Genomic DNA, 71,021 nt, shown 5'->3' with positions numbered 1-71,021 from the left:
ACGAGGTTCTAATCAGGTTCCCAAGAAGGGTGCTGTCTGTCGGAGGTCAGACCCAAGGGCCCATAGCCCAGGGGAGGCTCTGCTCCAAGTCTTGCTGTGTCTGAGCTGTTTCATAGGGAAGTGGCCTGGCCACCTCCCCCACATTGCTGACAGCACAACCTTTGGGACTGAGCCCGTGTGCAGTAAGCACCAGCTGCAGGCCCTAGGCCTCTGGAGCTTAACGCCTGACACTGCTCACAGCTGCTCCAGCACAAGCTGGGGACCAGACCTCAGGATCCCTAGTGGCTGATATGCTGTGGGACCGTGGGCAAATCCCTTCCCCTTCCTGGCCTCAGCTTCCCGGCAGATAAATAAATCGTATCAGCCCAACCCTTGACCTTCCTCTCAAATATCACCTGTGCCAGGCTGATCAACAAAACAGTGTAGGCTGATCAACAAAACAGTGTCGCCTGCCCAAAAACCTGTGCACCATGTTATTTAAGATCGCTCCTCCGTGCCAGGCCTTGCTGGGCACTGGGGCCACAGAGGAGGAGCTGAGTAGATCCTTGCCTTCCAGAAGGTCCCAGTTAGTTCTAGCTGAGGGGAAGAAACAGGAAAAGCAGCGAGCTTCCAAGCACAGTCAGTATACCGCTTCAGAGAGAACAGGATGTCCAGAGAGCTGCTGGGCTCCAAGGAGGGAGTGCCCAACTCCAGCTCCACCTGCAGCGGCCTCGGGGCTTCCCGGGACAGGGTGGCTAGAGTCCACCAAGATTTTTCCAGGCGGAGAAGGGCATATGCATTCCCAGGAATGGCACAATCTGCACAAAGGCTTGCAGGCAGAAGAGACCTAGGCTGTTGAAGAATAGGGGAGCTCCCTGTGGTAGCTGGGGGGCAGGGGAGAGTGTGCAGGTGCCAGAAGATAGAGCTGAAGGGCAGCTGCACGGAGCAGAGGCTGAATTCAACACCTGTTCCTGAAAGCTCCAAGAGGGGGCACATTGGGGACTGGTATTATAACTCCCTGGGTTAGGCTACCATGTATCTCACCAATAGCCCATACTGGAGCAAAGGCTGGTGTGTGGGGCTGCTCTGCTTCGGATCCAGCTCCCTGCTAATGCACGTGGGTTGCAGCAGTGGTGGCCAACCCGTACAGGAGATCCGGATGGAGTTCCAGCTGCCTGGCTTTGACCTGTTCCAGCCCTGGCTCTTCCAGGCATTTGGGAAATGGAGCAGCAGATAGAAGACAAATCTGTCTCTCTTTCCTGCTATTTCTAATGCTCTGCCTTTTAAATAAATAAATCTTAAAAAAAATGAAGGGGCCCGGCGGCGTGGCCTAGCAGCTAAAGTCCTCACCTTGAAAGCCCCAGGATCCCATATGGGCACCGGTTCTAATCCCGGCAGCTCCACTTCCCATCCAGCTCCCTGCTTGTGGCCTGGGAAAGCAGTTGAGGACGGCCCAATGCATTGGGACCCTGCACCCGCGTGGGAGACCCGGAGGAGGTTCCAGGTTCCCGGCTTTGGATTGGCGCGTACCGGCCCGTTGCGGCTCACTTGGGGAGTGAATCATCGGATGGAAGATCTTCCTTTCTGTCTCTCCTCCTCTGTGTATATCTGGCTGTAATAAAATGAATAAATCTTAAAAAAAAAAAATGAAGGAAGAGTGAGGAGGATGCAGACATGGGGAGGTTCATAGCTTGTGGAGTCCCAGCTTGGCCCACACCACCTCCTCCATTCCCTGGAAGTCGGAGGTCACACTGTAACTTTGTCCAGGGCATTCCACTCCTCCAGTCTCAGATAACCTTCACAGAGCAGCCCATTCATTCCAACACCCACCCACCCCCCCCCACACACACATATACACGCTGCACCCTATGTCTTCTGGTCTCCGCTAGAACCCTGGTGAAACAGCTGAGGACCTTGTGTTGCCAGTAGCAACCCTGCTACTGGGCACCTCTGGACCCAGTCCCCTGTTGGCCACCAAGGAAGTGGCAGACACAGTTTTCATTGGGAGACATGCTCAACCTGCACCCAAGCCAACAATGATTTGCTCTATCCAGGGTTCCAGCTACCTGAAACACCAGTGGGGAAAGTGGTACCATCACCAGGCACCACTGCTTGAGCTCCTGTCTCTGGCCAGTAAAGGGTCTCTGGAGCCCAAGCCCCACCTCCTAGGCCCTCCCATTGGTGCTTCACCTCTCCTCATTGGAATGCTAACAGCAAAGAACATCCCTATCTCTTATCTTGCTGACTTCTCTGTGAGGCAGGCACCCTCTCTCCATTCTCAAGCAAACCGAAGCACAGAATGAAATGCAGGAAGTCTACGCCAGTCATCCAGGCCCTCATGGAACTTCAGAACCGAGACAGGAACCCACATCTCCTGGCTCCAAGATAATGCAGCGAGATCTCCAAGGGAGGTGGCTGTTGGTTTGTCCATCTTTGCCTGGGGCCAGGCCCTTCCTGGAATGACAAATAACTGAGGGACTTTCCTGGGATGCAGCTTCCTGTAGAGAGAGAAGATAGCCTTGTCCAGGGCGTGTAGGGACTCTTGTACCCCAAGCAGCTGATTTCTCAGCCTCCCTGGCAGCCCAGAGCTCCGAGTGGGCACCCAGACTGCGGGTCCCTCTGCCTTCGAAAGACTGGCCTTGTGTGGAGCGGGGCCTGAGCTGCACACGAGGCAGGCAATGCAGGCCTCACCTCTGTGTCTTCTAGGGACTGGGTGCCTCCACTGAAGAGGCCCTTGCACTGTGGGACGCTCCAGGCCCTCGGCCCTTCAAGTTGGAGGAAGCATCTTTGGACCCCGAGAGGGTTTAAACTCCACGTGAAGACCTCTGGATCCCAGTGCAGGGGACCGATTGCTAAGCCCTTAGGGACAGGTTACTGTGAGGGGTTTGCAGACACTCTGGACCTAGGCAAATAGCTTCTAGCCATTACAAGTGGCTTGTGGCTGGAGCAGTGGAATGTGTCTGGAGACACACATTTGACCTTGTTATGCCAGTTTCGGTTCCCTACCTTTTCGCCTCCCAGATTGAAACCCTTCACTACCTCCTGTGTCCCACAGACCTCCCGAGCTACCTTTTTCAAATTATTATTTTTGTTTTTAAAAGATTTATTATTTTGAGATTGATATTTATTTGAAAGGCAGAGTTACACAGAAAGAAGGAATGACCGAGAGAGAGAGATCTTTCTTCCTCCAGTTCATTTCCCAGATGACCACAACAGTCAGAGGTGGGCCAAGCCAAAGCCAGGAGTCAGGAACTTCTTGCAGGTCTCCCATGTAGGTGCAAGGGCCCAAGCACTTGGGCCACCTTCTGCTGTTTTCCTAGGTGTAGGGGGCTGGACTAGAAGCAGAGCAGCCAGGACATATGGGATTCCCTCATTCCTGCAGGCAGCGGCTTTACCAGTTTAGCCTTCCACCAGCCGCTGGAGCTACCTTTCCTGAGACTAAAGCAGTGAAAGATGGCCATTCAGAGAAAGTCCTTTCCTGCCTACCCAACACCTGACCCCTTCTTGTGCCCACCACAGCCAGATGCCCCAACATTCTCCAACACTTGCCAAGTTGGAAGCCATAAAAGTTAAAACCCCTTCCTACCCCCAGCCCTTCCTGAGTTCACTTTTCTGAACAAGTTCTATCTGGGTAGGGGTAGTGACTGGCTCTGCCTGGTGGAGTCACTGGGAGTGGCCCTGAAATCATGGACAAGGACCTGAAGGCGCTCTACTAGAAAACACTGAACCATGCCCGGCGTCATGGCCTAGTGGCTAACTCCTCCCCTTGCAACTGCCAGGATCCCATATGAGCACCAATTCATGCCCCGGCTGCTCTACTTTCCAACCAGCTCCTTGCTTGTAGCCTGGAAAAGCAGTCAAGGACAGCCCAAAGCCTTGGGGCCCTGCACCCGCATTAGGGACTTAGAAGAATCTCCTGGCTTATAGCTTCAGATCAGTTCAGCTTCAACCATTGCAGAATGAACCAGCAGATGGAAGATTTTTCTCTCTGTAAATATGCCTTTCCAATAAAAATAAATGAAATAAAAAAATTGAAGGAGAAACACCCCTCACACACACAGCCAGTCTGTGTTCCTGGAGAATAGCTATAAGTGATTATTGAGCCAGCCGTCATGAGGAAGCAAGCAGACATACAGACCCACAGCCACCACACAGCATGAATGAAACAACAGCCAAGGGTGTGCCAGGCCCAGTCAACCCCTAGGGGAGCCCAGGAAGGCTCTGAGGCAGGTGTGTGAGTGTTGGCAGGTAGAGGGAAGAGATGTGCATTTCCAGGAAGGGCCTGGAATGGGAGGAGTAGCAAGAGCGTAGGTGGTGATGGGAAATAGTGTGGGCAAGGCCAGAGCAGGGGGCAGGTAGGAAAACGTCTGAAATGCTCCAAAGCAGATGCAGAGTTACTCTTGGGAATTCTAGCACAGAGAGACAATGATTATGCTAAGAATTGCTATTTCCACTTGTTACAGATTTCAAAAGTAGAGATTCAGGGTGAGCCAGCGAATTTCCCAAGGTCCCTTTATTAGTCAGGGAAGACAGCACACGATCACGCAATTGCAGAGGCCAGCAAGTCAGACCACGATCAGCAGGGTCAGTGAGCATGCTGTGACCCAGGGCAGCCCAAGTCTGAAGCTATCAGGGATCCCTGTGGCTCAGTCAGATGGATTCCGTGAAACTGTCTAATGCGCTAAAGTTAAGCAAGAAAAGGAGGTGGAGTTGAGCTGCGAATCCAAGTCTATCTGAGCCAAGAGCCCTGGCAGCAACTGCCACAGGGTAGATACCCGGAGTTCTCTGTCCCCAGCCCTGCCTGCTCCAAGGCTGGGCCAGCTGGAGAGCCAGGTTAGACTTTGGGGCTAGCCAGAGAGGCCAGCAGAGCTTGGGGAAGGCGTTAAGTCGCCGGTTGCAGGTGACACATCACAAAGGCTTTGCACCCTTCTGGAAGGACAGGAGGGAGCCAGGGCTTGGGGCTTCACAAGGCTCTGGCCGTGCAGGTGGCCCAGGCAGGAACAAGAGCTCATTGCCCTCAGTCGGGCTGTGCCTTGTCTCCCTTCTCCTCCTGCCCTCCCACCCCCAACCCCCGCCTAGAGTACCATTGTTTATCTCCAGTCTTCCCTCAGTCAAGCCATCATATGGCAGGTGACCCAACAGAAGCCCTGAGAAGGAAAGGACTTCCCCACGGTCACTCAGCCCAGTTGTCCCGAAACCATGTTTCTGGGTGTAATTATGTTCTACAAGGTAGGTGATTAAGATGTAAAAGAAGGGGTGAGTGTTGTGGCATAGCACGGTAAGCCACCAGCAGGACACTGACCTTCTGTCACAGAGTGCCTTGTTCAAGTCCCACCTGCACTTCTTCCGAGCCAGTTTCGTTGATGGACAGCCTGAGAAGCAGCAGATGACAGCTCAAGCCCTCGGGTCCCTGCCACCCATGTAGGAGACTCAAGTGAAGTTCTTGGCTCCTGGCTCCGGCCTGGCCCAACTCCAGCTGTTGTAGGCATCTGGGGAAGGGAATAAACCAGCAGGTAAAAAGCATATCTGCCTCTCTCTTGCTCTGCCTTTCAAATCACAAATAAGACTGAATGAAACATTCATTGGCAAATAGAAGCATTGAATTACAAGAACAAAAGCTGTGAAGGAAGTGAGGAGGCAAGACCCGGGTTGTGATCTATTGGCCCCCTCCGCTGGACCTGACTGGGAGTTGGATGATTGGGCCACCTGCGTGCCTTCAGGGCCAGCACATGACCTATCCTGCAGAAGGTGACTGCCCACTCACAGCTGCGCTTGCATGTGAGCACACAGGAAAGACAGAAGACAGGTCCTCACAGAGCACAGGCCTCGTGACTTACTGCCCTTTTAAACGTGGCTGGTGAGAGAAGAAGGCTGAGGAGCCAAGTCCCAGGCTTCAGCTCCCTGGTGCACGGGGGTAGTCTACATGGAGGACCACACAAGAGGACCAGATCTTGGGCCCAGCGTGATGGTTTAATGGTTAAATTGTCACTTGCATGCACTGGCATCCCATCTGGATACTGGTTCATGTTCCGGCTGCTCCACTTCCAATACAGCAACCTGCGATGACCTGGAAAAGTAAGAGAGAATGATCCAAAGCCTTGGGACCCTGCACCTGTGTGGGAGACCTGGAAGCAGCTGCTGACTTGTGGCTTCACATTGGCTCAGTTCTGGCCATTGCAGTCATTTCAGGAGTAAACCAGCAGATGGAAGACCTTTCTATTTCTCCTTCTCTCCATAAATCTGATCTGCCTTTCCAATAAAAATAAATAGATCTTTAATAAGAGGACCAGATCTGTGGGGAGGCTGTCCATGACAGCTGCGACATTGAACTCAGGAATAAACCCCAGAGGTGGAAAAGCACAAGCTTTGCTTAAGGAAAGCTCTTGCTGTGTCCCAGGGAGCAAGAGGAACTGGGTGTGCGTGATGGAGGGTTGAGAATGGTAGTTGAGCTTAGTCCATCAGGGCAGGTTCTTCCTGGCTGCTCAGGGAGCTGGGGAAGGTGAGGCTGCCTACGTCTGCACTGAACCACACTGATAGGGAGGAAGGGCACAGAGCCTATGTTACCGCAAAGCCAAAAGGTGCAGCAGCTCACTCAAGGTTGCAACAGGGAAGCAACATCACAGGCCCAAGCCTTCAAGACCCACCCCTACTCCTGCTGGGAAGGAAAGAGGTGCCCAAACAGGCAGTAGAAACTGGGTCTTCTGCAGTTTCTGGTTGAGCTCAGCAAGCAGTGCCCAAATCACTGGAGGGAGCCAGCATTGACATGGCAGGGTCTCTCCACTGCCCAACAGCTCTGAGTCTATGAAACACATGACTGGGCTCCATGTCATGGGGTCCAAATTACATCCCTGCAGGCCCAGAAGTAACTGAACTCTCACCCAGAGAAGCCAAGGAACTTCCTCTGTCACCCTGCAAGTCGGGAGCTAGCACCACCAAAGGCCAGTCCCTGGGCCTGTGCCCCAGCTAGAATGGCAGAGAACAGGCTTGGTCAGCAGGCCTGGCCTCTCGGTGCCCGTGGTACCTGCTCCACGAAGAGGGAGGCTTCCATCATTGGGGGGCCGCTGTCTGGCAGGCATGAGGTGCCCAGCAGGTGCTTCCTGGAGAACTTGGAGGCTGGGCGGGGCTACAGGGTTCACAACCCCTACATCCCACGCCGAGGACGCACCAGGAGCCAGGGGCTTTCCACCCAGATCCCCAAGAAGTTGCTCCATCATTCTGTCTCACCACAACCATTTCCTTCTCTTAAAAAAAATCCCTTCCTCACCACCTCCCCACCCCTCCAATAGATAGCTGCACCGCCTGAGTTTTCTCACACTTACAGGGGCCCCTTTTGCTTTGGACAAGCCGGAATGTCCCGGGAACTCCTCCCACCTCTGCCACGGGGGCGGGGGGGGGGGGCGTGAAAGGGGCTTGGTCTCTGGGCGGGCTGGGCCTAAAGTGGGCATCTGGCAGTGAGAGTGACTTGCTCCCAAGGCCGGCCACATGCTTTGTGTGCAGTCACAGCTTGCTGAAGCCCCGTAGGCCCCTGTAGCAGCGGCAACAGAACTAGCTGTGCCTTTTTCCCAGGGGAGGAAATGGAAGGCAGGTCTCTACCAGCTTTTCTGACTTGAAGTGGTGTGCGCTGCGCAAGGAGCCCCTTGCTGGGCTCAAACAGGTACTGACTCTCACTCTTCGCTTTGGCTTCCAGAGACATTTTAGAGGTTGCCTAGGAAGCAGTTAAAACTTCTAATCATGTGCCCGGCGGCGTGGCCTAGCGGCTGAAGTCCTCGCCTTGAAAGCCCCGGGATCCCATATGGGCGCCGGTTCTAGTCCCGGCAGCTCCACTTCCCATCCAGCTCCCTGCTTGTGGCCTGGGAAAGCAGTTGAGGACGGCCCAATGCATTGGGACCCTGCACCCGCGTGGGAGACCCGGAAGAGGTTCCAGGTTCCCGGCTTCGGATTGGCGCGCACCGGCCCGTTGCGGCTCACTTGGGGAGTGAATCATCGGATGGAAGATCTTCCTCTCTGTCTCTCCTCCTTTCTGTATATCTAGCTGTAATAAAAATGAATAAATCTTTAAAAAAAAAAAACTTCTAATCATGCCAATGCGGAAAGGGCCCTCAGGTGGGGAAACTGAGGCTGCAGGAAGTGAGATGAATCTTAAAAAAACAAAAGATTGGCTTTATTTATTTGAAAGGCAGAGTTACAGAGACAGGGAGAGACAAAGAGAAATCTTCCATCTGCTCATTCACTCTGCAAATGACCATGAATAACCAGGCTGGGTCAGGCAAAAGCTCAGAGCCAGGAGCTTCTTCCAGGTCTGCCTCCTGGGAGCAGAAGCCCAAATAACAGGGCCACCCTCTGCCTCTTTCCCAGAGGCATTAGCAGGGAATTGGATCAAAAGTGGGGCAGTGCCATCTCCAACTGGTGTCCCTACAGGGTGCCAGCATTGCAAGTGGTCACTTTGCTTGTTACACTACAGGAAGGCCAGCAGACGAAACTTGGCCAAGGTCATACAGCAAGTGGACTACACAGCTGAGGTCAGGTGTACCCACAGAAGCCCTCCATTTTGGCTACCACCTCTCAACCCCAAGGTCCCAGGGTCACTCCTGGGCTCACTCTGTGTAAGCCAAGTCTGTGCAGCCACAGTTGGAAACTGGTTTAGCTGTGTCACTGTCAGGATGCCTAGCCCCAGGGTTCAAGCCTGCCACCCCTCCAGCACTGCCTGGCACTACCCCGCACCTCAGGCTCCCTTCACCCCAGACTCCCAAAGACTCCACCTTTAGATGCTCCGGAAGTGAGGGGCGGGGCCTCTGGTCCCAGCTCAGCTCAGGAGGAGCGCTCCCTGGGTGCATACCGGGCATACCGTGCATACTGGGAGGCTTAGGCGGGTAGATGACACGTATCTTCCTGACTCATTCATACATTCCTCTTCCAGGCTTTCAGTCTGGCCAAAGTTTGTTCATTCATTCCTTCATCAAGTTGTTATCCAGTTTCCCCTCTCACCTTAACATAGAACTCAGCAAGGTAGACATGAGTCTCTGCCCTGGAGGAGCATGGTGCTAGCAGAGCACAGCAGCGTGGGTCTGATGGCATGACACAAAGATGGGCAGGGTGGGTGCTGTGGCACAGGGAGCTAAGTTGTTCTGTGGGATGCCCACTGTCCACCATGTAGTGCCTGGCTTCCTGCTCTGGCTCCTCTGCTCCCAATCCAGCTTCCTGGCACTGGGCACCCTGGGAGGTAGTGGGCTCCCGCCACTCATCTGAAGGACCCAGATGGAGTGGGGTTCCACTTGAGTCTTCCCAGCCCTGCTATTGCAGGCATTGGAGGAGTGAACCAGCCGATGGAAGATCTGGCTGTCCCTCTTTCCTTCTACTTTTCAAATAATGAAAACAAGTAAACAAACATTTCAAAATAAAACAAGTCCAAAAGCTGTTCCCAAAACATTAGATGTGGCAGTCTCCGGGGCAGGAGTTCATGGAGTGATTTTGATCTAGATTTGGTATGTGTTAGAATTCACAATTATCCTTAGGGAACATTGTCTTGTTTCCTCCAAGTCTACTTCTACCCTGAGAAATAGAAATTGCTGACAGGTGGCTTTTCTTCTCCTCAAGTATAGAAATGTAGAATCATTTTCTTAGATCCATTTTAAAATTACTAATACAGTGAGGTTTTTTTCTCTTTTCTGTTTTTCAAACTTTGTGAAGCACGCATCACTAACAAAAAAAAAATCACTTTTATGATTCGAAAGTAATGTTATTCTTAAGAAATAACTTGAACACATTAAGGCCTGGGGCGACCCGACCAACCAGCAGTTCCTGAGAAAAAGGCCTGGGGCTTTTGGTTGACCTCAACTCGGAGTGAGTCAGCTGCGCTGGCTGCCAAAGCAGCAGGCAAACAAGCTGAAACACAACCTCCTTACTTGGAGCAGGAACTCTCCCGTGTACTTCCCGGGCCGCTGGGGCCTTGGCAGCAGCTCAGGCCTGCAGGAGAACTGCCTGGAAGCTGGCAGGAAGCTCGGCTAAGCACAGCCAGGATACCACAGCAGAAGAGGTCCCTGCGGAAGGTTTCTGCAGGGCGGACAGGGCTGGCCTGTGACCATGGGTAGGACTTGACATGGGGCATAGATAGTGAGCTCCCTGTTACCAGGAGTATGCAAGGAGAGGCTAGAGGGCAGATGGGAGATGAGACACAGCATTAGTAGAGTAGCAGACTATCCTACCACAAACAGCACTTCGAGGATATGAGGGAGGAAAGATACCTTCCAACTCAATTCTCAGGGGAATGTACTAGAACAACCAACAGTAAACAACATTGGTAACCACTGTAGTCATGGTTGAGTGCTTATTGTACATCAGACTCTTTTTTTTTTAAAGATTTATTCATTTTATTACAGCCAGATATACACAGAGGAGAGACAGAGAGGAAGATCTTCCGTCCGATGATTCACTCCCCAAGTGAGCCGCAACAGGCCGATGCACGCCGATCCGAAGCCGGGAACCTGAAACCTCTTCCGGGTCTCCCACGCGGGTGCAGTGTCCCAATGCATTGGGCTGTCCTCAACTGCTTTCCCAGGCCACAAGCAGGGAGCTGGATGGGAAGTGGAGCTGCCGGGACTAGAACCGGCGCCCATATGGGATCCCGGGGCTTTCAAGGCGAGGACTCTAGCCGCTAGGCCACGCCGCCGGGCCCTGTACATCAGACTCTTAAACACATTACAACCACACCAGGTTTTTCAGAATTGAGCTGCACCAGAACCCCCTGGAAAGCATGTTACAACATGTTGGTGGGCCATAATTCAAGACTTCACAGATGGAGCTAACACAGAGATAATTTTTAAAGATTTGTTTACAGAGAGATTACAGATTACAGAGAGATCGTTCATTGCTGATTCATTCCTGAAATGGCTGCAAATGGCCGAAGTTGGGTGGATCTGAAGCCAGAAGCTTCTTCTGAGTCTCCCACATGGGTGCAGGGATCCTAGCACTCACGCCATTCTCTACTGATTTATCTGGCATAGTAGCAGGGAGCTAGACTGAAAGTGGAACCACCAGGACTTGAATGACTACCCACATGGGATGTTGGCTCCCATAGAGAATTTTCATGCTGTTGGTCATCATATTTTGAGGATGGCAATATCTTACTGATTTGTAACAACTGCTATAAAATCCTTTAAGATTTATCTATTTGTTTGCTTATTTCTTTATTTGAAAGCTGGAAAGACTGAGAAAGAGGGAAAGAGAGAAATATCAACAATAACTTGGGCCACACCAGGCCAAAATCAGGAGCCAGGCACCCCTTCTAAGTCTCTCACATGGCTGGCAGGGTCCCAGGTTCTTGAGCCAGCAACCACTGTCTTACCATCCTTGAGCAGGAAACTGGACCAGAAGTAGAAGAGCTAGGGTCCGGTGCAGTACCCTAGCAGCTAAAGTCCTCGCCTTGCATCCACTGGGATCCCAAATGGACACCAGTTCATGTCCTGGTGGCCCCACTTCCCATCCATCTCCTTGCTTGTGGCCTGGGAAAGCAGAAGAGGATGGCCCAATGCCTTGGGATCCCGCACCCATGTGGGAGACCCAAAAGAAGCTCCTGGATCCTGGCTTCAGATTGGCTCGGTTCTGGCTATTGTAGCCACTTGGCTGGTGAATCAATGAACGGAAGATCTTTCTCTCTGTATCTTCTTTCTCTATGTACCTGCCTTTCCAATAAAAATAAATAAGTCTTCAAAGAAAAAAGGAAGTGGAAGAGCTAGAACTGGAGATGTCAGTGTTCCAAGTAGTGGTTTAACCCACTGCAGCACAACACCTGTCCCCGGTTTATATTTATTTATTTATTTATTTGGCAGAATGAGAGACTGAGAGATTTTCCACCCATTGGTTCATTCCCCAAGTGACCAAAATGGCCAGGTCAAAGCTGAGAGCCTGGAACTATATCTTGATTGCCTGTTTAGGTGGCAGGGGCCCAAAGAAACTTGGGCCATCTTCTGCTGCTTTCCCCTACTGCATTAGCAGGGAGCTTGATAGGAAACGGGACAGCCTAGACTTGAACTGATGCTCCAGTTCAGGATACTTTGCAAATATGGGTTTTTTTCCCCCCAAGTGTGTTTGTATAAATCAGGGCTATCAATTTAACTTTCTCTGGTGATGTTTTGTATCTGCGCAAGCCTGTATGATAAGTGCTAGCCATTTGAAAAAGCTTTTAAGCTGTTCAAATGTGACTGGTGAAACTGAAAAGCTGAATTAATTGTGTCATAACAGGTGGAAGCTTTACCTGCTGCACTGCAGCTTTAGCCCCAGAGAGATCGTCTATCCACTGATTGACTCCCCAGAAGCCTTGGTGGACTGGGCCAAGTCAAAACCAGGAGCCTAGAACTCCATATGGGTAGCAGGGCCCCAAGAACCTCACCATGCCACAACCCAGGGTTGTGACTAGCAAAAGCTAATGGCTCATCTTATGACTCATCAAAATTTTGATTTAATTCAATAGACAAATTAATCCTTGGTTAAAAATTCCAGGGAGGAGTTGGTTCCTGTTGTGGCACTGTGGGTTAAAGGCATTCTTTGCAACTCTGGCATCCTGTATTAGAATGAAAGTTCAAGTCCTATCTGCTAGGCTTCTGATCCAGTCCCTGCTGATGTGCCTGGAAAAGCAGTGGGCGCTGGCCCAAGTCCTTGGACCCCTCTACCCATAGAGAAGACCTGGATGGAGTTCTTGACTCCTGGCTTCAGCTGGCAAGTTCTGGCTGTTGTGGCCATTTGGGGAGTGAGCCAGCAGATGAAAGGTTCTCTCTCCATTTGTCTGTCTTTCAAATAAATAAACAAATCTTTTCTGAAAAATCAAAGGACTGGAGCGAGCATGTACGCCATAGTTATGAGCACCTTGATTATTAGCTGGGTGACTCAATGTAATCACAAGTACCCTTTTAAGAAGAAGACAGCACATGAGGGCAGAGCAGAGATCTAAGGATGCCACGCTGCTGGCCTTGAAGATGAAGGATGGACCAAGAGCCAAAGAATGCAGCTCTAGAAACTGTCAAAAACAAAAAAAGTGACAGAAATGAGTTATTCCCAACACCTATGCAGGGATACAGCTCTGAGCACATCAACTGCAGACCCATGAGTTATCCGGTCAGAAAACTCTTTTGTGTCAAATGAACACATTTGTGGAACTGATACAAATATCATTGCCACAAATAGAAAGCAGGCTCTGGTTTTCATGCAGTCTGTGAGTAAATAAATGCACGCACATCCACACCCAGGCTGCTGCTGGCCTTGGGGACGCAGAGAGCAGGTGCAGAGGAAGTGCACCTGTGGCTTCTGGTGTTGAAGAGTTGGAGCACCTGGAGCTGCTGAGAGCCACAGGGACCACTTCCGGGCTCCTTTGCACGAGAAAGCCCCTGTGATTCATTCCTTCAGGGAGCACTTACCAAAGGCCTGTTTCGTGCCTGGTGCAGGGCTGTGTGTGGGCCTAGGAGATACGCGAGGTTCTCACAGCTCTATCCAAGCTTGGCACAGAGAGCACATTGAATTAACACCTGAGAATTGGTGGATGTTAGCCAGGAAGACAACCTATAGGGAGAATATTCTAGGCAACTGGCTGGAGTTGAAGCCCAACAGTGACAGCCCCTTGCTGCCTAGGGCAGTTCTGTAAAAAAAAAAAGAAGAAGAAGAAGAAGAAATGCAGGGGATTTCTTCATAGTTTCATGCTCATCCCCCACTTCAGCCTGAGCCGCTTTTGATGTATGAAATAGTGGGTGGGGCTTTCTAGGGAATGGATCTAGAATCTGGGACCCAGAGGCAACTACTTTTGCTCTTTGGTCCTGACCTGTCCATCGTAAAGTGGGGATGGGGTAAGCTGAGCCCCTCTAGCTATGATAGGCTCTGACAACACTGTGGCAAAGCTACCCACTGTAGTGGTTCAACCCCACACTGTATCCCGAGTGTGAGTCCTGCCTCCCCCATCTCCTCAGATCTTGGGCAAATTATCTGTCCTGTCTGGGCCGCTCTTGTCTCGTTTGTGCACCAGTGGTCTTCATCCCCACTCATCTGGATCAAATGAGGATTAAATGAGCTCATGGACATAAAGCATTTGATGCTGTGCCAGGCCCAGCCATGACAGCTGCTGTGATGTCAGTTTGTAGCAGATGTGAAGTGGGACATGTTCAAGCTGCTGGTGGCAGCGGAAAACCCCCTATCACTGCCAGCTTCAGGGGTTACTGTCAGTATGGTCTCTCCTGACATTGTCAGAAGGAATTCAGAGGGACAATCCAGGGGAAACACCCAACACCCACTGCTGGGTGGCTTCACCAGGGCAGGAAGTGGGCAAACTCCCCAGGGGGAAGAGGCTGCAGGGTAGGTGGTAGCTATACTAACTTGCGGGCATGAAGACAATTCCCAGAATCTTGGCTGCAAGAGCAGGCCTGGGATGAAGTCTGGGTGGCCCAAATTAACTCAGGCTGGGAAAGGAAATGTCCCTTGTCCTCAGCTGGTAAGAGTAGGGCCAGAGTGACCTAAAGCAGGAGGGATTGCAGAACAGAGTCTTCTGTCTCTGTGTGTCCCGCATGACCTGCCTCCGGGCTCTTGACTCTGCCCTGCTTTCACGCAAGTGGTATCGAGTCACCTCATATAGTCTGAGGGCTCGAGAAGCAATGACTTACCCAAGATCACACAGCAAACAAGAACCAGAAGTCAAGTTCTCCAGATCCCAGAGCCCAGTGACTCTGGTAGCAGCAGCCAGCCTGGATGGTGGGAGTGGTTGGGTGTTGCCTGGCAACCACAGCCAACCCAGATGTTTTCTATCTGCACATTTCCATGGGAATCAGGCCACCCAGTGACAGCCTCAGTGAGATGATGTCGTCTCTGGTCTAAGGGGCAGTAGGGAGCAGGACTTCTTGGGAAGAAGCTCTGGCCCAGGCAAGGTACAGTCAGTTCTCCTAGCGTCCTGGAGCTCTCCCAGGCAGCCTAGACTCATCTGTCTTTCTGGCTTTGGGAACACAATCACATGACTCTATCTCTCCAGATGGAATTGAGCCGTGATCTTCACCCAGCCAAATGCAATTGCTGGAGGAGAGACGGTGCCAGGGCTTCCAGGGACTGAGGCACTTGGTAGAGCCATGTGAAAGCAGACCTGGGGCAGAACCCTGTCTTTGCCACTCACTGGCCGTGGGATGTTGGTCAAGTTGTTGTGTCTCTGCAAGCTGATTTCCTCATCTGAAAGTGGGAATACTTCAACCATTCACATGTGCAATTTGTGAAATCAGGAATGTAAGGTGCCAGGCATAGAAATGGGTACTCATAGGATCAGTGTCATGGCATGCAGGCTAAACCACCACCTGTGATGTTAGCATTCCTTAAGGGTACCAATTCAAGTCCCAGCTGCTCCACTTCCAATCCAGCTCCCTGTTAATGGCCTAGGAAAGTAGCAGAAGATGGCCCAGGTCCTTGGGTCCCTGCACCCACATGGAAAACCCCAATGGAGTACATGGTTCCTGGCTTTGGCATGGGCCAGCTCCAGCTATTGTGGCTATCTGGGGAGTAAACCAGGAGATGAAAGATCTCCCTTCTCTCTCTCTCTCTCTCTCTCTCTCTCTCTCTCTCTCTCTCTCTCTTTAATTCTGCCTTTCAAACAATTTTTTTTAAGTAGGAACTCAGCCTTCATATTTGTGTCAGTAAACGGTGAATGTACGCAACTGACTCCAAGTCTAACTCATTCAAAGAAAAGCCCCCAAGGATCAGGGAGGGGAAGCTACTAGAACAAGCAACAATATCCGTCAAAAGTCATTCCAGTGGAGTCCCCATGCCGCCCCTCCCCTAGTCACAGTGCTAGCTCACTTTCACCATGGTGCCCCACTGCCTCTCCCTTTCCTTTGGGGATCTGCTGCAGGAGGGAGGACATGGAGAGGTTTCCCCTGCCACTGCTGAGAGTCTCGCAGCCCTGGAAGCAGGCGGCGATTGTTGCACTGGTTTATAGGATGGGAAACTAAGGCACAGCACCTGCTTTGCTGTGTCTGAGAACACACAGGTGGTAAGCGGTAGGTCCAGGACTGGAACCCTTTGCAATCTTGCCTTCCTCCATCCCTAAATGCCTTGAGCTGGGACACACCATGAATGACTATGAGAATGCATGCTACACACGTGGGGACAGTTTTATCATAAGAATGGTTAGATGGATGGATGAAATGTTTAACTCATTCATTCAACTTTTTCTAAAAATATGTATTTATGTATTTGAAAGGCAGAATGACACACAGAGAGGGAGAGAGAGATCTTCTATCCAGTGCTTCACTCCCCAAAGCCGGGAGCCAGGGACTCTTCCTGAGTCCCACACATGGGTGACAGGGGTCATGCTCTGCCACCTCCCAGGAACATTAGCTGGTAGCTGGGTTAGAAGTAGAACATCCATGACCAAAACCAACACTGTTCTCTGAGACACTGGTGTCCAAGTGCTGGCTTACCTTGCTCTGTCACAGCACTGCCCCCTGTCCCCTGCCCCACTGATTTAGTTTTAAGGACTCTCTATGTGGCAGGCTCTGTAATCAGTGTTGGGCCCAGGGTGGTAGCCTAGCGGCTAAAGTCCTCGCCTTGCATGCACCAGGATCCCATGTGTCCGCTGGTTCTAATCCTGCTTCCTATCCCTGCTGTGGCCTGGGAAAGCAGTCGAGGGCGGCCCAAAGCCTTGGGACCCTGCACCCACGTGGGAGATCTGGAAAAGGCTCCTGGCTCCTGGCTTCGGATTGGCTCAGCTCCAGCCATTGCAGCCACTTGGGGAGTGAATCAATGGACAGAAGATCTTCATCTCTGTCTCTCCTTCTCTCTGTATACCTGACTTTCAATTAAAATTAAAAAAAAAAAAAGCTTTTTAAAAAAAGACTGAAATGTCCTATGAGTTTAAGGAGGTTGGCCAGGTGGGCACTTGACCAGCAATGATCACACCAGTATCCCATTTTGCACTGCTTGGATTCAACACCAATCTTCAGTTCCTGACTCTACCTTCTCACAATGCAGATCCCAGGAAGCAGCAGGTATCAGTTCAAGCAGTGAGACTTTGTCATTCATGCGTGAACCTCAGCAGAGTTCCCAGGGACCAGCCCAGGCCTTCAAGGCCAAAAAGAAGAAAAAAAAAAAAAAAAAAAAAAGAGCTGGATCCAGCACTGTGGCTTTGTAGGCTAAGACTCCTGAACTGCTGGCATTCCATATGGGTACTGGTTCGAATCCCAGCTGCTCCACTTCCAATCTAGCTCCCTGCTAAGGCACCTGGGAAAGTAGCCCAAGGTCTTGGACCCATGCAACCCTGCAGGAGGCCCAGAACTTCCTGGTCTCTGGCTTTGGATTGGCCCAGTTCAAATCATTGAAGCCATTTGGTGACTCAATTTAACATAGGGAAATCTGTCTCTCCTTCTCTCTTAAATAACAATGAGTAAATCTTTTAAATAAATTAATTAAAATGTTTTAAACGGTGCTTAGAATTAGTGCAGAAACAAACAAACAAAAAAGCACAAACAAAAGGATGTCCAAAGGAAGCCCACGACATGCATAGTGTGAGAAAAAAGGAGTGGGGAAGCTTTAGCAGGGAGGATTCTCCCGGATTCATCCTGTTGGCCATACTGGGTACCACCAAGCGTGCTTAGGACTTTCGCCCTGGCTGTTCCCCTGCTTCGAAGGGGCTTCCTGCAGGCATCTGCCTGGCACACTCTGTCACCTCCAGGAGGGTTTTATGCAGGCACCACCTCCTCAGTGAGATGCCTTCCGCACTAGGGTTCACTTCTCATCCTCCCTCCTCCGCTCCCTGCATCTTTGCTCCCTTCCTCCTCACTTGGCTGCACTATTTTTTCCCATGGCCCTTATCACTTTGTAATGTGATTTTGGCCTGTTTACGGTGCATCTGCTTTCATTTATAGCCTGCAGTCCCGCCAGGGAGCAGGCGTCTTTATTCTGTTCAGCGAACACTGTGGCATATAGTAGGGGCTAAAAATATCAGTTGCATGAATGTAAATGGTTTCCCTAAGGACACACAGAGCCCAGAAGCCGCAAGGCTATGATTTGAAGCTGGTGCTGTTGAGCCCCAAATCTGCAGAATCCTTTCTAGGCCTGTTAGGAGGTTTGTGTGGGTTCCTGGGTCAGCTACTTAATGTGGTGCCTGGTGGAAAGGTTAATGCACCATAAACATCAAGTAATTGTCAGCGTTCTTATTATCAAAGGAACCCTCCTTGTGGTTTCATTTTCCATTTTTATTTATTTATTTTATTTGAAAGATAAAGAGACGGAAAGGTAAAGAGACACGGAGATCTGCCAACAGCTGGTTCATGCTCCTAGTGTCCAGAGCAGCCAGGGCTGGGACAAGCCAAAGTTAGAAACCTGAGCTCAATTCAGTCTCCCATGAGGGTAGCAGAAACACAACTCCTTACACCATCACCTGCTGCCTCCGAAGGCGCACATCAATAGGAAGCTGGAATCAGAAGTGCGGATGAGTGTTGAACCCTGGCATTCACAGAGAGGGTACAGGCGGACCAATCAGCATTTTTATATCAGCCCTAAGCACCCATTCCTTCAAGTTCAGTGTTCTGGATTCTTAACTGTACAGCCAGCCCCTTGGGGTAGAACTTGGAGGCTAACTTGGCACACACACATGCATGACCCTCAGCAAGGAAAACCGCAGGTGTGACAGTACAGATGGCAGAGAGCCCAGCTTGCCCTCCCTGCCCTGCCTCACCCTGCACCATAGAACCCAATCCGCTATGCCCCACCCACATTATAACTGACCTCCGCTTGTTCACCCACAGAGATTGCGAGCGACACAGGCTTCCTGTATTTGGAAAAAGGGGAAGTCCAGCCAGCAATTCACCTTGAGTCATTTGTTTCGAGAAGGAAGTTGACGGAGGCTGGCCCGTGGAAGGGAGCCCGGGATTCTAGAAGGAATGTACTGCTTTCCACTAACTACATGGAGTAAGTCCCCTCCTAAGCTTTAACTTTCTAATCTGGAAAATGAAATAATGGTCACCACCAACTTTTCCTAGAGGGTTCCAGCATTGATGAGAATCTGTGTGACATGCTGGGAATCCATAAGCCACGTGATAGGAAGAGACTGGAATGGCTTCTAGGTCCAGAGGTTAAGGATACAACCAGGCACTGACTCAGATCTGCAATCAAATCCTGTCTCCTTGGCTTTGTTTGTTTTTAATTTGAGGGACCAGAGCTGTGACATAACAGGCAAAACTGCCACTTTGGTGCCAGCATCTCATGTGGGCACTGGCGAGTCCTGGCTGCTCCACTTCTGATCCATCTCACCACTAACATGCCTGGGAAAGCAACAAAGTAGGGCCCAATTCCTGCGGGGCCTGAACCCATGTAGGAGACCCAGAAGAAGTTCCTGGCTTTTGGATCACAATTGGTCCAGTTTGGCCCACTGTGGCCATTTGAGAATTGAACCAATGGATGGAAGATTTCTCTCTCTTTCTGTAACTCTGCCTTTCAAATAAATAACTATATCTTTCTTTCTAGAAAAAACTTTTGAAAGATTTATTTTCATTGGAAAGGTAAATTTACAGAGAGAAGAAGAGAGAGAAAGATCTTCTATCCGCTGATTCACTCCCCAAATGGCCACAATGGCCAGAGTTGAGCCAATCTGAAGCCAGGAGCCAGGAGTCAGGAGCTCCTTCTGGGTCACCCATGCAGTTACAGGGTTCCAAGGCTTTGGACCATCCTCTACTGCTTTCCCAAGCCACAAGGAGGTTGCTGGATGGGAAGTGGGAGCAGCCAGGACACAAACCAGCACCCATATGACATGCTGACACTTGGAAGTGGAGAATTAGCCAATTTAGCCATTGCACCAACCCCCTTGAAATTTTTTATTTGAAAGGCACAGACAGAAAGATCTTCCATCTGTTGGCTCACTTCCCAATTGCCTGCAACAGCTATGACTTCGCTAGAATGAAGGCAGTGGCTAGAACTCTATCCAGGTCTCCCCTGAGAGTGGCAGGAACCCAATTTCTAAAGCTATCACTTGCTGCCTCTCAGGGTATGCATTAGCAGGAAGTTACAATGGGAAGGGGAGCAGGAGATGCAAACCCAGTCACTCAGACACAGACACAGGTAGCTCAAGCTGTGTTTTTTTTTTTTTTTTGAAAGATTTATTTTATTTTTTTTATTGCGAAGTCAGATATACAGAAAGGAATAGAGACAGAGAGGAAGATCTTCCATCCATTGATTCACTCCCCAAGCAGCTGCAATGCCTGGAGCTGAGCCCATCTGAAGCCTGAGCCAGGAGCCTCTTCCAGGTCTCCCACATGGGTGCAGGGTCCCAAGACTTTGGACTATTCTTCCCAGGCCACGAGCAGGGCAGTGGATGGGAAGCGGGTCTGCCGGCACATGAATCGGTGTCCATAACGGATCCCGGAGTGTGCAAGGCAAGGACTTTAGCTGTTGGGCTACCACACTGGGCCCCACAAGCAGTGTCTTACTGGCATGCCCAAAGTTTACCCCTGCCTCCTTCACTTCTAGCTGAGTGGTCCTCAGTAAGGAATCAAAATTTTTTGTGTTTTGGGTTCTCCTTCGTTTCTTATTATTTTTATAACAACTTATCCATTTTATTAGAAAAGTAGATTTACAGAAAGATCTTCCAACCACTGGCTCACTTGCCACATGGGCATAAGGGTCGGAACTGAGTCTATTTGATGCCATGAGCAAAGAGCTTCTTCTGGGTCTCCCAGAAGAATGCAGGGTCGCACGGTTTTACAATATACTCTACTGCATTCCAAGGCAGGGAGCTGCATGGGAAGTGGAGCAGCTGAGACTCAAACCAGAACCCATATGGGATACCAGCACTTGTAGGGGGAGGACTAGCCAACTGTGCTGGGCCCATGTCTTGGATTCTTCACCTAACAGTGGCTCTTTGGTTACATCCCTGGGATATAATAGCTCAACTCCTAAATTAATCTGGAAGATAAACCGAGACCGGCACATGTTTCAAGGAAGGACTGGAAAGGAACTGCACCCCGAGCCAGGTCAGAAATGGTGATTTGTTCTCACTCTGTATGACCTTTGACTTGCTGACCTCTCTGGGTCCTGCCTTGTGCAGGCCCGACTGTGCTGAAAACACAGCACCGTCTGACATCACTCCTAATACACCTCCTGTCACATCTGCCACTGAAAACTATCAAAATAGAAAAATACTGATTTGCTTCTTTCTTTTTACTAATTACAAAGATAATGTGTGTATGGTAGCAGAAAAGATTTTGTAAGTAAATAAGTAAAAAGAACAAGACAATGTTGGCAGGACATAACATTACTGGGCCATCTAGAGAAAATACAGGTGACATCCTTTGGATGTGGCAGGCTGTTACCTGCCACGTGCCTGTCAGTTTGGCTCTGGAGCTTCGCCATCCAGAGCTTAGAGATTCATCACATTCCAATCACAGGTGCTAGACCACCCAGGCATGGGGGAGGGAAGGGGGGGGGGTGGAGGAAAAACCAGCTCCACCAGTCTTCACCACTCACCTAGAGAGAGAGAGATCAGCTAAGAAAGATTTCTTCTGTAGGAATTTTAAAAATTAAAAAAAAAATTTAAGGTTTTTTTTTTTTTTTAATTGGATACAGAATTTGCCAAATGAATGTTCTCCATCCCCTGGTTGACTCCTCAAATGACCACAAATGGCCGGAGCGGAGTCAATATGAAGCCAGGAGCCAAGAGTTTTCTTCCTGGTCTCTCACATGGGCTCAGGTCCCAAGAACTTGGACCATCCTCTACTGCTTTTCCAAGCCACAAGCAGAGAATCGGATCGAAAATGGAGCAGCGAGCCCAACACAATGGCTCAACACAATGAGTAAATCCTTATCTTGCAAGCACCCCAGGATCCCATGTCCTACCAGTTCATGTCCTGCCTGCTCCACTGCCCATTCAGCTCCTTGTTTGTGGCATGGGAAAGCAACAAAGGATGGTCCAAAGCATTGGGCCCTCCACCTACATGGGAGACTGGAAGAAGCTCCTGGCTCCTAGCTTCAGATTGGCTCAGCTCTAGCCAGCCATTTTGGGAGTGAACCAGCAGATCTTTGTCTCTGTCTCTGTCTCTGCCTCTCTGATCTGCCTTTCCCATAAAAATAAAGTAAATCTTTAAAAAAAAAAAAAATGGAGTAATGCAGGGCTCGGTCTCCCAAGGGTTAACTTCACAGCTTAGCTTGTGTCTCAAAGGGTAACAGGATGGGCCTGATACATCTAGCCCCTGGCTTAACCGCAAGTTCCTGCTTCCTATTTGTCAAGTTATGTCCCCGAGGGATTGGATAAACACTGGGAGGAACTGGAGGGATTTAGGGTGGCCACTTGAGGATTGGATAAACACTGGGAGGAGCAAGGCAGAGTATAAAAGGCAGCCTGGAGTTTCAATAAAGATCATTCGCGTTCGGCATTCTCCTGACGAGAATGGTCCACTGCGTGTTGTCTTTTATAACCCTAGTCCCTCCACTTGGCTCAGAGTACGCGGCGACGCGGGCGTTGCCAACAGAGTAACCCTATGAGATGGCTGTACCACAGGTGAATTAGCCTGTGCACCACCAAGCGCTGGCTCCTTTTAAAATTTTGTTCTTTTAATTATGTGTCTATTTCTTTGAGCAGCACAAGGAGAACCTATTTATGCCCCCTCAATGTCAAGAGCCATTGAGCAGAGCCAAATAGAAAGCTGAGACTGGGCAGAGCTGAAGCTTGTGGGTGGCCAACTACTGGAGCCAACAGCACTCCTTCACAGGGTCCGCATTAGCAGGAAGCTGGAGTTGCGTATGAAGCAGATACTGTGCTGTTGTGAGACATGGGCATCCTGCCTGGCACTAAGCTCAGTGCCCACGCCAGAAGAGAACTTCATTGCTGTGTGGTCTGCTCTGCAATACTCTTTACACCCCACCCCTGGAGGGGCAAGGGTGTTTCCTCCCACTTGAGAGGAAGAGGACCTGAAAAGAACCATTAGGTTGGGCAGAGCAGAAGTGACTCCACTACCTTGCTAAATTCAAGCAGACATTCCCATCCAGGAATGTTTGGAATGCTCGACCACCCTGACCTTGTCTGCACAAAAGGTCAACATCCACTGTGATGAGTGCCCCTTGTTACACACCACATGCAAGTTCAAACTGAGGAGCTGCTGCCTTCTCCCATCCCCTGTGCCTAAAATGTGTAAAAGCCCAGTGCTGCATAGGCTGGGTGGCCATTTCCTTCACGCAGTCACACTGCCATGTGGAAGCGATTCCGGGCCATCTCCCACCAAGGAATGGCCCATCAGACTCTCCTCTAATCAAACTCTTTGCCTGAACTAAAAGCCCACCCCCCCCCCCATTGCCTTTGAACCTAACAGAGACATACCTCAAAAGTATAACGCCACCATCTGGGTTTTTTTTTTTTTTTTTTTTTTTTTGAGATTTATTGCGCAGCACCGGCCCGTTGCGGCTCACTTGGGGAGTGAATCATCGGACGGAAGATCTTCCTCTCTGTCTCTCCTCCTCTCTGTATATCTGACTTTAAAAAAAAAAAAAAAAAAGAGCCGCAACGGCCGGTACTGCACCGATCCGAAGCTGGGAACCAGGAACCTCCTCCAGGTTTCCCACAAGGGAACGCCACCATCTGTTACCTCCCAGGGTGCCCCTTCCCAGGAAACTGCAATCAGATGGGGACTAGCCAGGACTCAATCCCATGGCTAGTCCCAACAACTATGTTAAAGGGACACCGTAGGAGTTCTCTGATCCTCTTCCAGACACTATCCTACTTTGTAAAGCCTTGGCAACCAGCAGTTAGAGGGGCTGACTTCTCCATCACGTGAGAGTACCAGGACCCCCTCTCTGGCCATCACGTGGCTATACAAAGGTGAGAAAAGAGGGGCCCGGCGAGATAGCGTAGTGGTTAAAGTCCTCGCCTTGCACACTCCAGGATCCCATATGGGCACTGGTTCTAATCCCGGCTGCCCCGCTTCCCATCCAGCTCCCTGCTTGTGGCCTGGGAAAGCAGTTGAAGACGGCCCAAAGCCTTGGGACCCTGCACCCATGTAGGAGACCTGGAAGACTTCCTGGCTCCTGGCTTCGGATTGGCTCAGCTCCGGCCGTTGTGGCCGCTTGCTTGGGGAGTGAATCATCAGACAGAAGCTCTTCCTCTCTGTCTCTCCTCCTCTCTATATCTGACTTCGCAATAAAAATAAATATTTTTTTAAAAACAAGATGAGAAAAGACATTTCTACCATTCAGGTAGTGCACCTGACACTGTTGGGTGTCAGCATGGCTAGCCTCCTGCTGCCCCCTTCTACCTCATGCCCTCATTTTCTGCTCACTTCCCAAACCCAGTCCTTCAGATTCCAGAAGCTTATCTGAGCCCTCCTGGGCTTTACTATATTTTGACCTCAGAGTTTGGGGCAAATGTTGTAGTTCAGCAGCCTAAGCCATTGCTTTAGGTCACGGGCATCTCATATTGGAGCTCCAGTTTGAGTCCCAGTTGCTCCACTTTCAATCCAGCTTCCTGATAAGGCATCACAGGAAGCAGTTAATGATGGTTCAAGTGCTTAGAGCCTTCTCTCACCCATGTGGAAGACCTAGATGGAGTCTAGGCTTGTGGCTTGGGCCCTGCCAACCCTGGCTATTGTAGGAATTTGAGGAGTGAAACAGCTGATGAAAGAGCTCTTTCCCTAACACTCTGCCTTTCAAGTAAATGAATGAATAAATAAATAAATAAATAAGCATTATAAATAAGAGTCTGGGCCCAACACAATAGCCTAGTGGCTAAAGTCCTCACCTTATAGCCGCTGGAATTCCATATGGGCACCAATTCATGTCCTGGCAGTTCCACTTCCCATCTAGCTCCCTGCTTGTGGCTTGGAAAAGCAGAAGAGGATGGCCCAAAACCTTGGGACCCTGCAACTGCTTGGGAGACCCTGAAGAAGCTCCTGGCTTCTGGCTCCTGGCTTCAGATCGGTTCAGCTGTGGCCATTGTGGCCACTTGAGGAGTGAACCAGCAGATGGAAGATCTTCCTCTCTATCTCTCCTTTATTCTGTGAATTTCCAATGATAATAAATAAATCTTAAAAACAAAACAAAACCCTAACTGTTCTGTTTTCTATCCAGCATTATGCTAATGCTCCTGAGAGGGCAGTAGAAAATGGCACAAGAAATTGGGTTCCTGCCATTCATGTGTGACACCAGAAGGGGTTCCGACTCCTGGCTTTGTCCGGATCCCAACCTAGCTGTGGCAACTATTTGGAGAGTGAACCAGTGCGTGGGAAATCTTCCTTAGTCCCCACGTCACTTTGTGTTTATATGTGTGTGTGTGTGTAATTATTTGAAATCTGTTTTCTTTCTTTTTAAAGATTTTTAAAGGGTTTATTTCTTTTTATTGGAAAGGCAGATTTATAGAGAGAAAGACAAAGAAAAAAATCTTCCATCTACTGGTTTACTTTCCAAATGACCACAACAGCCAGAGCTGAGTTGATCTGAAGCCAGGAGCTTCTCCTGGGTCTCCCATTCAGGTGCAGGGTCCCAAGGCTTTGGGCCAGCCTCAACTGCTCTCCCAGGCCACCAGCAAGGAGCTGGATGGGAAGTAGAGCAGCTGGGACACAAACTGGAGCCCACATGGGATCCCAGGGCAGACAAGCTGAGGTTTTAGCCACTGGGTCATCACACCAGGCTAGCCTTTCAAATGAATAAATCTTTGAGCAGAGATGAGGGGAGTGAATATCAAGAATCAGTTTGAGGAACAAATTGGAAGCTAAGCCTTTTTGCCTGCACACCAGGATCCTGTCAGAGTTCAAGATCACACCTTCACTCTCAACAGCTTTTTCTAAGATTTTCCTGAGGAAAGCCATCTGTTTCCTAAGCGTGGCAGTCACACACTGAGGATCTAGGCACTGCAGCTGATCCAAAGAAGTGGTTTTTTAAAAAACTAAACCACTATATTGGGCCTGGTGCGATAGTGTAATGGTTAAGGTCCTCACCTTGAACGCACCAGGATCCCATATGGGCATCGGTTGTAATCCCGGCAGCTCCACTTCCCATCCAGCTCCCTGCTTGTGGCCTGGGAAAGTAGTCGAGGATGGCCCAAAGCTTTGAGATCCTGCACCCACGTGGGAGAGCCGGAAAGAAGTTCCTGGCTCCCGAATCATCGGACAGAAGATCTTCCTCCCTGTCTCTCCTCCTCTCTGCACATCTGCCTTTCCATTAAAATAAATAAATCTTTTTAAAAAATTAAACCACTATATAAAAATTGAGTTATGCACATGAAAGTATGAGTTTGTGGCTTTCATGTAAACTTACAAAAGCTGATACCACCAGAGCATGTTGACTTGAAGGTCGAGTGAGTGGGGGTAAACAGATTATTCTTCCTTTAAAAAAAAAAAAAAATATATATATATATATATATATATATATGTTGGGAGCACTGCACATGTGTCCTAAGATGGCACCGAGACCATTCCTCCTCTCAGAGCTTGGCGGTATACAGGTTTCAGGAAGTGCCTTCTGATGGCCTGCAGCCGCATGCCTGGCGCGTGTGCTGCACGTGATCAGAGTTATGATTGGCGTGCCTGCCGTGTGCATTGGTGACCTTTAAGCTGATTGGATTAGGATTGTATATAAGCGGTGGGGGTTTCAGGAAGAGAAACAGGAAGAAGAAGAGAAGGAGACGGAGACGGACGGACGGACAGAGACAGAGGACAGGGCACGACTGGGACGGACGGACAGAAGAAGACTGGAGGTGACGAGGAGACGGGAATGAAGCAGAGGGAAGGAAGAGAAAGGGAAGAAGAAGGAAGAAGTCAAGTCAACCAGCTGGGAAACGGACTGGTTGGAAGAACAAAGTGCCTCTTGAAATAGAGCCTGGAGTGTCGGGTGATTTCTTCTGCAGGACGGGAGACCCCGATATATATATATATATACATGTCGCTGTCCCGCAGCGATGGACTTGGTGCATAGAGCCGATAATAACACGCGTGAACCCTGACTGATGGTCAAAGCTGAAGTTTATTAGTGGCATCAGACTTTATACACTGAGAGTCATATAGGATAAGGGTGGAGGTACTGAGCTTAGCAACAAAACTCTTGTACTCTTGTTTGGAACTCCTTTTGTCTTGTATATGCCATCAAGTGTTCTCATACACATGCTGTCCACTCAACTGTTCTTATACAAATGATATACAATCAGGTATATAAAAGGTAGCCATTCGGTTGTTCTCATGCAAATATTATCCAATCAATCCTGTGCTCCCTGACCTTCTAGGGTCACATTGTCCTGCTACATATATATATACACATACATACATACATATGTATATGTGTATACATATACATACATATATATGTGTATATATATATATATTTTAAAGAAGAGTTAGAGAGACAGAGAGGGATCTTCCATGTGCTGGGTTCAGCCCCGAAATGGCCTCAACCACTTGGGCTGGGCAAAGCTAAAGCAAAGAGCCTGGAATTTCATTGGAGTCTCCCGCGTGGGTGGCAAGGGCCTAAGCACTTGGGTCATCTGTTACATTAGCAGGGAGCTGGATAGCAAGTGGCGCAGCCAGGACTTGAACCAGCACCTATATGCTACAGGTGGCGGCTTTCCCTGCTAGCCAGAATGTTGGCCCCCCAAATGGGTTTTTCTTGTGCCCCTGCCCACAGATCTTAATTTTTTCTCCTGGTCCAACCATGTGTGCTTTCAACTTTATTGTCAGTTTTAGGGTTTTCTGTGCTATTATAATTCAGTTGGATCTGGGAATTTGCCAAGCTCCCAAAGGGAAAAAGGATATCTTAGGCAGAGAGATCCAGCAGGAACAATTCCATAAATATTCAAGTTGGGGGCCCTTCCTAGGAGGCAAGGGAGACAGACGGGGTCGGACCTCCAGTGCAAGGGGTGGTGGGGTGGGGTATAGACCAGGGGATTGGAGCAGGACTGAAGCCCAGTAGCTGTGTCTGCTAAAAAGGAGGCTGGGAAGCTGTGGAGCGATAGACACTAAACCGTTCCATACGCATTTCCCACAGAAGCCCCGCTGGCGGCGGGGGCAGCACTTGAGGCCAGGAACGTTGTGGTCCCGCGCGTGGCAGACAGAGGTGGTGGCGTGGCTGGGCGCCCTGCAAGGGAGGGATTTCGGAGGCAGCCTGGCCAACAAGCGGCTCTGCCTGACCTTGACGGAAAGCACTGCGGACGCTGCGGCTGCTTCCCACTCGCTCCCTCCCGGCGCTGCGGCGGACTGCGGCGGAATCCCGGGCCCCCGGCGGGAGCGCCCTCCCACTCGGCTGCGGCACGCGAGGGGCGGGGGCGGGTGGCGGGGATGCCGGTCTTCCCTGCGAGGTGCAGGTGGGGCGGCGAGGCTGTCACACGGCGTCGCCACCAGGCGCGGCGCCATTGGCTGGTCCCCTAGCCGAGCGAGCCCGCGCCACCGTGGTTTCCGTGCACTCCGAGGCCCCCTCCTCTGGTGCGGGCGCCCGCGGGTGGGTGAGGCGGCAGTGCTTGCCGCAGCGCTCACTGCAGTCGGAGGGGATCTAATTGTCGCCTGTATCAACATTTCCCCTCTTCCCTTCCTCTCCTGTCTCCTCGCACCTGTTCTCTCCCGAACCCACCTGGAGGCCGGTGTTATTTGAGCAGGCTGAAGCAGGTTTATTTCTTCACATTTTTGGAGGCAAATTAATGAACCTGGCAGGGGTTGGCAAAGATGAAAAGGGACACGACATAGAAAGCCCCAGCCCCACACATCCAAACCCCATCACCTCCTTATCTCCACAGACTGATACCTTTTGTTGCACTTAACACCTAGGCGCCAGCCCCACCCTGCTACCCTCCCGCCCACCCGTGGAATCTGGAATCTGTGGCTAGCGCCTCTTAAATTTATACCCAAAACATTTCTCAAGCCTCACACCCAGGGTGTTTCCTTCTCGGCATGTATCCTGGTTTGTGCCTGCATGTTGTATGACTGCGTTTGTACGGATTTCCGCCTGTGCTGCAGTGGGACTCCGGGAGGTTTCCTCTCGTGCTTATCCTCACGTCACCCACGCAGCACCAGGGGTAGAGACGTTTTAAATTTCCTTTCTTGCTTGTGAAGGCTCAATAATTTAAGAAATGAACTGACAGCAGACAGATTAGAGGAGGGGGAAAGTGCTGTGAAGACTGGAGGAAAGGGGGGGCAGACCTTGGACCTCCAGTCCTTTTTTTGCACAAAGATCTTTTCTGGGCAGATATGGGGATCTCAGAGAGAAAGCCCCTGCTGGCCTCCCTTGCTTACTCTACTTATATAAGAAAATGTCAACTGCTTTATCAAATGATACTGTCATAATTATATCTGCATTTCTCTGCATACCTATCTCGAAATATGCCAAAGAAACATTGAGTGCTGGGCAACATTATGGGGCAGCACACCAAGCAGCTGCTGGAGATGCCTGCGTCCCCTTTCAGAGGATCAGTTGGGAGTCACAGCAGCTCTGCTTCTGATCTAATTTCCTGCTAATATGCCTAGGAAGGCAACAGGAGATGGCCCACTTGCCACTCATGTGGGAGACCCAGATGGAGTTTCTGGTTCCTGGCCCAGGCCCAGCTGTTGTGACCATTTGGGCAGTAAATAAGCAAATATAAAATTCTCTCTCTTTTTTCTCTCTCTTCCTCTCTCATAGGCAGACAAGATTCTCTTTCTCTGTCTTTCGCATAAATACTTATTTTTAAAAGAAGAAATGTATTTTGGGGAGACATATACTGTGCTCCCACACATAGTATATTTTAATTAATTGAAGAGACAGCATGATGGTACAGCAGGTAAACTTGCTGCCTGAAATGCTGGCATCCCCTGTGCCAGATCCAGCCCCAAACTCCCCACCTCCGATCCAGCTCCCTCTTACATGCCTGGGAAGACAGTGGCAGATAGCTCAAGTGCTTGGGTCCCTGCACCCACCTAGGAGACCCAGAAGAAGCTCCCAGCTCCTGCTTCAGGCTGGCCCAGCTCTGGCCATTTTTGCCTTTGGGGCAATTTTTGCCTCTCTGTTTCTCCCTCTCTCTATCTCTAACTCTGCCTTTCAAATAAATAAGTAAATCTTAAAAGAGAGAGAAAGATAGACACAAAGGTTTAGGATTTAGAACCTAATAACCCAACTACAGAGACTGGCTTGGAGCCCTTCTGGTGGTATGCCCACAAGTCTCTCTCACAGGCTCTGTCTTCTCTGAAAAATGGAGACAGTGAGACCCATGTCACAGGGCTCCCTTGAGAGATAACTGCCAGGATGGACAGTGATGACAGGGGTTGGTGGGTCATTGCACTTTTCAATTCGGTTGGAATAAACCAGTTGACATATGTTGAACCATAGCACCTCATAGCCATTCCCTTCCCTCGCAAAGGTGTCCTGGTTTGGACAGTATATTATGCAGTCACTCTAGCCAGAGACCTGACTCTGGAATTATCGCTGCTATGCCCTGAGACACGAAAGAAGAGAGGAGGGGAGTCTGACTACAGAAAGGGGTGGGACCCATGGAAAAATGAGCTTGAAAGTATGCATGGGGAGAAGGGCAGAGGAACGTAGAATAAGCAGAGGGTACAGTACTTGCCAAGAAGCAAGGCTTGGCAAGTCCAGGCACGTTGAGATTAAAACCAAGGACAAATATCTTAAGTCCAAGAGACATGGAAGAAGAGGCTTTCTTTCATTTAAATATATATTTATTTGAGTATATTTAAATGTTTATATTTAAATAAGTATATTTGAATGCATATATTTAAATGTATTTTAAATGAATATATACATAAATTTAGCATATGTTTAAATGTGTATACATTTAATATATTTTTTGCCGGGAAGCCAGCTACAGTCCTCCACTCTACCAGCTGAGCTATCGAAGGGACGTACTTAATATATTTCTTAGGTCTGGTAAAATGGCTCAGTGGCTAAATCCTCTCCTAGCATATGGGCATCAGTTCATGTCCAGGCTGTTCTACTTCTCATTCAGCTCCCTGCTTGTGGCCTGGGAGAGCAGTCGAGGACGGCCCAAAACCTTGGGACCCTGCATCTGTATGGGAGACCCAGAAGAGGCACCTGGCTCCTGACTTCAGATCAGCTCAGCTCCAGCTATTGTGGCCACTTAGGGAGTAAACCAGCAGATGGAAGATCTTTCTGTCTCTCCTTCTCTCTATAAATCTGCTTTTCCAAATATTTCTTACACACACACACATACATCTCGTGGTTCAAATGGTGACAAGAGTGAAGGCTGGGCAAGACTAAAGTCAAGTGACCTGAAGTCCCCTGGGTCTCCGCCATGGGTAGCAGAAGCCGTCTCCCACTGCTTCCCCAGGCATACCAGCAGGAACTATAGAAAGTTGTTGAGTAGGGAGAGATATGAGCAAGTGGATTTGCAAAAGAGAGTGGTGGAAAAACTGGGGCCAAAATCCAAGCTGGAGATAATGAAGCCACAACAGAGGTGATGACTGGAAGACCAGGGAAGAGGGCTGAGCGTCCATAGCACTTAGGAGATAAAACAAATGAGAGGCACAGGCTCCATCATGTCGGGCTCTTTTACATCCACTAAGGACAAAATATATAACCTCCCATTCCCACTTCCCTGTCACATTTTTCAAGCATTCTTTACTCCTCTCACATCCTGGAGCTCACACATCCCTTGACTGACACCAGGCTTGGAAACCCAATGCCTTTCCTGCCAATTCTCCTTCCCATAAGCTTGTCAACTCTTTAAATTTCTGTTTTTCTGAAAGACAGTGGAACAGAGACAGAGAAGTCTTCCATTGACTAGTTCAATCCCAATTGCCTGCAATAGTCTTAGTTGGGCCAAGCTGAAGCCAGGAGGCCAGAACTCAATCTGGGCCTCCTATATGACTCCCAGGGATCCAAATACTTGAACCTTCACACGCTGCCTCCCACAGAGTGCACATTATCAAGAAGCTGGAATTGGAAGCAGAGCCAGGACTCCAACCCAAGCATATTGGGATGAGATGCAGATGTCCCAATCAAGCAGTGTCTTAACTATGGTGTCAAACTCCCTCCCTGAAGCATCAGGTTTCATTCATCCTTTGAGACCCAGAGCCACAGGCTTTTCCTCAAGAAAGCACACCACACCCCGGCCACCTTGAGCAGGGCTTGCCAGCCTGCCATTGGCGTGTCATAGCTTTTGTTTGCCTGGGATCCCAGTGATCTGCTCTCTTGTCACCCTCATGGGGCTGACTTGCTCCTCTCCATGAATCTGATGTCTGGCAAAGGGCCTAGTACACAACGTAAGTATAATAAAAGTTTATGGAAGGAGTGAAGAAATGAGTGAGAGCTCTTTTCTCTCTGAGTCACTACTCCATTTCTCTCCAGCAGAGATGCAGAAGAAAGAGGAGGAGAAATTTAGGATTCCTGTTTCAAGGGTGATGGACTTAGAAGAAAGAGAAGAAAACCCAGGAGGAATGAAGCCACTGCAAAGCCCAACAATATTTAGGAGTGGTCAGTTTTCCACCAATGTGCTTATGCTGACAGCTTTGAGCTGAGGCCCTTTGTTTGAAAGCCAGTGCCAAGATAAGCAAACACTGGGTGCATTGAACTTTTCAGAGAGCTAGGATCTGATAGCTATTTCTGTCAGCCATACAGGAAAACACACCTACAAAGCATCTGGGCCTGCCTAGAACTAGGGTCCCCATCTCCTTTTGCACAATCTGATCCCCCCCAAAATGCAAAGCAACCCTCTCACCCACCTTCCCCTTCCTGCCACAGGGCATGCGCCTCCTCTAAGGGGGTTCTGCAACTGATCAGGACACTGGACACTGAGAATGGAGGAGACTACAAACAACAGTTGCCCAGGTAACACCACTTAGTAAATAGCTACATTTGTCAGCCTCCCTTGCAGCTAGGTGGGGGCCCACATAACAAGTACTAGCTATCAGTGTGTGAGTGAAAAGTGTATCATTTCTAGGCTGATGTATTTAGTTGTTGGTACACAACTCTCCAGCTCTCTTTCTTTTATTGGGGTAACCCTGAAAATCTTGTGATGAGATGATGGTGCCCAAGATAGAAGTGATCTGAATCCCTGAGCTACCCAGGGGAACTACTCCGGAGAGTGCCTAGACCCACAGCAGGTATTGCAATGGTTGTGTTAAACCTTTGAGCTATTTGAACTGCTGATTACCATAATAGAGTCCCCAACCCCCATTCTGGTCAACATGCAGACATTAGTTGTGGTTTTAACCAGTTCACATCGAATCTCTATCCTCTTTGAAGATTAAAAGCTTTCCTTCCTTAGACATCTCTGGTATTTCCAAATCCAACGGTCACATCTCTGATCATATCTTTCTTGATTTCTCAGAAGGATTTGTCACCATTGACCACTCCTTCCTGGACACACTTTCTCTTGGCCATTTGTGACATCATATTTGCTTGGGTTTCCTCCTATGTCACCGGCCTCTGCTTCCTGGCTTGCTTTGTTGACTTCTCTCCCACTGTGTCTTTACTTCATTTTGTTGCTTCAAAAGTTTGAAGGTTTGGGGATCCAATATTAAATACTGTCCATGAAAAAGACAGCCAGATATCATCTAGTATTCACTTTCTTAATCACAAAGCCCTTATTTTTAGTAGGCAACATTGTACCCGAGTAAAGGACACTATTTCCAGGCTCCCTCACGGTGCTATATAACCATGTGATACAACCAATGAGGTGAGGTGTAAGCAAGAAATCTGGGACTTTCAAGGACAGTCTTCCTAACAGGAAGAGGGTACACCTGTCTTCCCAGTTTCCTCCCTGCTGCCTGCAACGTGGACTAGAATAAGAGGAACTTGGGACTAGAAACCAAATGCTGAAGATGCCCAAGGAGCTCTCAACAAGCTACTTTTGGACTTATCTTTCATGAAAAGGAAATAAATTTCTACCACAAGCTTTTGAAAATGTTATCTGCTGTTGAACTAATTTGTCTGACTCCCTTTAGGAAGGTACAAGATCCTCATCCAGAGGAATGAAGCAATGGGAGAGGACACTTCCAGACAATAAATTGCTTGGTCTCCTCCCACAAGCGGTAAGTAACCAGGTTACTGGGAGGATAGGATAGGAAGTAGGTCTAGAAACATGGTTTATTAGCTCACTTGCTCCTTGAATGCAAGGTTAAGAATTTGTACCGTATTCTAGAAATTCCTTGCAGACAGAAAATCCTTTCTTATCTAGTAATGTCTCAAATTTTGTAGAAGCTGCACGAGTGAACGTATTCCTTTTTAATGAATGCTTTCTGGTTAATGGATAGCATCAACAGAAGTGTTGGACTGGCTGGGAACCAACACCTTGGTCAATCCCTGTGTACTTTGTGCAGATAAAGTAACCGAAGGATCATTTACTGGAAGTGGCAATCAATCCGGTGAGGAAGAGCACACCAAAAAGTCTACCTTGGGGATGACGTGCGGGTAGGAGGCTGAGGCATTGGTCTCTCCCAACATGGCGGCCCGGGAACCACCTGACCGCAGGAGGCGGAGCTCCGTCCCGGGATCGCTCGGCCCCGCCCGGCTCGGCCCCGCCCAGCACCCCTCGGCCGGGGCCGCGAGGGTTGTGAGGTGTCTGAGTGAGACGCCTGCGCAGTGGGCCGCGGCCGCGGGGCGGAGGCTTTATAACCACTTGGTAGCAGCTGCTCGGCTTCTACCTCCGGGAGGGCGGCTGAGGCGGCGGCCGCGGCGCCGGCTGGGGGCGGGGGCCGCTGAGGCGGGAGCTGTGGCGGCGCTGGGCGCCCCGGGCTCCTCGACCTTTGCGGGCCATGGGCTCCGAGAAGGACTCTGAGTCGCCGCACTCCACATCCCTACACGCGGCCGCGCCCGACCCCAAGTGCCGCAGCGGCGGCGGCCGGCGCCGGCGCCTCACCTTCCACAGCGTCTTCTCGGCGTCGGCCCGCGGTCGCCGCGCCCGGGCCAAACCTCAGGCCGAGCCGCCGCCCCCGGCCGCTCCGCCGCCGCCGCCGCCGCCCGCCTCAGCCCAGACAGCCGTCCAGGCCCCGCCGCCCGAGGCGCTGCCCGCCGAACCGACGACAGCCGAGGCCGACGCGGAGGCCGCGGTGGCGGCAGCGGCGGGGCCCGGGCTCGACGATGAGGAGGCGGCGGAGGGCGGCGGCCCGGGCGCGGAGGAGGTGGAGTGTCCGCTGTGCCTGGTGCGGCTGCCGCCCGAGCGGGCCCCGCGCCTCCTTAGTTGTCCGCACCGTTCGTGCCGGGACTGCCTCCGCCACTACCTGCGCCTGGAGATCAGCGAGAGCCGGGTGCCCATCAGCTGCCCCGAGTGCAGCGAGCGGCTCAACCCGCACGACATCCGCCTGCTGCTAGCCGACCCGCCGCTCATGCACAAGTACGAGGAGTTCATGCTGCGCCGCTACCTGGCCTCGGACCCCGACTGCCGCTGGTGCCCGGCCCCGGACTGCGGGTGAGCGCGGGGGCGTGGCCGCGGGGGGCGGCGAGCGGCGGTCCTGGGCGCTGGGAGCGAGTGTGTGCCCCCCACACCCCAAGGAGGGAGCAGGTGAGGGATGCCCAGTGAGCGGGTGGGCGGGGACGCCTGCACCTGCGGCGGGGTGGGAAGCGGACCTGGTGGGCTCCCAGCCCGTGGACTGGAGGGGAAGGGCCGGGCTGAGCGATCGGTAATGGGAAGGGAACTGTCCATGCAGTCAGGAGCTAGGGAGAGGAGGACCCGGGGGGACAGGGAGTGTTTGGCTAAGGAGGAAAGGCGCAGAGCAGTGTGAGGGGCAGCGCCTCGGAGGGGTGTGTCCGCTTGGTTGGGGGCAGACAGCGCTGCAGAAGGCGCGTTCTCCCCGACAACCACTGCTGAGAGCTGGGATGGAGGTGACACACGAATGGCACTAGAGGACTGGGGCAGCTCCCTGGCAGGGCTGGGGTGGAGGCGGGATTGACAGACCCTTTCTTCCTCAGGGAATCAACGGGGCAGTGGGAGGAAGGATGCCCAGAGGGTGGGGTGGTGGGAGAAGATATGTCTCCCGATCCCTTTGATCTTGACCTCTTGATAAGTTTAAGGCACCGTGTATGCTGAGTTGTAAAGGTCAAGGAATTGAGAGATGCTGTGTCTGTAGTGACTCGCTACCGCCAGATTTCCCTGTGGAAGCTTTTGGCGAGGACTCCCACCTACCCTGAGTTTGTTGTTGTCCGTGCATCCCTGAATGGAGGCCTGCACACCGGAGGGGCCCATCCAAGTGCTGGGGAGGGAGACTGCCCCTACCTGCTCTGTGACCTTGAACAGATAATTTTGCTCTTGTATGTCATGCTTTGAGAGACGCCTTGCTCTGGGTAAATATACTGCTAGTAAAAGGCTGCGTGTGATCCTCACTTCAAAGGAGTCGCGAGGGCTTTGAATCGCAGCCTGTGTGTCGAGACTGTTTTGCCATGCCAGGATACTGTTTGTATTCTTTCAAAAGGCACTGTTGTAAAAGTGTCTCAGAGTCAAAAGCTAACCAGTATGTTTTCGTTACTTTTCTTTCGTTTCTTTCTTTCTTTCTTTCTTCTTTTTTTTTCTTCAACTCTGCCAAACTTGTGTTTAATAATGGTGTTATTTAACTTCCGAGAGGGAGTTTCTGAGTTTTTGAAATATTGTGGTCAAAGGTACTGTGTTTGTAGATGACTTTCACTTTCGGTTAATAAGTTTCAGGAAGGACTTTATTGGGCTCTGTGAAGGCTTTGCTGACGTCTGGTGGTCCTAACTTGGCCCTAAGAGGGTAATAGTCTTCAAGCTTTCAGATCAGCTTTCTGGATTAAAGGAACACGTACAAGAGAATCCTGCATGATTAATTTTAGGCTGGCATATTAATTCCTTTTTGAGATGTTTTTCTGAATTTTAACTAAGAAATATGGCATCATTGATCATCCTTCTGGAAAAGCTTCCCCTGTTTTATGTCTCTGAAGTCAGTCTGTCTTTGCTCACATAAATAGGGACAGAAATTAATTGCCAGTGTGGTGACAATTCTAAATAGTGACTTGGAAGTTATTAACAAACTAGGCCATTTCTTATTTTAGCCAAGTATTAGGTTAGTATCCAGGTTTTTTTTTTTAATGCTAAAAGAATTACAGCAATCATATAAAAGTTCTCTTCCCTCCTTCCCCCTCCCACAAAGGCAAAGTTTGGGAAGAGAAGGAACTGGCATCTAAGTACCTGTGTGCCAGACCTACATATGGTCCTCTCAACACTATTAGATTTTTTTAAAGATTTGTTTATGTTTTATTACAAAGTCAGACAAACAGAGAGGAGGAGAGACAGAGAGGAAGATCTTCCGTCCGATGATTCACTCCCCAAGTGACCACAATGGCCTGTGCTGCGCCGATCCGAAGCCGGGAACCAGGAACCTCTTCCAGGTCTCCCTCGCGGGTGCAGGGTCCCAAAGCCTTGGGCCGTCCTCGACTGCTTTCCCAGGCCACAAGCAGGGAGCTGGATGGAAGTAGAGCTGCCGGGATTAGAACCGGTGCCCATATAGGATCCTGGCGCATTGAAGGCGAGGACTTTAGCTGCTAGGCCACGGCGCCAGGCCTGTCACACTATTAGATTTGATACAGTTTTACACATAAGCAAACTGAAATCTAAGAAAATTGAATGACTTCTGCCAAATCGTATAGCTGGTAAGTGGTGAAACCAGGCTTGGAAAGTTCAGGCTTGGCCTGAACTCCAAGCAAAACTGTTTTTCGTTCTGCTCAGCCTCTGTTTATAAAAGCACTAGCTTGGAGCAGAAGACGCTCACGCATCATACCTAATTACCTGGGTTTAAATCCCAGCTCCAATCCTTCCTTCAGCTGCCTAGTAATGCTTATTCTGGAAGTTAGCAGGTGGATGACTCAAGTACTTGAGTCCTTACCACTTAATGTGAGAGACCTGGATTTAAGTCCTGGACACGTGACTTATGCCTGGACCAGGTTTTAGGGAGTGAACCAGTGGATGGGAATGATCTCTGTGTGTGTGTGTTTCTACACTTGATCTTAGCCAAAAGGCCGAGAAGCGATGTGTGTGTGTTTCTTTATCGCTCTCCATCCCTCTGCCTTCCAGATGAAACAACCTTAAAAAAAAAAAAAAAAAAACCAGCAAAACTCTGTCTTGTCACCATTACTGAAATGCTGCTTGGTGGTGTTCCTTAATGGTGCTCTGTGGACAACCCTGACAGCTAAGGATGCTAGAATTTGGTTTTTGTTTGTTTGCTACCTGTTAACAGTCTCCTACCTACTTTATTTTTTTGTTTGAAATAGACACTTTTCTCATGATTTGAGAGACTTGGTTAATGTGAGCAAGGTGTTTTGAAATGGCTCAGTTGAAATTAGTTAGATAAGCAAGAGAGTAACTTCAAAATTCTGTCACTTTCCAAACTGTTGTCTGAATTTCCTGCATGCACGTATGTGTCTGCTTCTTTGTTGTGTGCGTGAGTGTGTGTGTGGTTTTTTTTTTTTACCATCAGGATAAAAGCTTTTGTGTTCCTACTGAACTGCTTTTGTTCGGTTTTATTTTATTATTTTTAAAAATTTTATCTAACTGTTCATTTATCCTGGACCTCGGCAAAAAAAAAATAAATAAATAACTTAGTTGAGCCCTGGAAGAGATGGACAAGCCCCAGTTAGCTTCTCTTCTGTTTAATGTCCACAGATGAGATCCTCCTTCCATGTGTGTTTGTATGTTTAGCAAAGTAAGGGGAGTGTATAAGTGAGCTTCCCAAATTGTGACTGTTAAATGTTTATAAATAACAGACTCAGTTTACATTATTTAATAAATTAAGTACAGTATTAACTAAGATTAATCTTTACATGTACTTTCAAATGAAATAACATTAGAACAGAATACAAATAACTGGTATCTTATGTAGCCTTCAGGCTATAATATTATTCATAATTTTAGTTTCCTACAGGTAGGTGGTAATTAATGCATCTTGTGAAGGAGAAACCTGGGAGGTTTTGTATGTGGGTCCACTGTCTCATCGGTAATAAATGACGCAACTGACCCTGTGTTTCTGCTGAGAGTTTCTTTTCAGAGACCTACAGGTCATGTAATGTATGATTATGACACAACACATGTATCCTGTTTTGTTCTCAAGTGCCCTGTTCCCAATCTCTAAATCCTTCCAGAGGCTCTAGGAGACTGAGGAGTAAGTGAAGCAGGCAACAAAGGTTCCTGACATTCACGGGAAATTTGTGGAGATGGATAGGCAATAAGGCTGACTTCGCCTACATTCTTTGGGACGTCCACTTTCCCTGGCTCTGGTGCTGTCCCTGTGCTTGCAGAGGCTCCCCTCACTCCCAGTCTGACCCCAGTGTCAGCTGTTGGTCTTCCCAAACAGTTGGACTGGATCCTGCCGTATGTAGGATGCTTTTGTTCATTCTCAGCACGTTTATGACAAGAGCAAGCTCCCTGAACCAGAAAATTTTACAGTGAAGAGATTTTTCCATTTTGTGGCCTCCTTGGGCCTCTTTTCCTACCTCACTTCCATGACTCAACGCCGCATCTCCCCACCTTCCTTGTATCGGCCTCTGGCCCAATACATCTGTTTCCCTTAATTTTTTAGTTATTTGAAAGGCAGAGAAACTAAGGGAAGATCCTCATTCATTTCCCCCAAATGCAACAGCCATGTGGTAACCTAAGCCCTGCCTCAACCCTTATGCCAAACACCTACCTGCAGTACATTTATTTTTCTCCTAAGATTGATTGATTTATTGGAAAGGCAGCGTTACAGAGAGAGAGAAGGAGAGACATATATCTTCCACCCACTGGTTCACTCCCCAGATAGCCAAAACAACTGATGCTGGGCTAGGCTGAAGTCAGGAGCTTCTTCTGGATCTCCCATGTGCGTGCTGGGACCAAGGACTTAGGCCGTCCTCCACTGCTTTCCCAGGAACATTAGCAAAGAATTGGATCAGAAGTGAAGCAGCACTCTGGAATGTTGGCACTGCACACTGTGGCTTAACAGTCTGTGCCCATTGCACTGACTTCAAAAGTGTGTATTTTAAAGGGGAACATTTGTATCACTCTTCTGCTTATGAGTATTTAGAAAGCTAGAGTAGGCCTTTAGCCTTGTGGGTAAGCTGCCTGCATGATGCATCCAAGTTCTTCAGGTTTGATTCCTGGCTCTGGCTCCTGACTCTGGCTTTCTGCCAGTGCAGACCCTGGGAGGCAGTGGTGATGGCTCCAGTAACTGGGTCCCTGCCACCCTCATGGGAGACCTGGATTGTGGCAGGGCCTACTGTGGGTGTCTGGGGGTGAACTGGTAAATGGAAACATCCTCCCTCTCTGTTTCCTCCCGCTTCCTCTCCTCTCTTCCCGGTCTCCTCCTCTTTCCCAAATGAATAAAAATACAGTGGCTAGGATACCACTTGGATTGTCCACATCACACATTGGAGTGTCTGAGTCTTGGTCTACTTCTGATCCCGCAATACTAATTCCTACTAATGTACACCCTGGGAGGTAGCTCATGACTGCTCAAGCAGCTGGGATTCCTGCCACCCATGTAGAAGACCCAGATTGAATTCTGGGCTCCTAGCTTCAACCTGGCCCTAGTCTGATCTGTTGTGCGCATGTTGGGAGTGAACCAGTGGATGAAAATGTCTGTCTCTGCCTTTCGAATAAATTTTTTAAAAATTAAAAAGGTTTCAAGAAATGAAATGTTCATTGACTACTAGCTCTAGAATATGACTTTTCATTATGTTCCTTAAAATTTTAGTCTGTTTTATCATTTAAATTCCCTTATAGTTTACAGCCATCTTTTGGTTTTCTAATTATTTAATCTGTATCTGACAACTTTCTCTGAACTTTTTGCAGTCTTTAAACATGCTAATATACACTGTAAATCTTGCTGATGCTATTATGCAGCACATTTTGTTTTGTCTTCTGTGGTTTCTTTAAGGCTAATTTCAATCTTTTTCTAGGTGTTTGCCATTTTCTGAACCCTTTAACAGTTTTTACTGTGGCTTGCTTTGGTTAGTGTAATTTTTTTTTTTTTAAGATTGATTTATTTCTTTGAAGAGAGAAAGATCTTCCATCCACTGGTTCACTCCCTAGAAGGCCATAATAGCCAGCACTGGGACTGGGCCAAGCTGAAGCCAGGGTCTTCTAAGCTCCCATGTGGCTTGCAGGAGCTCAGGAATTCTAGCCTGAGCTTGCCGAGGCCATTAGCAGGGAAATTGGAAGTAGGTTAGTACAGCCCAGGAATGCTGGCATTGGAGGTGGGAGCTTTAACAGCCACTTTTCAACACCAGGCCTTAGAGTCCTTATTGAACAATAGATCTTGTGTTTTGAGTAGATTAGGAGTTCTAGACAGGCATGTCTATATCTCAACTATTTCTACGACTCCAGGTGCAAAGTTTTTCAGATCTCAGAAGAATGGGGAAATAGGTAGATTTTGATGAGAGAACAGCATAGTTCTTGCAGGAGGAAAAGAGATTAGTTTGGACAAAACTAGTGATTGTCTAGCAAATACTTTTGAGAGTGACACTGGTGAATCCTGGGCAAGTGCTAGATATTACAGAAAAGACTTAGAAATATCTCAGCAGAGATTGGTTTAGAGGAGGAGACATATGATTGACAGGAAATTGTGAGTGTCCTGTGATAAGTACTAAAAAAACACATGTACTCTTAGATAAATGAACTAGGTTTTGCATGCATTTATCAAGAAAATGTCACAAAGGGGGTAAGCTTTGATATGAGCCTTCAGGACGAGGAGTAGGGGCAGGTATTTGGCACAGTTAAGCTGCTGCTTGGGACACCTGCATTCCATTTCAGAGTATCTTGTTAAAGTCTCAGTTCCTTCATGTCTATCCAGATTCCTGTCAAATGCACACCCTCTGGAGGCAAAGGTGATGCCTGAAGTAGTTGCATTCCTGTCACCTATGTGGGAGACTTGGACTGAGTTTCCAGCTCCTGGCTTTGGACTGGTACATTCCTGGTTGTTAGGGCATCTGGGGAGTGAACCAGAGGATGAAAGATCTCTCTGTGTCTTTCAAATAAAATTAAATGGAAAAAAAAGATTAGGAATAGGAATTTATACCTGGAAGATGAAAAGAAAAGAAAAAATTTTTTTAATTTGAATGTTAGGAGCAAATACATGGAAATTGTCTGGGTTTTGGCCTAGTTGGGTTCTGGGTGCATACTCTAGTGAGTATAGTGTGGAAAGTGACTCAAAGTCAGTTGGGAAAGGTATACTGGGCTGACAATGATAGGCCTGTTGAGCTGTCAAAGCCATGCGCAAGTTTAGGGTTAAAGGATTTCTTTTTTTTAATTGGAAAACCAGATATACTCAGAGGAGGAGAGACAGGAAACTCCTCCGTCTGCTGGTTCATTCCCCAAGTAGCCATAACCGCCAGAGCTGAGCTGATCCGAAGCCAGGAGCCTGGAGCCTCTTCCAGGTCTCCCACATAGGCACAGGGTCCCAAGACTTAGGACTGTCCTCGACTGCTTTCCCAGGCCACAAGCCAGGAGCTAGATGGGAAGCGGGGCTGCTGAGATTAGAACCGGCACCCATATGGGATCCCAGCATGTGCAAGGCAAGGATTTTAGCCACCAGGCTATCCTGCCAGGCCCGGATTTTTTTTCTTTTTTTGAAATTTTGTTTTTAAAAGATTTATTTATTTTATGACAAAGTCAGATATACAGAGAGTAGGAGAGACAGAGAGAAAGATCTTCCGTCCGATGATTCACTCCCCAAGTGAGCCGCAACGGCCGGTGCACGCCGATCCGAAGCCGGGAACCAGCAACCTCTTCCGGGTCTCCCACACAGGTGCAGGGTCCCAAGGCTTTGGGCCGTCCTTGACTGCTTTCCCAGGCCACAAGCAGGGAGCTGGATGGGAAGTGGAGCAGCCAGGATTAGAACCGGTGCCCATATGGGATCCCGGCGCGTTCAAGGCGAGGACTTTAGCTGCTAGGCCACGCCGCCGGGCCCATCTTTTTTTGAAAGTTTTTAAACACAAGAGCAACATCATGATAGATGACCTCTGGATATGAAATTTGAATTTGAGTATGGAATAGGAATATCAGGTTGGAAGTTTGGAAGTCGTCTGGCTTAGAGAGGGGTCTTTTTTTTTTTTTAAGATTTATTTATTTTTTTTTTATTACAAAGTCAGATACACAGAGAGGAGGAAAGACAGAGAGGAAGATCTTCCGTCCGATGATTCACTCCCCAAGTGACCACAATGGCCAGTGCTGCGCCAATCCGAAGCCGGGAACCAGGTCTCCCTCGCGGGTGCAGGGTCCCAAGGCTTTGGGCCGTCCTCGACTGCTTTCCCAGGGAGCTGGATGGGAAGTGGAGCTGCCGGGACCAGAACCGGCGCCCATATGGGATCCTGGCGCATTGAAGGCAAGGACTTTAGCTGCTAGGCCACGCCACTGGGCCCGAGAGGGGTCTTAAGTAGAGCAAGAAGAAAGGAGAGAGGAAGGGTACAGCTCTTTGTGACTGCTTGTCCTGTGTCTGCCATCCTACCTTCACACCAGATCCCTATGTAAATCATTGGACCAATTAAGTTACATGCTTTGGGAATAGGAAGTACAGATATACTATAGGGACACATTCTATCCACTGGTTCACTTCTCAAATGTTTACAATCGTCAGGGCTGGTCAGGTGGAAAACAGGAGCCAGGAACTTCTTCCACATCTCTCACATGGGTGCAGGGGCCCAAGGACTTGGGCCATTTTCTGCTACTTTCCCTGGTGCATTAGCAGGGAGCTGGATCAGAATGGAGCAACTGGGACTTAGACTAGCACCCATGTGGGCACTGAAGTTGCAGACGGCAGCTTAGGATGCTGTACCACAATGCCAGCCCCTTGAACTGTGTTTGTTTGTGTTTTTTTTTTTAAGCACTCCTGTTTTTTTTTTTTTAAGATTTATTTTATTTTTATTACAAAGTCAGATATACAGAGAGGAGAAGAGATAGAAAGGAAGTGGAGCTGCCGGGATTAGAACTGGTGACCATATGGGATCCCGGCGCATTAAAGGTGGGGACCTTAGCCACTAGGCCACACCACCGGGCCCTGTTTGTGTTTTTTTTTTTAATGATTATTTATTCGAAAGGCAGAGTTACACAGAGAGGGAGAGACAGAGAGAGAGGTATTCCATCTGCTGATTCACTACCCAAATGGCTGAAACTTCTCAAGAAGTTTTAGTCCAAAGTCAGTAGTTTATTCGGGGTCTACCACGAGAGTGCAGGGAGCTGGATTGGGAGTGTGCAGCCAGGACTCAAACTGGCACCCATCTGAGATGCCGCCACCACAGGAGGCAACTTTACCCACTCTGCCACAATGCTAGGTTGTGAACTGATTCTTAAATGGATATTTCACCAGGACAAGAAGTAAGAAAAAGACATTTCTAGGTGTAAGGAACAGGGCTTTCATGAGCCCAGAAGCTAAATGTAAGCATGCTGTGTTTTTGTATCCTATCTTTCAGGACAAGGTTGAAAATGTGTTAGCTACACTTGAAGATGATGAGCACTTGTATCTCCATTTAGAAAAGAGAAGCTAAGGCTTGGGATTGTAACTGGCTCACTGTCATGCAGTATGAGTCAGAGACAAGAGCTCAGACCAGGCGCCCAAAAACAGGAATACGTAGTCTCGTGCCCTGAGTAATTCTGTGTCATCGTGGTACTTTGCTATGACGATTTTATCAAGTGCTTTTCTTTAGGGGGGAGAGAGAGAGAAAGAATCTGTTAATGAACATTTACTCCCACTGTGTGAGAATAGGAGTGATCATGAAGTGTTTAAAGCTGCACTGCTGGTCTGTTCCATGGATGTTTTTCTCTGAGGTCATCCAATACCTTTCCCATGTACACAAAATAGCAAGTAAGTTACTTCTTTAGAGACAGATCTCAGTAGTTACTTTGCAGCTAGGTGGGGTAAATTTGCTCTCAACTCCTACAGTATCTGAATCACTTGCATTCACGCATTAACCTGTTCTTACATTGTTCTCTCTGAGAGTTTTAATACAACTTGTATTATATAACATACAGGATACATTGTTATTTACATTTTTAATATTCTCCAGTTTTCAGAATCAATAATAAACCTGAGAGCTTGAATTGCTACTATGAATATCTAGTATACATGCAAATAAACAAACTGTAGAATAAACCCAAGAAAATATTATTAGCTACTTATGTAATTTGTTAGAAGTCTTGGGATATGGGAGAGTGTGAAATAGGAAACAATAAAGCAACAATCACAACACTTAAGCCTGTACTCGTTGGTCTCTTTAAAAGTTGTGTTCTGAACTTTCACATTTTCATTTGTCTCCCTGAATTACTTTTTTTTTTTAAGATTTATTTTATTTTTATTACAAAGTCAGATATACTGAGAAGAGGAGAGATAGAGAGGAAGTGGAGCTGCCGGGATTAGAACCAGCGGCCATATGGGATCAAGGCGAGGACCTTAGCCACTAGGCCACGCTGCCAAGCCCTCCCTGAATTACTTTTTAAAAAGGCTTCCTTATTTGAAAGGCAGAGTTACAGAAAGAAAAATGTAGAGAGACAGACAGATAGAAAATCTTCAGTCCTCTGGTTCACTGTCTAAGTGGCCTTAACAGTCAGAGCTGGACCAGTTCAAAGCCATGAGCCTGGAGCTTCTTCCGGGTCTCCCACGCGGATGCAGGGATCCAAGGCTTTGAGCCTGCTTTCCCAGGCCACAGGCAGGGAGGTGGAAGGGAAGTGGAGCAGCCGGGATACAAACCGGCACCCATATGGAATCCAGCAGATATAAGGTGAGGACTTCAGCCACGAGGCTAGCTGCTGGGCCATAATTAAAATATATATATATATATATATAATATATAATATATATATTACATATTATGTATATACAAATCTTTAAAATAAAAAATATTTGAAAAGCAGAATGACAGAGGGAGTTACCTTCCATGTGCTGGTTCACTGTCCAAATGTCTACAACAGCCAGGACTAGACTGAGTCAAAGTCAGGGAGCCAGGAACTCCATCTGGGTCTCCTGCATGGGTAGCAGAACCATTGTTTGCTACCTTTCTTAACACATTAGTAGGAAGCTGGATTGGAAACTCAGAGTTACCAGAACTCAAACCAGGAACTTGGAAGATAGACAAATCCCAAGCTGTGACTTAACATCCACAACATCCACCCTTAATGAGGTATGTCCTCTCACAAGCGAAAAAATCTAATCTCTTTAAGTACAGCAAACTATCAAAAGCAATAGTTTTCTTTTTTTTTTAAGATTTATTTATTTTTATTGCAAAGTCAGACATACAGAGAGGAGGAGAGACAGAGAGGAAGATCTTCTGTCCGATGATTCACTCCTCAAGTGACCACAACAGCCAGTCTGCACCGATCCAAATCCAGGAGCCAGGAACCTCCTCCAGGTCTCCCAAGTGGGTGCAGGGTCCCAAAGCTTTGGCCCATCCTTGACTGCTCTCCTAGGTCACAAGCAAGGAGCTGGATGGGAAGTTGAGCTGCCGGGATTAGAACCAGCACCCATATGAGATCCTGGCGCACGTTCAAGGCGAGGACTTTAGCTGCTAGGCCACGGCGCCGGGCCTGAAAGCAATAGTTTTCTGTCTTATTATTTACGAAACTTGACATAGCAAACTGCTCCTAAAACAGCTCAAACTATAATTTAATAAAAGCTAGAAATTGAAGCTAAATGTAATATCTCCCCAAAATTTTTCAGCAAATAAATATTTGTGTTTTGAGCCTGTCAAGGAGTGTTCTTTTTTGCACAAGATAATTTTACAGTGGTGAGACATGTGCAGGTATGTGTTTTCTGTGCCTATTGTAGTGGTGGGGTGCAAGGTGACAGTAGTGTTAATCCTGACGATGAATGACTTGGTTAGATCACTCTTTACTTACTGTCATCTCTTCCTGTTTCTTTACCCAGTTATGCTGTTATTGCTTATGGCTGTGCCAGCTGCCCAAAGCTCACCTGTGAGAGGGAAGGCTGCCAGACTGAATTCTGTTACCACTGCAAGCAGATATGGCATCCAAATCAGACGTGTGATATGGCCCGTCAGCAGAGGGCACAGAATTTGCGAGTTCGGACCAAACACACTTCAGGTCTCAGTTACGGGCAAGAATCTGGACCAGGTATAAATTAGTGTTACCTCGTTATCTTTATTTGAGATTTCACGTGAACACAAATCTGGAAAAAATCATCTTACTATATGCAACCTAAATATGCTCTGAAATCAGAGCAGAAAATACCACTTGGTATTACTTCAGTGTTTGCTGTGTAGCTTCCTTCTCTGACCATGATAGGTTATTTGCTTCTTATGAAATTGGAACACAGCAGAATCAAATTCTCTAGTTTCTATGTTTGTATCGTATGATAGTACTTTAAAAAAAAGTTAGTGAAAGTTAGTGGAAAAATAAAATTACATTTTGTAGTAAAAACATTTGAAATCCAGATACTGTTTGTACAATCAAGTTTACTATGAACTTAAAAAGGCTTATTTATTTGTTTATCGGTTCGTTATTTTATTAGAAAGTCAGATTTACAGAGAAGGAGAGACAGATCTTCCATCTGCTGGTTCTCCCCAGCTGGCCACAACAGCCTGAAATGAGCTGATTTGAATCTGGAGCTTCTTCCAGGTCTCCCATGTGGGTGCAGGGTCCCAAGGCTTTAGGCCACCCTTCACTGCTTTCCCAGGCCACAAGCAGGGAGCTGAAGGAAGTGGAGCAGCTGGAACATGAACCGGCGCCCATATGGGATCTAGGCACATGCAAGGAAAGGACTTTAGCCACTGGGCTACTGCACCAAGCCCAGCTATTTATTTGAATGGTAAAAATATCTCTCTCTCTCTCTCTCTCTCTCTCTCTCTCTCTCTCTCTCTCTTGCTCTCTCTCTCTCACGCGCGTACACACACACATACACACACACATACCTCTTTCATCTGCTGGTCACTCTACCTTCAACTGCCGTGCTGGGACCAGTGCTGTAGCACAATGAGTTAGATTGCAGTTTGCAGTCCTGGTATCCCATATGGGCACCCTACTTTCAATCCAGCTCCCTGCTAATGTTGCTGTGAAAGACCTAGAAGAAGCTCCTGGCTCCTGGCTTTGGCCTGGCCTAGTCCCAGTGGTTGTGGCCATTTGGGAAGTGAACCAGCAGATAGAAAATCTTTCTCTCTCTCTTTTCCACTATGTTTTCAAATAAATAAATATTTGAGGGGTTGGGGAAACATGCACAGGGCTGGGCCAGGCTGAAACCAGGAGCTGGAAACCCAAGTACTTAGGCCACCTTCTGTTGCCTTCCAAGCACATTAGCAGGAAGTTGGATGGAAAGTGTGGGGTAGTCAGGACTCAGAGTAGGCCCTCAGGTAGGGAACGTGGACATCCCAGGTGGCAGCTGAGACCCCTCTGTGTCACAGCACCTGGCCCCATGTACTTTCTGGAATAGCCTCAATGTCTCAAAATGAGCAGTAGGTCATTTTGTCTAGCGACCTTTCCAAAACTTTCACTGTGAGCTTAAAGGCATTTAACTGGTATTAAACCTGTGTTGCGTACTTTTATGCTTCAAGTGCATCACTACTTTGGGAGGTAGATACAGATTAAGAAATACTAATATGAATCGACGATTAACTTTAAAAGGAGAAATGTCACAAATGTATGACATTCTGTTCCAACCTTGACATGTAAGAGTAAATCTATTTTTAAATGTTAGTTGATTTATTGCTTTTTGTAAATGTATTTTATTTCACTGATGTCATTTGGGAGAGGCTAGTAGGAAAGATTTTGCCATTCACTTTTTCCTGGCACAGGATGACCTTCTAAGTTGTCATTTTAATAGGACAGTTCCTAACTTCTGTGAAAATTAGCAAGTGTACACTACATAGCATACCCAGTTGTTTTTACATTTCAGTTTGAAAGGATCATTGGAGGGGTCTGTGAATTGTGTTAACAGCAAGTCATATGAGATTTGTTGACTCAGATACGTTAGTTTCCTAGGCTGCTACTTTTCTAACCTGGAAGCCAATTCTAGGCTTCAGACTGTTTGTCCTGTGGAACTCTGATGTTAAGTATGTCAAACTCTTAGCTGGTAGAAAATCTGTTTTTCTTGGAACTGCGTTTTTCTCCAGGGAAGTTTCCTTCCTCAGAATATGTCTCAAGTGCTGTGTAAGACGCGGCTCACCACGATAGGCAGCTCAGTATGAGACAAAATCTGTTTTATGAAAATTCCTGAGGTCTAGACATAGCAAACTTTCCAGTAAAGGGGGTTGCACAATTTGGAATTCTGTGTTAAGAGTTCTATCTACTCATTTCTTATGTGTTCTCCTAGAAATAATTGGGCCAAACTGGGTTTAACCAGGGTATTTTTCTACCCATTCTTCCTTCCCCTCCTTAGCAGATGACATCAAGCCATGCCCACGATGTAGTGCTTACATTATCAAGATGAATGATGGGAGCTGTAATCATATGACCTGTGCAGTGTGTGGCTGTGAATTCTGTTGGCTCTGTATGAAAGAGATCTCCGACTTGCATTACCTCAGGTGAGATGGGCAGCGTGTCCATTGCTTTATCATCTTGTTGTACTGACTTAGGGGAAAGGATGCAGTTGTCCTCTTACTGCAGAAGGAGGAAGCTGAAAGTTCCTGTGCAGAACCTCTCTGGTCATGTTGTTCTCCAGCCCAGCAACTGCCAAGGACTATCCGCAGTAACATCTAGATCGTATCCTACCGGTCACTAGCGTGACTTTTAAAGCTTGCCAGGCTTCTTCTGTTTTGTTTTCATATATCTGTATCTCTATTTCAGATCACATGGACTTGCTGTTCCTTGTGTTTCATTTCGCTCTTTCCATCATTCTTTTTTTTTTTTAATTTTTTATTGTATTTTTGTTGACAATATTTACATAGTTAATTATGGTAAAAAAAAAAAAAGGTTCAGGGGTATAGGGAAGTGGGTAATAGTATTATGTCCATATTGTTTCCATCATGTATCTGAGGTAAAGGGGGGTATTGACGGAGAAGCCCCACCCAGTTTCCCACCCACCCCAAGTCCCGGATGTGGGGTATACTCTGAGATCCTTGTTCAAATGGTTTTAACTTTCCATCATTCTTATTTGTGGTTCCTCATGGCATGGATTGCCTTTCTTCTCTGCAGCCTTCCACTATCCCTTCACCTCAGCCTGGACATTTTCCCACTGAAATGCTGCGCTAGCTTTCCTAACTTTTCTTTCCTCTTTTCCTCTTCATTGGTGTTTCTTTATCTTTCATTATAGATATCATTGCTTGTGTATTTCATGCATGTATCTAATCTTACTGCACTGTAAGACCTATTAGAGTTATGACCTGTTCACAAGGTTTTTGTGCCGTGAGTTTCTAAAGGATTCACTGAATGAATATTAAAATATTGTCCTGGAAGAGTTAACACTTCCAAAGAAGCTTAAATGTGTAGAAGAAATAACTTCATTTTTAGTTTAACATTTGAATAACTATTCACAAAGAGATGAACAGATATGATCACTACTTTCAAAACTGCTTATTCCACCAAGTAGAAAAGATATACAAAAGGGAGTGAGCAAAAAGGGTTGGGCACAGAAAGCCTAAGTAGAAGCAGCCAAATTCAGTTTTAAGTTGCAGTAGAGGGTGTGACGATATTTTTTATATCCTTTCCCAAAAGCATGGTAGTTTCAGGGCGTGGGTAAGGCATAATGCCAAAAAAAACTACAAGAATAAAAATGTTCATTAGCTACATGGCATGATGTGTTTGAATGAGATGTGAAGTACATATGCTATGCAAGATCCCAAGTGATGTCACTTAAAGAAGCTGGCTCTGGGCAGAAATTTGGCCCAGCACCAAGGATACCCACATCGCATACCCAAGTCCTGGGTGAGTCCCAGCTCCAGTTCCTGAATCCAAACCTGGACTGTTTCCAGTTCCTGGTTCATACTTTAAGCTAGACCTGATCTCAGTGGTTGGTGCGTTTTGGAAAATGAGCCAGTGCATGAACGCTCTCTGTTACTCTCTCTGTTACTCTCTCTGTTTCTGTCTCTCTCTGTCTGTCTGTCTCTCTCTCTCTCTCTTTCTCCCCTACTCCTTTGTTTTCTGCTTTTCAAATAATAATAATAGCAATAATTTTTTGAAAATAGAAAGTTGGTCATTATTGGTGAGTTTGAGAAGATAAAGTTCAGCAGAGAAGAATAAGTAGGCTTTCAAATCTTGAGGCCTGCCTTTGTAAAAGTCAAGAGCCCAGAGCTTTGATGGTCCAGGGTGTCCTTTGCTCTCCCTTGTCTACATTTCCTATAACTAACTCACACCTAATGAAAAGAAGGCTATTGCTTTTATCAAATCCTCTGAGTACAAAATGGTTGTATTTTAAATGTTGACACTAACTTGAGCCTGTTTTCTCTGTAGCCCCTCTGGCTGTACATTCTGGGGCAAGAAACCATGGAGTCGGAAGAAAAAAATTCTTTGGCAGCTGGGCACATTGATAGGTGCTCCAGTGGGGATTTCTCTCATTGCTGGCATTGCCATTCCTGCCATGGTCATTGGCATTCCTGTTTATGTTGGAAGGAAGGTAAGACTTGCTAGGCTCTGTGTCTGTTTCTTGGTAAAGGTCTTAAGAAAATGGGGAGGAACTTATATTTCAGAGGTGCCTGAAAAAAATCAGCTGGTTCTTAGATAAAAATGACCTTAATTTCTTATGGGTTTTCATGAATCCCCATGAGAGCTGAAAGTTCTTGTTAACATCCTGGGCCTGGCTTGTCTCAGTGACTCAAACACCAAGTCCTTCCTTCATTTCCCTGAGTTAACTTTGTCTCTACTTGATTTTTTCGGTGTTCATTTATGTTTCCTAGATCTGAATTAGGTTTGGGAAAGATGTTTTCAGGATTGAGAGATATGTTTTATGTTCATTATTTATAAATGAATATTCACTTGTCATTTTCTCCCCCTGGCAAAAAGCCTGGTGTCCTAACCTAGATTTTCTTTTTTATTCTTAGATTCACAGCAGGTATGAGGGAAAGAAAACCTCCAAACACAAGAGGAATTTGGCTATCACTGGAGGGGTGACATTGTCAGTGATTGCGTCCCCAGTCATCGCTGCCGTCAGTGTAGGTGAGCCGGTGTGGGCCACAGTTGCTCTGTGCCAGCTTTGTGATCATGTGCCTTAGCCAGCCAGCTTTCACCTGTAGACACCTACTGTTTATGCCAACCCCCAGGCTAGCAAATACTATTGAACATGAACAACCTTATTGTAATTTTTTTCCTTTTTTTCCGCCAGACTAAGTTATCAGAGTGGGGTCTTTCATTATAAAATTGGTCTGGCATGTGGAAAAAAGTCAAAGTAACCAAAGCCCTAGTTTTTCAACGTTGATTCTCTTCCTGCTCCCTTTGTTATGGAACCCAAAAGGCTACCTGTGTTTTTAACTCCTTTTAATATTCTGAGAGGTGTGAAATTTTGTTTTAGGAAAATAATAATATAGCTAAGGTTTCATAAGATTCTCCATGTGCCAGAAGCAACTAGGAGTCTTACATGTGTTAATTCATTCAATCCTCACAAAAACAGCAGCACAGTGACAGCGGAAGCATGCAGCAGTTTAATCAAGGTCACTTAGCAGATTGTGAACCAAAGCATTCAAACTTATCTAGCTGTCTTTAAACAGCTAAGCCTTTCTACCTCGCACAGCAGAAAGATTTTGGAATTAATAGTTGGGGTGAAGTAGAGGATTCTAAAACCTTAACAGTAATTTAATGTTTGATTCTTGATTGGTTTTTGGGCTAGCACTTTAGCAGGGAGTGGAAGAGGGGAAATAAAGTCACATGTATTTAACTGGGCATTCTACATCCCTTCTCATTTGATCCTTTACTTCCCTGGGAAGATAGGTATGAGGTCGTTGTATAGCTAGTAAATCAAAGCCAAGATCTGAATCCACACCTTTCTCATTGCCAGTCTGGTCTTCCTTCTGTTAAAAAAGGCAGCCGTCTTCTTTTTTTGACCCTGTTAAGAGTGGTTTGCCCCTGCCCATGTGGGTAAGAGTTTGGAGCTGTTGCAGCTTAATGGCCTACTAATATCTTCTCCTTTTCCCCCAGGTATCGGCGTCCCCATTATGCTGGCATATGTGTATGGGGTTGTACCTATTTCTCTCTGTCGTGGAGGTGGCTGTGGAGTTAGTACTGCCAATGGAAAGGGAGTAAAAATTGAGTTTGATGAAGATGATGGTCCAATCACAGGTAAAAGATTTTTTTTTAAGATTTATTTATTTGAGAGAATTAGGGAGAGAGAAGTAATATGTTCCGTCTACTGGTTCACCCCCTCCCCCAAGGGTTGCAGTGACCAGCATTGAGCCGTGTCAAAGCCAGAAGCTTCTTCCAGGTCTCCCAGGTGTGTGGGTAGCAGCTGCCCATGCATCTGGGCCCTCCTCTACTGCTGTCCCTAGGCTGTTAGCAGGGAGCTGGATTGAAGTGGAGCAGGGGGACACAAATCAGTGCCCATGTGGGATGCCTGTGTTACACATGGCAGCTGTATCTACGATAGCACATCAGCCCCAAAAGACATATTCTTGTTGCCATTTGAATTTGTGGGACACAAGATTTAAAAATCAATAAAATCCAACACACTTTATAGAGGGATTGTTGTTGGATTACTTTGTGGGGGATAAAGTATTTTTAGCTTTTGATTTCTTTATTCTGGAGTGATTAGGTTAATTCCTCTGGTACTTGCCTCTGTATGGCAGGTACATCCTAGTAGAACTCCAGGTATGCTGGGAGTAGTGGTGAGTGTAATCAAGCCTTGCGTCTGCTCAGTACTTTATAATTTTCAGAGGACTCTACGTGGTTATTAGCTGACTTTTTTCAACAGCTTTCCGAAGAAGACAGGCAGGGGCTGTTATTAACCCTGTTTACATGGGAACTGCCTTCAGCTTTCCTTTATCAGTTAAAAGCTTCTGCGGACTGAGACTCTAGGGCAGATTTTCTCACTTCCAGTTTAGTGTCATTTCTGTTTTAGTACACTAGGAACCAGGGGCATAGAGATCACTAAAAGTTCCTTAATCTTCCTCGTAACATCAGCATGTGACCTAAACATATTTTGAAACCTTCATTTTGATGAAATGGCAGCTGTAGTATAGTGGAAAGAACAGTTGACTTGGAATCAGAGTTGTAGTTTGGTGTGACTGAGTAAATCATTTAGTTTCCAGTGCTAGTTTCTTCATCTGCAATGAGGGCCGTTATTGATAGGATGAAATATGAGCATAAGCTAACATGCCTGACAAGTGGTGACTACACATGGTAGCCATTCATTAAGTGAGTGCCTTAGTGCTTTTTTTATGTGAAAGGCTGCACTCTGAAGTCACTGCCTGTCACACAGTCTTGATGCTGTACCATCTTGGATTGAGCTATTCGGTTCCATCCGCAGTGGCAGATGCTTGGCGAGCCCTCAAGAACCCCAGCATTGGGGAAAGCAGCATTGAAGGCCTGACCAGTGTACTGAGCACCAGTGGAAGCCCTACAGATGGACTCAGTGTTGTGCAAGGCCCTTACAGTGAGACAGCCAGCTTTGCGGCCCTCTCCGGGGGCACCCTGAGTGGCGGCATTCTCTCCAGTGGCAAGGGGAAATACAGCAGGTCAGCAAATCATTTCTGTTTTCCATTTAGAGTTATATAGGCATATGCCTTATATCATCACATTTGGATTTAACTGTCACTGTTTCTTTTGGTTGGTTGGTTGGTTGGTTGGTTGGTTGGTTGGTGGTGTACTTGTTGCTCTTAAGATTTATTTATTGGGACTGGCTCCATGACACAGCAGGTAGAGCCACTTCCTGCAATGCCAGCATCCCATGCGGGCACCAGACCGAGTTCCAGATGCTCTACTTCAGATCTGCATCTCTGCTAATGTTCCTGGGGAAGCAATGAAAGATAGCTCAAGTGCTCGGACTCCTGCACCTACATGGAAGACCAAGAGGGAGATACTGGCTCCTGGCTTCGGCCTGGCTTAGCACCTGTCATTGTAGCTGTTTTGGGAGTAAACCAGCAAATGGAAAATCAATCAATTCTCTGTCTCTCTCTTTCTCACTCACTTACTCAAATAAAATCCAAATAAACAATAAATTCAAATATAAATCTTTTAACTAAATATTTATTAAGCAGTGGATAAATGTTGTTTAGTCATTAAACAGAGATAGAAGCAGAGAGAGAGAAGCAGAGCTTCCATCTGTCTGTTGATTCAATCCCCAAATACCTACAATGGTCAGGGATATTATAGTGGCAGGCAGGGACCCACTCTAGTCTAGCCTCCCAGGGTGCACGTTAGTATGAAATTGGCTGGGGACTGGAGCCAGGTCTTGAACACAGGCACTCTGATGTGGGATGCTGGCATCTCAGGTGGCATCCTAACTGCTGTGCCAAACTCCCACTCCTGAAGAGTCCTGACTGTAAATCCTCCCCCTGCTACATTAGGAAAAGAGCAGACATTTTTGTAGAATTTCTAAGACTGGGCCTTGAATTAGCCTTGTGGCTGGCTTTCAGTTGAGCAACATTTATGCTGTATCATCTTATTGGCTTACTAATATTGGGATTCCATTTCTGTTTGATAGATAAGAGAAATAAATTCTGCGAATCTGCATTGAGAATATGTGAAACTTTATGACTAAAAAAGTTGTGGCTTGCTTCCTGGTCATAGTCAGGGGAGCATAGCAGATGTTCTGAGAAGTAGTTGACTGCACTAGAGGAGAGCAACGCAGAGAGGAGGCAGGTGGGGCACAGCAGGATGGGGAGGGAGTGAGAGTGGCTGCCTGCAGGCCGCTGCAGGAGCCGAACCTGGGAAAAGATAGGGCTTGCTCGACTCCTGCCAACAGGTAGGTTAAAGTAAACTTGCCAGAAACTAGAGGGAAACTAATGTGGGTTCAGTTTTTAAAAAATAGGAAAAAACTATTTAGAAATCAAAAGAAGGGAAGAAATAGCTGAGTAGACACTGAGCTGCTTATTCCTGAAAGTGTTTAAGGTGAGACCAGATGGCCATTGGCCATTAAAAGGATTCAAGTAACAGATGGCAGGCGCACTGGATCCCACACCTGAGTGCTTGTCAGTCACCTGGGAGCCTCTTTAAAAGAGAGTTTAAGGCCCTACCCCATAATTAATAATTTAAATTTCCTAGAGTTAAACTGAGGAGGTGGTTTTGTTTCGCAGAAAGTTCCCTGGGTGAGTCCAGCATAGCCTTTGTGTAAATGAACATCTGAAAACCAGCTAGGTAGGTGGCCAGTGAGAAACTCTTCCAGGTCTGGCAGAGCTAAAGCTAGAACCCAGGCCTCTGACTGGATGCACTTTCCCATTGTCCTCTGTCATCTTCCTGAGTCCTGGTGTATCATGGGGAGCAGCAGAGGTGCAGGCAAGGGATGGAGGTGGCTGGAGTGTGAGGATGGCAGGATGGAGGTTGACCTGTCTGTGCTTCGTGATTCTACTGTCTCTTGTTAGGGAATCCCACCCCCACATGCTGGAGTAATCACTGCTGTGCTTTCTTCAGACCAACACCCCTGCGAATAAGCAGACAGACATAATTGGAGACGGATTGCTGAAACTGCAGCTTAGTCAGTCCAGCTGTTCCAGTTCTGTGAAAGCCTTTCTTTTATAGGAAGTGAATGAGTCAGATGGGTTTGACTGTGAAACCCATTATGAGGAAATACTTAAGTGTGTAACAAAGTGGTGTTGGAGTCAAGCAAGGAAATAGTTATGGTTCTCAGCTCTGAAATGCCATTGAAAGGACTGTTCTACAAGGAGGGAGAGGTGGCTCCTGTGTGCCCTTTAATGCCATCACCTGGAAATCATTTGGTTGCTAAATGTCTGAGTTCCTGTTATGTGCAAGCATGCAGTGTAAAATATGAACACGGTCTCCTTGTGTGACATTAGAGTAGTGCGAGAGAGGGCTGCACAGATTGATAGGGGTGGGGAGGTGCTGTGGGAGCACACTGCTGACGGTGACCAGCTTGCTGGGAGCACAAGGGGCAGACTGTTTCCTTTGGCGTTAAGGACTAAGTTTTCAGATATAGAATGGAGACTTTCAGAGACGGGATGGCAATAGCAGGTGCAGTCATAGAGGTGTGAACTGTGAATTTGGAATGATTGTGGTTTGGCCCTGTGATGAGAAATGGACCTGGAGACAGAGCCTTGTGGCAGATGAGGAAGAACATATGTGCTCCTTGGCAATGAAGAACTGAGAGCTAAAAGGTTATTAAACTGAGTGGTCTTTGTCCACTCTGGTGCTGCTCTGGAGGTTGTCTGACTTGGACTTCAGGGGCTACTAGAGAAGTCAATTGTAGTTATCCAGGAAGATGTTGAGGGCCTGAAGTGAAACAGTAACACTAGGGATTGAAAGGAGGGGACAATTCCGGTAGACAATGGAAGAAGATGTGTGGGCACGTGTTTGAACTGTTTGACACTTGGAGAGCAGACAGATCCTCACAGTTTGCAAGAGACTAATGAAGAAGGTGCGCACCACGAAGTAGACTGTCAGAATACCCAGGTCTCCTATTAACGTGAACGTCCCCTCTTTACACAGGTTAGAAGTCCAAGCTGATGTCCAAAAGGAAATTTTCCCCAAAGACACAGCCAGTCTTGGTGCAATTAGTGACAACGCAAGCACTCGTGCTATGGCCGGTTCCATAATCAGTTCCTACAACCCACAGGACAGGTATGTGCACAGTCAGACATCCAGGAGAGGCTGCATTGTTGGGTCAGGTGTTAGGTCCTCAGAAGCGCTGTGCTTCCATCGAGTGGGGCACAGTGTGTCCTGGGAACTCACTCAACAAGTCCTTAGCACTAGAGTGTTTGCCATCTCTTGATTCTTCTTGTTAGCACTTGATTTTTTTAGCAGTTTCTTTCTCTTTCCTTTCCCGATGCCCCCTCTCTCTGTGTCTCTCTGTCTCTGGTCTTGGCTGTTGCGATAGTGTGTAATTACATGGCATTTAAAGAGCTAGATATTGTCTGTGAGTCTAGGTTTCTGTTCACCCTCTGCTTGAAACAATGTCCTTAGTTGTTTCTGTTTCACTTGGAGGAGCTAGTGAGTAGAGCTGGCATGGAATGACTGTGATACTTCTTACTGTATGGATTCTGACTTTAATCATGGCACAGCAGTCAAAAGCTACAGAGTGTCTTATTTTGAGTAAGGTAGTGTGGGGCTCTGGTCCTCAGTTGAATTTTGAAGGTACTTTTCAGATGTTTTAGACTGAGCACACATGCTGTGTGTGTGAGAGAGAGATCAGCACAGAGGGTCAAGTTGCTCTTCCTCTATCTAGTTTGAACATTAGGCTCCAATTTTATTTTTTCTGAAAGTGAGCTCTAATCTGGTTTATCTGTCTTTTTGAACTTCCTAATCCCGGCCCCACAAACTGCTTTCATCAACAGGTACAGCATGACCCATGCATGACTCAGCAAAGTGGATTTTGTCTCCACAGAGAATGCAACAACATGGAAATCCAAGTGGACATTGAAGCCAAGCCAAGTCACTATCAGCTGGTGAGTGGCAGCAGCACGGAGGACTCCCTCCACGTGCAGGCTCAGCTGGCCGAGAATGAAGAAGGTGGGAGTGGTGGCAGTGGTGGTGGCAGTGAAGAGGCTGCTCCCTGCAAACACCAAAGCTGTGAACAGAAAGACTGCCTGGCCAGCAGACCTCGGAACGTCAGCCTGGCCCAGCCCGAGAGCATCCGCAGTGACCTGGAGAGCTCTGACGCACAGTCCGACGACGTGCCAGACATCACCTCAGATGAGTGTGGCTCCCCCCGCTCCCAGGCCGCAGCCTGCCCCTCGCCCCCCAGCGCCCAAGGTGCACCGAGCCCAAGTGCCCATATGAACCTCTCTGCCCCCGCTGAGGGTCAGACTGGCTTGACACCAGACGGTGCAGAAGCCAGAGTATGAAGTGGAATAACCGCTCCCATTTGAGAAGCACACTTGTTGTAACGGCATCTTTTGGAATCTTTTTTGGAGGGGTGGTGGGGTGGGAATTCACGTATTTTATTTCAAGGATTCTCTAGTCACAGATTTACCCCAGGAAAAATCTGAGGAATTTGGAATTTCTTAATAGATAAAATAAGAAAACTTTGCTCTTAGCCCTCCTCCCCTTCCCCCTCCTTTTTCAGTTTTAATTTATTGGTTAACCCGATGTTGACAATCCATGAGATGTCAGAGTGTACATATGTATGTGTGTATATTGTATGTATGCTAACATATTACCTAAGGATACATTTTAATAAAGATTTCTGTCATAATTCAACTTCTCTCACTTTCCTTGGCTTGGATAGTCTGCAGAGCCAAGTGTTGGAAACAGAATACTACATCTTGGACAGTCTCCAGGTCTGAGTTTTTCTAATCCCAGGGAAGACGGATTGTATTCAAATCCAGTTGCAGTTGAAGTTGTTTATGAATGAATAACTTCCAGTATGACAGGAAGCAAAGCGAGATTTATACTGGACTGTGGAGTCAGACTGACGACTAGCTGAGTCAGCAGTTAGGAAAGGAGGCCATGAAACTGAAACTGAACGCCATTTGCCCCCTAGCGGCAGCTGGGCAGTTCTCCTGTACCAGGGCTACACTTTGCCTGTTTGGCCTGTACTTTCTGCTTGTCGTGTACTTCAGATGATAAAGAAAGGCAGTCCTGGGTAGCTTCTAAGAGATGGCAGTGAATGTTACAGGGTTGCGAGGTGGGAAACCCGATTTTTATTAGAGGGAGAGAAATCGATTCTGCATTACCAACAAGCAGTAACCTAGGAGTTCTCTGCTCTTGGAGCTACACTGCCCTTATTCCACATAGCAGTCTCACAGAGAAGGGGGAGGCGTGCCATCAGAATCTGAACACACTTTTATCTGGCCTTAAATTTGTCAAAATTGAGCCAAGTTAGTGCTACTTTAGTGCTGTCAAGAATGACGTTCTGAGAAAGGAAAGCCTATGTGTGGGATAGCAGGAAAATGTAAGATTCCCAATCAGGCAGTTACTGACTCCGTAACTCTGTGAGCCAGCCTGCCACAACCCCAATGATCCCAAACCCCGAGACGATATTGTAGGAGGTCACAGTGCTAAACCCACCTGCCACCTTAGACCTGGGCCCAAAGGAAGAGTAGAACACCACCTTCCCTAAGACCAGACGGCTTTCTGTTTCCTTCCACAGGTGCACCTGCTCTGGTCTGCCTGGCCAGTGCCTCACTGCGGTGAAGATGACGAGTCTGCACAACAGGCAACTTGGAAGATTCTCATCTCTTGGGCACTGCAGTCAGACTTAGCACCTTGGGCGAGAAGTGCTGTTAGTGGACTTTGTGCCTCTAGGGGGTGGGGGTGAAGTGCCAAGAGGGTGCCCTTGAAGCAGAGTGGCAGATAGTCTGGAAACTTCTGAAATGCAGATTATCAACTCAAGACCTGTAGCTCTCGCAACATCTTGTTGAGAGAGCAATTCACCTGTATAAAAATCACAGTCTGTGGAGGGGCAAAAGTTTACAGCCACATCTGTGTTCCTTGTCTTCTGAGCTTTATTTCTTATTGCTGTGGGATGGGCAGCTTACTCTCTGGGTCTGTTTTCACTTAGCCAAAATGGAGATAATAATCTTAATGGTAGGGTTGCAAAGATTTATGAAACAGCACTGAAAATGCATACGACCCCTATTTTTCCCATCGTGCTGCAGAAATAAAAAGAAATGAGGGGAGATTCAGGGTATCTTCTAAGAAAGGAAGCGCATAACACAAAACCAGAGGCTATTTAAAAGAAATTTTTTTAATTCTCTTACAATCTTGGTGTCTCACCCCAGTGTTAGCCCTACAAAAAGCCCATCAGCACCACCTGCAGGAGACTACCAGTAATGCAGCTAGAACATGGAGAAAGCTTAGTTCTCTTCATCTTCATTCCTTCAGAAACACCTGCTGTATTTCAAGGATGGGTGCAGCACCAAGGAAAACACTCCTGACCCTGTGGAGTTTACATACTAGTAGGGAAGACAATCAATGGATGTAACCTGGACAAGTATGTCAAAGGAAACAAAGTGAAAAGTAGTAGGTAGTGTACTTTTTTTTTTTTTTTTTTGATTTAGTTTATTTGAAAGATAGATGAAGATATCTTCCATCAACTTGTTCACTCCCCAAATGCATGCAACAGTGGGGGCTGGGCCAGGCTGAAGCCAGGAGTCTGGAAGTCAGTCCAGGTTTGTTATGTGGGTGACAAGAGAGCCAACTCCTTGAGCAGTGCCCTGTTGCCTCACAGGGTAGGGATTAGCAAGAAGCTGGACTGGAGGTGAAGACAGGACTCAAACCAGGTGCGCTGGATGTGATGTGTAGGTATCCGTGCCAGGTGCCTGTCCTCCCCTCCACCCCAGCAGTACTGCTGTAGATAAGTCAGGTGGGTTTCTGAAAAGGTGCATTTATTAAAGATCTGAGTAGGGTGAAGGGACAACCAGGTGAGTACCTAGGGGAAAGCCAGATGAGAAGAATTCCATACAAAGGCTGTTTGGTTTGCGTCTGGTTTGTTTACCAAGCAAGGTTAAAAGCTGGCCTAAGGCAGCAAGTAGGAACTTAGGTCAGAGAGGTGGCTAGGGGATAGATGAAGACAAGAACCCCGAGGGTTGGTGTGTCCAAGGCCAGGAAGACAAATGATCTTCAAAGCCGGGCACATGCTGTGCCTGCAGCTTTCAACTGGGCTGAGATTGGGAGAGAACAGGTCTGCCACCAGTCCTTCCTGGCCAATGGAAAGCAGCTTGTAGATGTGGCACATGGGGACTCACCATCCTCTTTGTGAATGGAGGAAGTGGGTCAGGGGTTATTGTTCACTTCTGTCACTACTGCTTGTGTAAGGTGCTGTGGCTTTCTCTTCAACAGTATCCTGACACCCACCAGCTTTCCGTGGCTGTGGCAGTACATTCTGATGTACAAATTTCAGCCACCTTGGTGGTAGCCTCCTGTGGAGTGACAGTCCTTGCATTAGGCCTATCTAGGACCCTCCTGCTGGCTGAACCTACAACCCCCTTGCCCAGGCTTTCCAACTCTTGGCAGCTACTAATCTACCTTTTTTGAATTTTTTTATACTTAAAATTAGTACAAGGGTTAGTTTTCATGCAATTCCTGAGCCTTGAGTGACAGTTTTTGCTCCTAAGTGATTGCATGCAACAGGCTGTAAAAGATGAGACACTTAGGGCCCGGCGTGATAGCCTAGCGGCTAAAGTCCTTGCATTGAATGCACTGGGATTCCATATGGGCCTTGGTTCCCATCCAGCTCCCTGCTTGTGGCCTGGGAAAGCAGTCAAGGATGGCCCAAAGCCTTGGGACCCTGCACCCACATGGGAGACCCAGAAGAAGCTCCAGGCTTCTGGCTTCGGATCAGCGCAGTATCAGCCGTTGCGTTCACTTAGGGAGCGAATCATCGGACGGAAGATCTTTCTTTCTCTCCTTCTCTCTGTATATCTGACTTTGCAACAAACATAAACAAATCTTTAAAAAAAAAAAAAAGATGAGACACTTAGATTAGCTTTGGCTAAGTTGAATTTGAAGACAATGAGGATCTTGTTGCCATTAGAAAACAGTGCCTGGTAGGCAAAAGTTCCTTAGGCCTATGGTCAGCTGGAAAAATTAAAAAGCCAGAGGAAAGACTAGAAAATCAAATAGCTGCTGTGATAAAATATCATGAAAGTACGGAAATTAAATAGTGGGCACGACATTAGAGAAGTTAGAGAACAAAAAGCTAAAGAATTTTCTGTTTTCAACCCAGACATATACAGGAATGCCTCAAAAGAACAGTATGCCTTGTAGACTTGAGACTGACACACAGAAAAATTAGAACTTTGCCAGATCAAAAGTTAGGCCACACCTGGGGCGTGGCACAGCAATAAAGGTGCCTCCTGGGACACCTGCCTGCCTTAACAGAGTTCCAGAGTGGAAGTCAAAGTCCTACTTCCAGGTCCAGCCTCCTGCTAACGCTGCACCCTGGAAGCCAGCAGGTGGTGGCTCACACTCTCAGGCCACTCATGTACGAACCTGCGATTGAGCTTCCCTCTCCTCGTCTTGGCCAGGCTCACTTTCTGCTGTGGGCATTGGAGGCCTGAATCAAGGGATGGAAGGAGTGTGAGTGTATGTGTATACATGTGTAGGCCTGCCTGTCTCTCTGCCTTTGAAATAAAGTGGGGGAAAAGTTAAGCTATTATTTGGGAAAAGGGGGAACCTGAAATGAAAAGATGTAACATTTGCGGCGATTTGAGTAAATCTTACTGCTTTGAGTGTACATACTCCACTTTATACCAGTGGAAACAAATTTCTCCCTCATTGAGAAGATGGGTTCTATTGATTGGAGGCCCTGGAGCAGCTACCCTGAGAAGCAATGACAATATTAATTCTCTCTCTCTCTCTCTCTCTCTCTCACACACACACACACACACACACACTCCCCACTGTGTTACAAGAACTAAGCCCAGCTAACATCTGCAGCCAGTCTGATTTGAGAGAACTGTATCGGTCTACCAGCTTGCATCAACAGAAACCTGGGACATGTGTCTGGATGGTTTCCCGAAGGAACATTCATTCATTTTCTTTTCTTTTTTTAGTTTTTTTTTTTTTTTATTATTGCAAAGTCAAATATACAAAGAGGAGGAGAGACAGAGAGGAAGATCTTCCGTCCGATGATTTGCTCCCCAAGTGAACGCAATGGTCGATACTGCGCCAATCCGAAGCCAGAAACCTGGAGCTCTTCCGAGTCTCCCACGCGGGTGCAGAGTCCCAAGGCTTTGGGCCGTCCTTGACTGTTTTCCCAGGCCACAAGCAGGGATGGGAAGTGGGGCCGCCGGGATTAGAACCGGCGACCATATGGGATCCCGGGGCGTGTTCAACGCGAGGACTTAGCCACTAGGCCACTGCGCTGGGCCCGCATTCATTTATTTTCATTTGTGTTGAATACATCAGTAGGGGCATGCTGGAAACTGAATTAAGTATATTACTAGCTTATGCTTCCAAAACTGGCCTTTAGCTGGTTGGTTGGATGAAACCTTGAACTTAAAGGTGGCCTGTAATAGAAGAACCAGAAGCATGATGAGAAAAATGTTGGTATAGACCTGCTTATCTCCTAATTTTGGCCTCATAAATTCCCAGTGAAGTGTGTGAGGAAGGTGAGTCCTGATCTTGAGAGTACTGTGCTGAGGCTGCCACTGAGATGGAGTCCCTCTGAGTAACGGTGACAGGTGTTACAGTAAGAGGCCACCGCGCGGGCACTGTGACAGCACTGCATGAGGGATGGTGACCTGCAGTTCTTGGTTTATAGAACACAAGACTGCAGATCTGGAAAAAAAAAAAAAACTGTCTTGAGCCACCAAAATAGGTACTCTATGGGTACTCCATTATCTCTGAGTTAAAGGGATGCTGGGGACCTGGAGAGATATCTAATGATAGTTAGAACTGTGTTGTGAATCATCTCACTCACTCCAAGGGATCTTCAGCCATGTGCCCATCCTGTGCTTAGGGAGATGCAACCCCGCCAACCTACAGGGACTCCTTAGAGACTGGCCCGAATGAACACAAATGCCAGAAGGTTAGACTGTGGAGGATGTCACGTGTTGAAGCATACTCCTCCCTGAAGTAGACTTGTTACAGATATAACAGCATACTTGACTAGTGCTGTCCCCCTAATACAGTATGATTGATTGGCACATAGAAAGGAACATTTGGGGACCAGTGCTATGGTATAGAAAGTTAAGTTGGTACCCCGAAGTTGGCATCCCACATAGGTACCAGTTCAGGTCCTGGCTGTTCTACTTTCAATCAAGCTTTCTGCTAATAAACGTGGGAAGGCAGCGGCAGAAAATGGCCCAAGCTCTTGGGCTCTGTACCCAAATAGAAAACTTGGATGGGGGCCGGACGCCGTGGCCTAGTGCCTAAAGTCCTCACCTTGAACGCCCTGGGGATCCCATATGGGCGCTGGTTCTAATCCTGGCTGCTCCACTTCCCATCCAGCTCCCTGCTTGTGACCTGGGAAAGCAGTCGAGGATGGCCCAAAGCCCGTGTGGGAGACGTGAAAGAAGTTCCTGGATCCTGGCTTCAGATAGGCGCAGCACCAGCCGTTGCGCTCACTTGGGGAGTGAATCATCAGACAGAAGATCTTCCTCTCTGTCTCTCCTCCTTTCTGTATATCTGACTTTCCAATAAAAATAAAATAAATCTTAAAAAAAAAAACTTGGATGAAATTTCTGGCTCCTGACTTGGGCCAGGCCCAACTGTGACCCTTGCAGCCACTTGTGGAGTGAACTAACAGAAAGAAAATTGTGTGTGTGTGTGTGTGTATAACAGCCTTTCAAATAAATAAATCTTTTTTTTTAAGATTTATTTATTTATTTATTTATTTATTTATTTATTTATTTATTTATTTTAGGAAACTACTGTTTTGTTTTCTCATTACAATACAGAAAAGGCTCCATACAATACTAAGGTGGGTACAATACTGTGTCGCAAGGCTGGCTGGGCCGGCCAGGGCCTCTGTTCCCTGTCCCTTAAGGGGACCCGCCTGCACTCCTGGGGCTTAAGATTAATTTTTTTTTTTGAAAGATTTATTCATTTTATTACAGCCAGATATACAGAGAGGAGGAGAGACATAGAGGAAGATCTTCCGTCCGATGATTCACTCCCCAAGTGAGCCGCAACGGGCCGATGCGCACCGATCCGAAGCCGGGAACCAGGAACCTCTTCCGGGTCTCCCATGCGAGTGCAGGGTCCCAAAACCTTGGGCTGTCCTTGATTGCTTTCCCAGGCCACAAGCAGGGAGCTGGGTGGGAAGTGGAGCTGCTGGGATTAGAACAGGCACCCATTTGGGATCCTGGGGCATTCAAGGCAAGGACTTTAGCCGGTAGGCCACGCCGCCGGGCCCTAAATAAATCTTTTAAAAACAATAGAAGACATGTGGACACAGGCATATTCATGGACTGACCACCAGATGAGTCGAGGAGTGCAGAGGAAGCCAGGGTCTATCAGCGAGAGTGGCACCCAGCTTCTCCAGGGGAGGCATGGAGTGCTACTCTGTGCTGCGCCCAGAAGGAGCCAGGCCTGCCAACAGCTTGATCCGGGACTCCAGGTGTCCAGGCAGCAAGACCATCCAGGTCCATTTCGTTACAGCAGCCGTAACAACCAAATACAAGATAAGAAGTCTGGGCCTGGGGCTGTCACACATAGCCATTCTGTAATTACTTCCCAATTTCTTCCTTTTTTTTTTTTTTTTAACATTTTTTATTTATTTGTGTTGTAAAGACAGATTTACAGAGAGAAGGACAGAAATATCTTCCATCCACTGGTTCACTCCCCAAGTGGCCACAACAGCCGGAGTTGAGCCGATATAAAACCAACAGTTAGGAGCCCAAGGCTTTGGACCATCCTCCAATGCTTTCTCAAGCCACAGCAGGGAGTGAGATGGGAATGGCGCATCCAGGACATGAACCGGCACCCATATGAAATCCTGGCACTTTTCAAGGCGAGGATTTAGCTACGGAGCCATTGCGCCCTACGCCCAGTTTCTTTTTAGTTCATTGATTTTCATTTTATTTGAAAGGCAGAGAGAGCCTCCGTGTTCTGTCCACATGCACACAGCAGCCAGGGACAGACAGACTAGCTTGGGCCAAGGGCCCAGAACTCCATCCAGGTAGCAGAGGCTCCAGCACTCAGGCCATCGCTTGCAGCCTCAGAGTCCACGTTGGCAGGAAACTAGATGGGAAGCAGACTAGCCAGGATTCTCAATGGGCACTATGACATAGGATTTCTGTGTCCCTTAAGCTGCTGGACCAGTGTCTACCCCATGGCCCAGTTCCTGTGGGCACCTGCTAGCCTCTTCAAACTGACAACATGGAAAGAAAGCTGTTGTGGTAAGAACAGAGCAAACAGGGGCTGGTGTGGTGGCCCAGTCGCTAAAGTCCACCTCACATGCTCTGGGATCCCACATGGGCATCTGTTCATCTCCTGGCTGCTCCACTTCCTTTCCAACTCCCTGCCTGTGGCCTGGGAAAGCAGTAGAGGATGGTCCAAAGCCTTGGGACCCTGCACCTGCGTGGGAGACCCAGAAGAAGCTCCTGGCTTCAGATGGGCTCAGCCCCTGCTGTTGCAGCCACTTAGTGAATGAACAGCAGACAGATATTTGTCTCTCCTTCTCTCTGTATATTTACCTTTCCAAGAAAATTTAAATAAATAATAATAATTTTTTAAAAAAATGAGCAAACCCTTGGAATTGCCCTTTCCTGCCCAAATAATCGAAGTGGCTGTATTTTCCATGGAGAACGACAGTTACGTCAGCACCACATCAGGGACTGGGAAATTCAGGTGATTATTCCTGTCTTGCTCTTGTCTCACTTCCTTGCTTTAGCTGTTATTTCTGATGTCATCACTTCAGGCAGCCATCACCATTTAGCCCGGCCACCTGCAGCCATGCAACTGAACATAAACTCTGACCTGTAACACGCCAATATACTTTTTTTTTAGTCCAGTGACCAGAAAACATCAAAAGCAGATTGCTTTCAGCTGTCACAGTCAAGGGTAACTCACATCCTCCCATGCCTGGGTCCGCTCTCCTCTCCCTCTGTGTTGAAAATCAGTCTTGTAGCATTTATGGGACCACACATCTCCTAGAGTACCCCCTCTACATGTTCTTTTTAACCCAAAAAGAAGTGGCAGGTGCCCAGGTGCCATGGGGAAAGCATGTTCTGGACATGTTCTGTGGAAATCAGATGAATCTACAGCGCCGGATGTGAGGGTTCCAGAACTGTCCCCCAGGGCAAAACAGGTGTGCCCTCTGAACTCACAGCCAAGCTGTCTGCACCGCCCCTCCCTACCCCTCTGCGGCAGGTCCCCAGCGCTGGTGGGTCTCTAATTGCTGCACTGACTGACTACCAGCTTTGATGGATCCAAAGCCAGCATACTCACTAGGCCATCAGAGGAGGCTTCAGACGTGATCATGGAAAATGGACCAGCTTTGGGTTCCATTCTCCACCAGCGTTTTGAAGCCCCATGTCTAGGCTGCAGTGTGAACACAGTTGGGCATAGGTGACCTGGTGGTACAGTCCCCTGGGCTGTGGAGTCCCTGGCAAGTAAGGGTACCAGACATGCTCTGGAGCAAGCACTGCAAGCAGCAGCACAGGGGCTGAACATTCTGGAGTCGAGGCAGCCTGTGTTCAGCTGAGGCCAGCCCTCTCCTAAGCAGCTCATGCTGGCTGCCGGCCGAGCCCCACGCCACACTCTCTGGGCACCAACTGGTACTCGGAGGCAGCTGGATTACAGCTGATCCCTCCATCCAGAAGACGGGGATTTGTCCTCACCGAAAAAAAGACACTCAACTCAAGATACGGGTTGTTTCCAGGCATGCCAAGCCAAAAATACCCTCAATGAATATATTTTAAATGAGGAAAAATATCCCAGTTCTTTTCAAAACCCAAGATGTTCCTGTTAACAATTTGAACAGCATTTTGGCTCCATAAACACATTCAGTCATTTAACCCAATATGTTCTGCCCATAGTTAATGGATGGATGGGTTCCGGGTGCAGAAGGGAGGGCTCCCTGGAAGCTGAGTTACATAAGCACTCCACTCTCTGGCTCCGCCTACCATCCTCTCTTCCACAATCCTGCAGCCTGGTCAGGTGTCTGAGCCGGCAGTGCCACCTGAGTTTAGACTGGGAACTTCAGAAACTGGAAACAAAGTTTCCCCCCCTCCTAAGTTGTACCTCTCAGCTATTTTTTTTCTTTTAAGATGCATTTTCTTATTGAAAAGTCAGATATACAGAGAGGAGGAGAGACAGAGAGGATGATCTTCCATCTGATAATTCACTCCCCAAGTAGCCACCAATGACAGGGGTTGAGCCAATCTGAAGCCAGAAGTCAGGAGCCTCTTTCAAGTCTCCAACGAAGGTGCAGGGTCCCAAAGCTTTGGGCCGTCCTCTGCTGCTTTCCCAGGCCACAAGCAGGAAGTTGATGGGAAGCGGGGCCATCGGGATTAAAACTGGCACCCATATGGGATCCCAGCACGTGCAAGGCGAGGACTTCAACTGCTAGGCTGCCGGGCCCTCTCAGCTATTTTAAAGGAACAAAATGCTAACTAGTAAAGTCCCTCCCCATCTTTAAAAACAAATTATTTGTTTGAGAGACAGAGAGCTCAGAGCTGCTGCATCAGTTTCTGAACTGCACCAATGGTTGAGGCTGCAGCCACTGGAGCCACAAGCTTGAGTTGGGACTTGAACCCTGGGACTTAGCGTGTGATGTGGGCATCTTTTTTTTTCTTAAGATTTATTCATTTTCATTGGAAAGGCAGTTATACAGAGAGGAGAGACAGAGAGGAAGATCTTTCTTCTGATGGATCACTCCCCAAGCGGCCGCAACAGTTAGAGCTGAGCCAATCCGAAGCCAGGAGCCTCTTCCAGGTCTCCCACAAGGGTGCAGGGTCCCAAGGCTTTGGGCTGTCCTTGACTGCTTTCCCAGGCCACAAGCAGGGAGCTGGATGGAAAGCAGGGCCACCAGGATTAGAACCGGCGCCCATATGGGATCCCAGCGCATGCAAGGCGAGGACCTTAACCACTACGCTATCGCGCCGGGCCCTGATGTGGGCATCTTAATCACTGAGCCGAATGTCACCCCCTCCAATTCTAAATCTGATTATGTGTTCACTTTGAGAAGCGCAGTAGTTAAGAGGATCGTTTTCAGAGCCGGAATGCCTGGGCTGGAATTCTAACTCTGCCGCTTAAGTAGCTTACGACCTTGGCAAAGGCTCAGCCTCTCCCTGCCAGTTTCTCCATTTGGGATTATGACAAGTGAGTGAAAACACAGCACCAAGTGCTGTATGTGCTAGCCAGCTTCGTTCTCATTCGTCATCGTTATCAGCCATCCCTTGGCCATGAACTTCCTGACTGCCTTGTTCATCCTGTGGTGTTCCTCACAACTCTGCCTCTCAACAAATGAGGCAAGTTCACCCCAAAGCACAGGGCCTTGCAGCACACCAGCTGGAGACACCGTGTAAGGTGAGGGTTCCTTCCTAGACTACGAGCTGCTGTTCTGAAACGGTGAGGGTGTGTGTGCTGCTTCTCCCACAGCACCTGCACATTCCTGGGAACCAAGGAAAGCCCACAGGTACCAGCATGTCCCACCAGCACGCCAGAGTAATCCCTCACACAAGTTTTGCCTCATAAAGAAACCTTGTTTCTAAAGAAAGGCTGATGGGGCCTGTGTTGTGGCATAGTAGGTAAAGCTTTTGTCTGCAGCACCCACATCTCATATGGGCCCAGGACATCTGTCCCGCTGTTCCAATTCTTATCCATCTCCCTGGTTATGGCTTAGGAAAGAGCAGAAGATAGCTTATGTCCTTGAGTCCCTGCACCCATGTGGGAGACCCAGAAAAAGCTCCTGGTTCCTGAATGGATCAGCTCAGCTCCAGCTGTTGTAGCCATCTGGGGAAGGAACCACTGGATTAAAGATCTCTCTGTGTGTCTATTCTCTCTGTGACTCTAGCTGTCAAATAAAAAAAAAGAAAGAAAGAAAAAACCATTTTTTAAAAATGGAGACTCTAAGGTGGACTATGTCAATCAGTGGATTCTGCAGCGACTCCATCGTGCTTGGAGTGGCGAGATTGACAGTAATTCATAACAGCTGATCTATCAGAACCACCTGAGCAAGACCCTCGGAGCATGTCCCACATCAGGGACCTGGGATGGGTAGGAGACTGGGTGGGGCTTCTCCCTTTATCTTCCCCTTTACCCCAGATACAGGAAAAAAGCAATGTGGAAATAATAGTCTTACCCACCTTCCTGTAGCCCTTGAACCTTTGTGCCCTAATTAACTATGTAAAGATTGTCAAAAAAAAAAAAAAAAAAAAAAAAAAAAGGCTTGGCGTGGTGGTCCAGTGGCTAAATCCTCACCTTGCAGGCTCCTACATCCCATATGGGTATTAGTTCATGTCCCAGCTGTTCCACTTCCCTTCCAGCTCCCTGCCTGTGGCCTGGGAAAGCAGTAGAGGATGGTCCAAAGCCTTGGGACCCTGCACCTGCATAGAAGACCCGGAGGAAGCTCCTGGCTCCTGGCTTCGGATTGGCTCAGTTCCAGCCATTGCAGCCACTTGGGGAGTGAACTATTGGACGTGGACGGAAGATCCTTCTCTCTGTATCTCCTCTCTGTAAATCTGTCTTTCCAATAAAAATGAACAAATCTTAAAGAGAGAGCGGGGGCAGAATTCATGGAATGTGAAATTCATCCTTTCAAACTATACAACATAGTATA

The 71,021-nt window shown here is 47.9% G+C and overlaps 1 protein-coding gene across 6 annotated transcripts; it reads left to right on the top strand.

The window, feature by feature from the left end:
- The first annotated feature begins 34,486 nt into the window (after window positions 1–34,486).
- On the top strand, window positions 34,487–60,097 carry RNF19B (ring finger protein 19B). Of its 6 annotated transcripts, XM_058678434.1 has the most exons (10): window positions 34,491–35,305; window positions 46,731–46,936; window positions 49,194–49,338; window positions 51,203–51,365; window positions 51,790–51,904; window positions 52,880–53,020; window positions 54,204–54,411; window positions 57,338–57,469; window positions 58,233–58,730; window positions 59,940–60,097. In XM_058678434.1, the coding sequence occupies exons 1-9, from the start codon at window positions 34,653–34,655 to the stop codon at window positions 58,690–58,692; spliced, it is 2,223 nt and encodes a 740-aa protein (XP_058534417.1). In that variant the 5' UTR covers window positions 34,491–34,652; the 3' UTR covers window positions 58,693–58,730; window positions 59,940–60,097. The 6 variants fall into 6 exon arrangements, with proteins under 6 accessions (XP_058534427.1, XP_058534435.1, XP_058534441.1 ...); XM_058678452.1 differs by lacking the exon at window positions 59,940–60,097 and having other exon boundaries at window positions 34,488–35,305; window positions 58,183–58,317; XM_058678458.1 differs by lacking the exon at window positions 59,940–60,097 and having other exon boundaries at window positions 34,489–35,305; window positions 49,197–49,338; window positions 58,183–59,047.
- The last annotated feature ends 10,924 nt before the right edge of the window (window positions 60,098–71,021 follow it).

This window comes from Ochotona princeps, chromosome 2 (assembly GCF_030435755.1).
Source record: "Ochotona princeps isolate mOchPri1 chromosome 2, mOchPri1.hap1, whole genome shotgun sequence".
NCBI lineage: Eukaryota > Metazoa > Chordata > Mammalia > Lagomorpha > Ochotonidae > Ochotona > Ochotona princeps.
Note: the sequence above shows the minus strand (reverse complement) of the source record. Positions and strands in the feature narration are given on the sequence as shown.

Coding starts and splice junctions, on each gene's coding strand:
- RNF19B (XM_058678434.1), top strand. CDS start 34,653: ATGGGCTCCGAGAAGGACTCTGAGTCGCCGCACTCCACATCCCTACAC. Junction 46,937..49,193: donor CGGGCAAGAATCTGGACCAG/GTATAAATTAGT, acceptor TCCCCTCCTTAG/CAGATGACATCAAGCCATGC. Junction 54,412..57,337: donor GGCAAGGGGAAATACAGCAG/GTCAGCAAATCA, acceptor CTCTTTACACAG/GTTAGAAGTCCAAGCTGATG.